Source organism: Lontra canadensis, unplaced genomic scaffold (assembly GCF_010015895.1).
Source record: "Lontra canadensis isolate GAN:19392208 unplaced genomic scaffold, GSC_riverotter_1.0 scaffold12, whole genome shotgun sequence".
NCBI classification, from domain to species: domain Eukaryota; kingdom Metazoa; phylum Chordata; class Mammalia; order Carnivora; family Mustelidae; genus Lontra; species Lontra canadensis.
Genome location: NW_022631006.1, coordinates 7,128,918 through 7,200,823, shown reverse-complemented (window position 1 = coordinate 7,200,823; position 71,906 = coordinate 7,128,918). Strand labels below are relative to the sequence as shown.

At 42.9% G+C, this 71,906-nt stretch overlaps 2 protein-coding genes and 1 non-coding gene across 6 annotated transcripts in view; 2 read left to right on the top strand and 1 right to left on the bottom strand.

The window, feature by feature from the left end:
- The window catches only part of DAD1 (defender against cell death 1), a 21,797-nt gene extending 2,776 nt beyond the window's left edge, over positions 1-19,021 (bottom strand). Inside the window, exons 1-2 of the mRNA XM_032856422.1 lie at positions 18,733-19,021; positions 8,519-8,693 (exon numbers count right to left, since the gene is read on the bottom strand). Of these exons, the coding sequence (XP_032712313.1) occupies positions 8,563-8,693; positions 18,733-18,943 (342 nt within the window). The 5' untranslated portion in view covers positions 18,944-19,021 and the 3' untranslated portion in view covers positions 8,519-8,562. The remainder of the gene's footprint in view (positions 1-8,518; positions 8,694-18,732) is intronic.
- Positions 19,022-29,277: 10,256 nt separating this feature from the next.
- Positions 29,278-42,622, top strand: ABHD4 (abhydrolase domain containing 4, N-acyl phospholipase B). Of its 4 annotated transcripts, none has more exons than XM_032856417.1 (7): positions 29,278-29,383; positions 33,011-33,099; positions 34,359-34,731; positions 34,880-35,034; positions 37,362-37,473; positions 40,234-40,420; positions 41,109-42,622. In XM_032856417.1, exons 1-7 carry the CDS (start codon positions 29,322-29,324, stop codon positions 41,196-41,198), a joined length of 1,068 nt encoding a protein of 355 aa, XP_032712308.1. In that variant the 5' UTR covers positions 29,278-29,321; the 3' UTR covers positions 41,199-42,622. The 4 variants fall into 4 exon arrangements, with proteins under 4 accessions (XP_032712308.1, XP_032712310.1, XP_032712311.1 ...); XM_032856419.1 differs by having other exon boundaries at positions 29,382-29,494; XM_032856420.1 differs by lacking the exon at positions 29,278-29,383 and adding an exon at positions 30,618-30,778.
- A 3,342-nt stretch (positions 42,623-45,964) lies between these two features.
- On the top strand, positions 45,965-46,070 carry LOC116867569. The gene has a single exon (XR_004382618.1). It is a non-coding gene; the product is annotated as a U6 spliceosomal RNA (small nuclear RNA).
- The last annotated feature ends 25,836 nt before the right edge of the window (positions 46,071-71,906 follow it).

Below are 71,906 nucleotides of genomic sequence, written 5' to 3'. Positions count from 1 at the left end.
AGACCTTTCTGCAGAAATTCTAGGTTCCAAACTCAATCTGAATCATAATTTCAGAAGGCACAGATCATGTGTTTCAAAAGATGGCAGGAGCTTTTTGCACATGAGCTGCTGTGAGCCTCTGATTTTATAGATGAGGAAGCAAAAACCTGGTAGGTTAACAGATCTGTCAAGAGCTGTGCTGTCTATTACTGAAGCCATCAGCCATACGTGGCTATTCAAACTTAGTTAAAATAAAATAAAATTTAAAATTCAGTGCTTCAGGGGCGCCTGGGTGGCTCAGTGGGTTAAAGCCTCTGCCTTCGGCTCAGGTCATGATCTCAGGGTCCTGGGATGGAGCCCCGCATCGGGCTCTCTGCTCCGCGGGGAGCCTGCTTCCCCCACCCTTTCTCTCTGCCTGTCTCTCTGCCTATTTGTGATCTCTGTCTGTAAAATAAATAAATTTTAAAAAAAATTCAGTGCTTCAGTTGGTAGAATATTCGACCTTTTTTTTTTTGAGCATTAACTTGATCTCAGAGCTGTAAATTCAAGCCCCACACTGAATGTAGAGATTACTTAAAAATATAACCTTTAAAAAAGCAAAACAAACAAAACTACATGACTAGTGACTACCATACTGGATGGAGCAGACTTAGAACACTTCCACATTGCCGAGTTCTACTAGCAAGCACCGAGCCTATGTCATCCTCTCTAGATAAGGTCAGGTCTCCTGAGCTTCATTCTCTTGCACGTCTTCTGACCCCAAGATGACTGACTTTGCAGACTTTTTTTTAAATTTACATATATATGTAATCTCTATGCCCAATCTGGGGCTCAAACTCACGAACCCGAGATCAAGAGCTGCACGCTCTTCCAACTGAGCCAGTCAGGTGCCCCACAGAAACATTTTAGATAGCCTACCTTCATCTTTTCTTATCATCTCTCCTAAGTTTTTCCCATTGAAAAAATAGAAGTTTAATATTTTTAATGAAAACCTTTTTTTTTAAGATTTTATTTGACAGGCAGAGATCACAAGAAGGCAGAGAGGCAGGCGGAGAGAGAGGAGGAAGCAGGCTCCCTGCCGAGCAGAGCCCGATGCGGGGCTCCCCCGATCCCAGGACCCTGGGATCATGACCCGAGCCGAAGGCAGAGGCTTTAACCCACTGAGCCACCCAGGCGCCCCTAATGAAAACCTTTTAACAAGATGTAGATACTCATTATCCAAGTCTCCGAACATAATAGAGGAGAAGGAATATAAATGTTCAGAATCAAAATGTCTGTTATCAAGTTCCCACTCGGTCACTTACTAGCTCCAGAGCCTAGACAAGTTAATATAAATTTCACCAGGGTTGGAAGCCTGGCTGGCTCAGTCAATGAAGCATGGGATTCCTGATCTTGGGGTCATGAGTTTGAGCCTCATGTTGGAATGCTGGGTGTAGAGAATTTTTTTTTTAAGATTCATTATATTTTTAAAGATTTATTTATTTATTTTAGAGAGAGATGCTAGTAAGGCAGGGAAGGGCAGAAGGAGAGGGAGAGAGAAACCTACTCCACAGTGCAGCACCCAATGCGGGGCTCAATCCCACAACCCTGAGATCAGGAGCTGAGCCGAAACCAAGAGCTGACACTTAACCGACTGCATCACCCAGGTACCCCCTTCACCAAGGTTTAATTACCTTATGTGTAAAATGAGAATACTTCTATTCAACTACCTCCCTCACAGGGTGGGCAATGAGGATCACATGAGTTAACGTTTCTGGGAGTGTGAGTCCCATAAACCTAGTAATGTGATAACTATAAAACATTTTATAAATGTTAATCTAATTTTGTAAAAGATCTTACACAAACATTGTGCATTTTGTTACATATGGCCACATTAACTTCCCACCCCCTGTGAATGGATGATGGAAATCTGGTAATACAGATAAAAAGCAACAACTCATGAAAAAAAAGAAAAATAGCAAAGCTCAACTGAGGATCCACACAAATGGCACGATAGTGAGAGAACTATCACGAATTCTAATAATCACGGGCTGTAGCAGCTGTAAGAGACTGATGAGCATCCCGGCCAATTCCCTCATTGTGCAGACAGGGAAACTGGGCCTCAAAAACAAGCTTATGTGTCCAATCAACTAGTTAACAGAGCAAAATCTACAATGCAGATCTTCTAACTTCTAGTCTCATACTTGCACCCCACCCTACAGCCCTTCATACGAATTTTTTCCTTGGCTGCTTTCTTCCACAGCATTTTCCATGTGTTAGCATCCATGTAACTAATGACTTAGCTATTTTCATAGCATTTTCTTAGGGCTGAAATTATTTATTCATACACTCATTGGACAAACATGCGCAGTGACTGTTAGCCCTGTGCTAAGCCTGCAGGGAATTCAAGAGTTCAGTGGGAGAGACAGGAAAGCTGATGAACAATTTCATAACTATTGTTAAGTGCAGCATTAGAGGTGTACACAGTGGGCCCCAGAAGAAGTCCTATACAACTTGGGAGCAGGGATGACATGGAGAAGGAATCATCTGAGCAGCAAGGATGGAGAAATAACACAAGGAATTAGGGTAGCAATGTACTTCATAACAATACTTGATACATTTTTTTACGGGTAGCTTTAAACAGACCAAATACAAAATAGAGCTCAGTCACTAATTAGTCATTAATTAGTGGCTTTTTTAGTAAATAAAATAAGCAGACTCAGGGTTTTAAGAATAATGGCTTAAAGAATTCATCTCCCTCTCCAACTGGAGAAAAAGGGGGTAGTGAAAAAAAGATCATACCATGTGCTTAGCTCAAAAAACATTCCTCAAATTTAAAATAGTTCCCTTGGGACGCCTGGGTGGCTCAGTTGGTTAAGCGGCTGCCTTCGGCTCAGGTCATGATCCCAGCGTCCTGGGATCGAGTCCCACATCGGGCTCCTTGCTCGGCAGGGAGCCTGCTTCTCCCTCTGCCTCTGTCTGCCTGTGCTCGCTCGCTCTCTCTCTCTGTCTCTGACAAATAAATAAATAAATAAAATCTTGAAAAAAAAAAAAAAAAAAAAAAAAGTAAAATAGTTCCCTTTTCAGGAACTTATTTGGTGGCTAGAACTAGTTCAACATAAGATGAAATGTCAAAGATAAAGTGGAATAAAAACTGAACAATTCCCCACAAAAAAAAACTAAAGATTATTACTAGTGGAGGTCATGTTGGGAGCAAATAAGATCTAGAATGAACCAAAAAGGGAACTCTTGAACTGACAACATAAGAAAAGAAAAGGGAAAAGCTGTGGGTCTCCAAGCAATTGAGGTCATAACAAAATCCCTAGGCCCCTTTCAGGTTGAATGACCTTTTGTGCCTAACTCCACACTGCCCACCTCTGGTGAGAATATACAGCAACCCTCACCGAGCATTTAAGCCCACTTGGACCTCTGCTGCCCTCAGGTGACTAGAAAGAAACTAGATATTATCACAAATCTAGTTTGGTGGTTTCCCCCCACAACTCAACTTTTCTTTTGCTTTGTAGTACATTCTTGGCATATGCAATTACAACCCCACTAGGTGGCAGTAGAGCCTAAAGAATAATATTTAGACTACCTTCCGCAGGTAATTTTCTAGGCCACTACACAACAGTACCCCCGTATTCATAGTCACTGCAATCAATCACAGGAGAAGCAGATGATCCACCTTCTGACCTGTCAGGTCAACAGTAGTCTAGCACTAGGTCACAATGCCTACATCATTCCCCTTACTTTATCTCATTACATAGGCATTTTATCATCCCACATCGTAAGATGGGTGAACACAGAACAGTAAGATATTCTGAGAACACATTCACAAAACTTTAATTACAGTATAATATTATAATCGTTCTATTTTCTTAGTAGTTACTGTTGTTAATCTCTTACTGTGCCTAACTGATAAACTGAACTTTACTACAGGTATATGTATATAGGAAAAACACTAGTGTATGTAGGGTTCAGGACTACTGGTGGTTTCAGACATCCACTGGGGGTCTTGGAATATATCCCCACAGATAAGAGGGGACTACTGTAATTTATTGATAAATTCGAAATGTCAACAGCAATTGTTTGTAAATAGCCCTGCTTGTCAGAGTTCTGTTCTGCCCAGCCCTGTCAGTCCCCTTGTTCCAGCCAGGATTAAACACTATGAATTTTTAAAGATCTGTGGGAGAATGGCCTCCATTATAAAAACAAAGCAACACTAACAAGATTTTAACATAAGTATTTGAACATTTGGCAAACAAAACTCCCTCCAGGCTGAGCATATTTCCAAGCTCAGGCTTGTCCCTTTGTGCCTGGTTCACTTTTCCTCAAATCCAGGGGCCATGTATGTCATCAGGAATTTTCCTTCCCAAACTTTGACACAATGTAGCAATGTCCCTCTTCTCCTCATTTCCCTTCAGAACCCCTTACAAAAGCTGACAATTTCTGAAAAGAACTTCACAAAGAGACATGAAGAAACAACAGAAAATATTTAGATACTATGTAAATGTTAGTATTTTCAAATCTACTGAATTTCTGTGTCATACATTCATTCAAAAAAGATACACAGCCACCTAAGTACCAGACACTGATCGGCAACTCCAAAGCGCATGAGGAGCGTTTCTTACTTCTGCATTTCCATTTTTATGATAATCTAAAAAATATCATGGGAAGGGCACCTGGCTGGCTCATTCGGCAGAACATACAACTCCTGATCCCAGGGTCATGAGTTCAATCTCCATGCTGGGTGTGGAGATTGCTTAAAAATAAAGGGATCTCAAAGTAAGTCTAATTTAAAAAATAAAAGTATAAATACACACACACACACACACACACACACACACACACACACACACCCCTATCTCATGAATTTACTCTTGGCCCCTGGGATAGCTACCTATATAAACCAGTGCTGCCAACTGAGCGGCTCTTTTACCGCAGGATGCGTTTTCAGGAGACCACAAAGGCTGAAGGTTGGAAAAGGCTATGTTAACAGACCTAGGTTTTACATTAGGCCTAGGTGAAAGAAACGGTCATGAAGCTCAGGTCTTACAGCAGAAGGAAGGAACAGGGACTAGAGAAGGACTCAAAGGGAACTTTAGCTGAATCTACAATGTCTAATCTGTTCAAAACCCTTTTTTTTTTTTAAGATTTCATTTATTTAGCGGGGAGAGAAAGAGAAAGTGCACGCACAAGCAGGGAGGGGAGAGGCAAAGGGAGGAGAGGCAAAGGGAGAAGGAGAAGCAGACTTCCGCTGAGCAGGTAGCCAGACACAGGGCTTGATCCCACCCTGAGCTTAACCGACTGAGCCACCCAAGTACCCCTAATCTATTCAAATCTTAATTCCCTGTAGTGGTTGGTTACATTATTCTCTGTATTTTTCTGTATTTTTTAAACTATCATAACAAAAACAATAAAGAATAATAATGAGAGAACAATAACTTTTTAAGCACATTTCTTTAACACTGAAATTGTCAAATACTTTAAACAAACTGGAGCAAAAATGGGGTATAAAAAGTTTTTTTGAAGTCAGACTGGATTATCAGACTTTCTTATCGATGAATGGAATGAGCAAGCCTATCCTCATGAGGTTATTTTGAAAATAAAGACACAGAACAATAAGCATTTAAAGTCTGACCCATGGTGAGCTCTCACTGTTAATTTATTTGCTTCTCCTTGAATAAATTTATCTTTTCAACTCAAAGCCATTTTCTTTTGATCTGCCTTTTTCAGAGTAGCTGCTGGTTTTAAATGTCATCCCCCAATTCATGCAAGAGCAGTACATTACAGATGTTTATTCTTTTTAAACCCAACCCTCAATGTACTTGGCAGGTATGGAGAATGTTCAATCTGTTTTGTTCTACCTTCTAAGTTGGTATAAATATTGACAACTCACTTGGAAATTATTTTAAAAGTGTTTTGGCACACTACACACACAGCTGGATTAGAAGCACATAAGAAGGGCAAAAAGATGTTATGTTTAAGAAGCACAGTGTAACCTATGTCAAATGAAAGATCTCAGTGAAAAACCTTTTGGGCAGTGTCCCAGAGAGAAGGATTTTTCAATGACCACACGCTCTATAGAATGATTTAACACTGTAATCTGGCACTGGAGGATTTTGCTGTACCTTGGGCCCGTAATTCCCAGCGGAACAGGTGGCTTTAAGTTGTTAATATGGTCTGCAGTACGCAGTTCCTGCTGAGCCTGCTTTTTTGTCTCTGTTTTTGTCATAATTTTGAAATACTGCAGCAAAGTCCTCCTCCAATCATGACAGTCCTAGGAAATCATTTTCCATGCTTTGGTATCTCCCTGAGCCTAGAGAACATCCTTGAATTGTTTGTTCTGTTCCCTTCCTAAGCACACACATGACTCATCTAGAAAAAATAATCTTAGTAATCTAAAGTAAGGCAGTTAGTCCTTAGGACCTTTCCAGCAAGGTTACTATCAGAGAGCCCAAAAGTGACTCATGAGGTTTGCCAAGTGTAAGGTCAATGTTGATTTGGTTTTCTAGCTTTGCTCAAGGAGTTATCATTCTCAGACACCTTGTCTGCTGCTTCCGCTCCCAAAGAGCACATAGCTCCCTTTTCTGGACTCCCACAGCACTGTGTTCGGACTCCCACAGCACTCTGGTGTGGCTTTACCTATGCCAAATTTTAACTGGTATGTTCATAGGCCTTCTCTCCTACTATTCTGGTAACAAGGCACTGAATGGCACATAGAAGGGGTGGTAAGGGGAGGGATGGGGGACAACTCAAGTCCTGATCAGGTGTCCAAAGAGCTAAATTTTATGAGAATAGTAGAAAGAGGGACACCTGTGTGGCTCAGGAGGTTAAGTATCTGCCTTTGGCTCAGGTCATGATCCCTGGGTCCTGGGATCAAGCCCCATATCCGGTTCCTTGTACAGTGGGGAGCCTCCTTCTCCCTCTCCTTCTGCCGCTCCACCTGCTTGTGCTCTCCATCTTAGTCAAATAAATAATTTTAAAAAATAGTAATAATAAAGAATAGTAGAAAGAAGTACTTCTCAAACTTCTTCACTGAAATAAACCATTTCTGTTAACTTGCCACTACCAAAAATGAAACCTTACATGAATTAACAGAACTGCTTTTGAGGCAATTAGCAATAACAGAAAGAATTCATATAACATTACCAGTTAACGGATTCATTCATGCCAAAACTGATGTACAGTCCTTGTCACATTACTGCATACACTTTGTAAATGGTTGCTAATTCATGTGTTATATTACTAACTAGTACAAAAATGAAAGATTTTTTTTAAGATTTTATTTATTTATTTGACAGATAGAGCTCACAAGCAGGCACAGAGGCAGGCAGAGAGAGAGAGGAGGAAGCAGGTTCCCTGCTGAGCAGAGAGCCTGATATGGGTCTCGATCCCAGGACCCTGGGATCATGACCTGAGCCGAAGGCAGAGGCTTTAACCCACTGAGCCACCCAGGCGCCCCTAAAAATGATAGATTTCTAAGTAGTGACAGAAAGAAGAAAGAAATTCTTCCCCCAAAAAAGATAACATTTCCTAAAGTTCTTTTTTTATCTGCCACCCAACAGCAACACTAAATTTTGTAGCAGAAAGGCACAGAAAAGAGCACATTCATCATCAGTAAGCTAGGTGGGCTACTAGAAGAACACTAGGCCAAGGGCACCACTGTCTAAGGCACTACTTTGCAACCACTTAGCTGTGTGGCCACAGAAGGCCTCTGTTTTCTCATACGCAAAACAACAAGGTCAACATACAGATTGGAAAACACTCACGTACCTCTTAGAGATTTAGGATTCTGCTTGGAAGGGAGGGATAAAGGGAAGGGCATATCACCCCGGAAGAGAGGCCAAGTACAGAGGGCTTCTCAGCTATATCAATGAGAACAACTTCAGCTCCACTACTTGTTTTATAGACTGAGATTCTACATAAGAGTTTATTTAGAAAAAAAAAAAAAAAAAGGAACTCTACTGTGAATAAAAGGAAAATAACAAATGAACCAAATGACATCTCATCGTAGATTTTTTCAAGTCTTCTCCCAAGCTAATCCAAATTCCCCATTTATTTCCACTTTAGCACACACATTATTAGTAAATGGCCATAGTCATTCATTCAGCATGTACTGGATGGCATATGCACCAGGTATAAGCACTAGACTAGTTACGAGGGTGGACAACAGCCCCACATTTTAAGCTATCTGAGATCAAAATCAGAAAAAAATATGGAGCAAATCTCCAGGAAGAACCTACAGTTTACGTCTCTTCCAAGATCTTAGTTGTTTTCATGGAGTTAGTGATGTAGAAATTAATGTATTAGCTAGAGGCAAACTTATTTTCTGTTATCTTAATGATTTGCAAAACAGTGAGAAGGGACGGCAATGACCAAAAGAGGCAGCACTGATGAATCATGATGATATTATGCATACTTTGCATTCTGACAGAAAATTCTGCCAAGTGTCTTATCAGCAATATGGGAACCTTGGTAACCATAATCAAAACCAGCCACACTCAATTTCTATTCCTAAAATCAACATTATGGGGCAAGGGATATGATCAGTACTTACATTCTTCTAGTCTCCTACTCCCCAATTAAGTAAATGGGAATAATTCAGCCAACGAAGTTCATTACAACAAGGTGCAGGATGGTGCTGGCGAAGAGAAAATCAGCAAAGGCTCGCTCTGGGGAGATGCCTTGGAAATCTGCCTTGTTCTGTGGGTTGATCTGTATCCTGAGGCAAACTGCACAAGAAGCAAAACATGAAAATGATTATCTAGAGATATAAAACACATATACTGCGAATGAACACACCCCTACCCTATGTTTCAATAATTCTAACAGTAATGATACGTAAGTGCATCCAAAGGAACGATACCCATGAGAGCCCCAAACTAGAAACACTCTAAATGTCTCTGAACAGTAAACGGGGTATAATTATGGCATATGCACACAATAAAATACTATACAGCAGTAAAAAAGAACTTCAAAACACGGATGCATTCCACAAATATGCTAAGCAACACAATTCAGACACAAAAAAGACACGCTGTAGGATTCCATTTATATAAAGCTTAACACGAGGCCAACCAATCTATAGTAATACAGACCAGGATAGTGGTTTTTATCTTTCAGAGGAGGAGGAATGACTGTGAAAGTGCAAGGAGAAGACCTCTAGGTGCTAGGAACAACCTGTAGCTTGCTCTCTGTGCTGGCTAGATGGTAAGTTAAGGAATTCATGATTGTACACTTGTGTTTTTATGCTCTTGTTAAAGTTAAAAGAAAAGAAGTATGACTTCTCAGGCTAAAAACCAAAAGCTTACTCAGAAAAAGATAGATATAACCAAAATATCTTCAGAACTATCTTATCTCCCGATTTCAGTTTCTAATTATACCTCAATTGGGATGCAGGTGAGAAAGTAACAAAGGGGCTGGGCTAAATAACACAATGTTGTAAAACTGTGGATTACTTTCTAATAAAATGTGTATAATATTGGATAGCACACAGTATAAGATTGCTTATCTATGAGGACCTCATAAATACAGGTTTGATCTTAAAGTTCTAGCAGCTGCTCCTCCCAAAAAATGCAAGAGACCTAAACTATATAAACTTGACTGAGAACTCTCTCCTGCCTCATTCTACATCCTTGAAGATGCCAACCTGATACATTCATTAGCCATGGTCACCATTTGAGACGAAAAGCAAGCTCCAGGAATACACTTCCCCAAAATATCTTTATGCCTGTGTTAAATAATTATGCCACTTAAGAAAACTCAAATTTGCTTCAGGCTAGCATCCGCTCCATCACCAACCAAGAAAGAAAATGAACTGAGATCTAACCCAAAGATCAGAAAACTACCAAACCAGCTCTCCAGAGGCCATCACCACGGCAACAGTTTTCATTATGCTTAAGCATGTAAACACTGTGGAAGCACCACTGATCTTTTCAAGCACCTGGACCCTTCAAAATAATGAAGGATATTGACTGAAGCAAGGGCAACCAATTAAAATCCTGCCGTGGAGAGTACAGACTGGTTCATCCATTTGGGAGAACTGGCAATACGCATTAATATTTAAAATATTTTTACTTTTTGAATAAGGAATTTATCTTACAGAACAAAGAATTTCTAACAGCATGTTCATAAAGTTGAAAAAAAAAGGAAAAACAGTCCAAATGTTACCAAGAGGATTATTTCAAAAAATTACACTAGACATTCAATGAAATCCCATGCAATTATTCAAAAAAAAAAAAAGACAAATTCTCTACAGCAAAGATATCTAAGATATATTAAGTTAAAAAAAAAAAAAAAAAGACAAAAAACCATTCCATTCCAGAGGCGCCTGGGTGAATCAGTCATTAAGCATCTGCCTTCGGCTCAGGTCATGATCCCAGGGTCCTGGGATCGAGCCCTGCTTATGAAGCTCCCTGCTGGGTAGGAAGCCTGCTTCTCCCTCTTCCACCCTCCCTGGTTGTGTTCCCTCTCTCTCGCTGTGTCTCTATCAAATGCATAAATAAAATCTTTTTTAAAAAATTATTCCATTCTGGGGCACCTGGGTGGCTCAGTGGGTTGAAACCTCTGTCTTCAGCTCAGGTCATGATCCCAGGGTCCTAGGATCGAGTCCCGCGTCGGGTTCTCTGCTGGACGGAGAGCCTGCTTCCCCCCTCTCTCTGCCTGCCTCTCTGCCTACTTGTGATCTGTCAAATAAATAAATAAAATCTGAATATATATATATACATATATATATTCACAGTCACGTAGAGGACTAGCATTGAATTGAGGTAAAAATGTTAAAATTTGGATTTTAGGAAGATTTTGAAATCACTTGATGCTTTGATAAATAAATATATTGATAGAAATAAATAAATAAATAAAATCTTTTAAAAAAATTATTCCATTCCATATTTCTCTTAAGAAAAAAATAGGTATCATTATTTTCTAATTTCTTTTAGTTGGAACCTAGGAAAAATTTGGAGAAAGAGATACCAAACTATTAACAGTGGCTATTGAGATGGAGATAAGGGATAGAGTAGTGTTTCAGGAAATTTAACAGAACAAGAGAGGCTCCCCATGAGGGTGAATAAGGTAATGAACTGAGATGTATGGTTACCATGGTCACAGTCACCCAGCTTATTTTAATGACAACATAAGAATAAGAGATCGATGGAGATGGAAAAGACGTTCCAGTTATAAAGACCAACACCCATTTTGATATATAATGCTCAAGAGGAGGTGGGGTGAGCATCCTGGGGGAGGCTGCATGATCACCCGGGAGGTTTCTAAAGTACACTCACCACTTCATGAATCTGACAAGCATCCCCAGGTGGAGAATTACAAACCTTCCAGAACCTGTGTTACTGACAGCGGTGTCTTATCCCTCAGACACACTGGGATACAAAAATGGCCAAGAACATCTGTTCAAAAAGCTCCTCCACAAATGATCCTTCATTATCTCCCTAAACACTTCAAAAGATGGAAATTTACTACCTCCTAAGGCAGCTTGCTTCATTTAAACATCCTAATTTAATCTATCTCCTTAAATGTTCATTCATCCAGCATAATATTTACTGAGCATCTACTATGTGCCATGCATCATCCCAGGTACTGGGGACATGGCACAATAACAGGAGTCTGGCTCCCAAGAATCTCACACTGTAGTAGAGAAAAACAAATAAGTAAGCACTAAACAAGGAAGTTATCATTTAGTAATAGGTGCTATGAAGAAAATAAAAGAAGGTAATAAGAGAGTGACCGGGAAGCCATTTTTATTTGGTAGTCACAGAAGGTCTAAGAGATGTTACTTAAGACCAAAATTTGAAAGATAGGAGCCAACCATGCAAAGATCTGGGGCCAGAGCGTTCCAGGTAGCAAGAACAATCCTGACATATTCTAGGTATAGGTCAGACTAACTAGACTATAGTGATCAAGAGCAAGAGGGAGACAAGGGCCAAATCCTGTGGGGTTGTGTAAGCTTCAGGAAAGAGTCTGGATGTAGTCTAAGTGCAATAGAGCATTTCAGAGTTTTGAGCAGATGAGTAAAATAATCTGATTTATAATTGCTAAGGTTGCTAGAATTGCACCAGAGAATGGTTTATGGAGTTAAAGGAGCATAGGAACCACATAGATGCTGAAGAGTCATGTAATGGCAGTAAAAGTGAACAGAAGTGAAGAGAGAGACTATATTTTGGAGAAGAAAGGGCTTGCTGATGAGATGGATGTGACGTAGGAAATAACAGAAATAAGGGATCAAGGAAACCTAAAGTTTTGGCTTCAACCAGCGTACTGACTGGTGAAGACGCAGATGGCTGGGCAAAAAGGTTCAATTTGGAGTTTTATATATCAGACATCAAGTGAAGACGTCAAGTGGGCAACTGGATTTACTAATCTGGAATACAGAGAATGGGTCAGAACTAAAAACATAAATGTGGTAAATTACAGTTATATAGACATTATTTAAATTCACCTACGGAAAAAAAATTAGACACCAGAAGAGGTCTAGCACCATGTCCTCAGACTGCGAAGCACCCAGCACAAAGAGTAGGAAGGAAAAACCAATGCGGTGAGAAGGACCAACCAGGAGTGCTATAAAAGCTTCAAGAAGAAAGTCCACACAGAAGACAGCAGCCAACAATATTAAATGCTAAATGCTCCTGGGCATTCAGGCAAGGTGAGGGAGATGGCCATTAGGTTTGTGAAGATGGTAAGTGTAGTTGAGCCAGAGCGGTGACAACAGACCACCACAAGAATGGGGTGAGGAATGAATGGAAAGTGAGAAAGCAGAAACAGCAACTAGACTATTCTTTCATAGTATTCTCTGAGGATTGGAAAGAAACAGAATGGCAGCTGGATGGGCATCTAAGACCAAATAAACACTTTTTATTTTGGCAATATCAGAGCATGCTTGTACCATGGGAATGATCCAGCAGAGAGAGATTAATAATGCAGAATGGAAAGAGGATCACAGAGGTTGAGTCCCTAAGGAAGCAAGAGAACATTGGTTCTTCTGCCCAAGTGAAGGTGTTGGCATTGGACAGGAAAGGGACACAACCACCATTATCAGGGGAAGTAAAAGAGCAGAGGTACAGGTGCAAATGAGCTGCTATATGACTTCTCACTGGGAAGATGAAAGGATTCCAATGTCTACCTTTTTAGTAAAAAAATTAAAAATTAAAATTAAAAAAATAAAAAGGTAAAACAAGATTATCAACTGAGAACAAAGGAAGAGAGAACATATGGAAAGGTCAAAAGAACTTATGATGCATATTTTGGAAAAGCTAAGATATTAGAGAAGTATTATAGGACCACTGGGCAAAGCTGAGTGTCCATTTGTATTCCTATTTTCACCAATACTTCTCCATCACAGCACTATAGCCAATTATCTGTATCTCCCACTAGATTACAAACTCTGGAATGGCAGAGACCATGTCTGTGTGTCTCACAGCTCATCCTCAGTACCTTGGCAGAGAATCTGGCACATAATTGCTTAGTATTCATTTACTTATTATAGGTGCACTCACAATTTAACTTTCACGGCGTTAAGCAGTTAACAATGCAGAGATGAAAAGACAGCCCCTATCCTCGAAGGGCTAACCTTCCAGAAGACAGACAGACACAAAAACAAATACAGCACAGTATCAACGTGCCAAGCCTCCCTCTCTTCCACCCTCTTTTCCCCCCACAGACAGGTAAAACATATAGAAAAAAAGACCCAGATCTGCTGGAAGAGTCAGGGAAGGGTTCCAAAAGGAAGCAGCCCTTGAGCTGAGCTGTCTAAGAAGTGAAGGAATTTCCCAGGCAGGCAAGCCAAGGTAAAAATAGCTTAAGACATCACAGTATCTTCAGAGAATACCAAGTTAACTCAATAAAGCAGGGGTATAAAGTACAGAGGAAGCAGAGGTAAGAGATGAAGCTGGAGATAAGAGCCTGGTTGTCACAAAGATTTTTAATTTTTCACTGGGAACCACAAGACTGTATTTCCACAGGGAGTGGCATGACCAGACTTGCAAGTCAAATCAAGACTGGGGGACGAATGAGGAAGATTACAGTGGTCTCAACAAGAGGTCGTGAGAGCCTGAGACACTGAGGATGGAGAGCGAGCAACAGCTATGGAAGATTTAGAAATGAAAGATTTATAAACAGGACTCTCAGGCACAAGGTTAGCAAACTTCCAATCTCTTGGACAGCAGTTATGATAGATATTACGGCCCATAAATTCGACAGATAATGCCCAAAGAAATGCTGGAACCCCAGTCCACATGGCCCAAGAGCTCCCATGAGAGAAAACACTCTGGATTAGACGTCCTTGCCTTTCAAATTCAAACTGCTTTCGGACTTGTAAATTGGAACAAACAAAACTTTTTTTTTTCTTTTTAATCCAAAAAGCGTGGATGGCTCAGTCGGTTAAGCACCCAACTCTTGATTTCAGCTCCGGTCCTGATTTTAGGGTGGTAAAATCCAGTCCCACATCTGGCTCCCTGCTCAACAAGAAGTCTGCTTGAGATTCTCTCTCTCCCCCCGCACTCTGCCCCGCTCCTCCTCTCAAGCGCACATGCACTCTCTTTCTCAAATATATAAATAATTTTTAAAAATCCAGAATTAGGGGCACCTGGATGGCTCAGTGGGTCAAGCCTCTGCCTTCGGCTCAGGTCGTGATCCCAAGGTCCTGGGATCGAGCCCCACATCAGGCTCTCGGCTCGGCAGGGAGCCTGCTTCCCCCTCTCTCTCTGCCAGCCTCTCTGCCTACTTGGGATCTCTGTCAAGTAAATAAATAAAATCTTTAAAAAAATAAAAAATAAAAATAAAAATCCAGAATTGTTTCATATAGAAAATAAAATAGACGAAGTTGTAAAAATTACTTAACTGATTTCCAGATCCAAGACTTATTTAAAAAAGTCTTCGTGTTTTCCACTTGTCTCTCCTAAATAGCACTCTGAATGAGCAGAAAGAGGGACTTCACTTAGGTAAAAAAGGAAACTAGAAGGGCTGCCAACACGGGAATGTTACTCTACCAAAGGGACAGATGTCCTCAGCTAGAGATATCTAACCATAAGATAAACAGTCTGCTGCTAAGGAAATTTGAAATTTGTCTTTTAAAGCTTACTATACTTTACACTGCTGATCCACAAAAAAAAAAAAAAGATTTCTCAATGGCAATTTTCTATCTCTGGCTCCTTCTTAAAATCATGGTAAGTCTCCCAGCCATAAGGGAATAGAAGAAAATCATTTCCACTGAGACCAAATAACACCAGGCTTTTTAAAAGTGTTATTGCATTCTATATGGGTTAAAAATATACTGATCAATTTTCAAAGAGCATATGCTTAATTAACACATGCAGAAGGAATGTAAGAAAAAAGACTGCCAAAAAGAAATTAGGAAACCAAACTAAATAACTTTTCCCTCCAATTCATCTAGTGTAGGCTAACACCAATTCTAAGTCTCTCCCTTACTCAAATTAAAAAAAAAAAAAAAAAAAGTTGGTGGGGGTTGGGGGGGAAGGCGCCTGGCTGGCTCAGTCAGAAAAGCATGTAACTTTTGGTCTCAGGATTGTGAGTTCAAGCCCCACATTGGGTATAGAGTTTGCTTTACTAAATAAATAAACTTTTAAAAATAAATAAAATTAAGGGCGCCTGGGTGGCTCAGTGGGTTAAGCCTCTGCCTTTGGCTCAGGTCATGATCTCAGGGTCCTGGGATTAAGCCCTAAGGCAGGCTCTCTGCTCAGCGGGGAGCCTGCTTTCCCCTCCCCCTCTGCCTGCCTCTCTACCTACTTGTGATCTCTCTGTCAAATAAATAAAGTCTTTAAAAATTAACTAATTAATTATATTTAAAAAATTTTTTAAAATCCTTAGACGCTTTCCTATTACCTACAGAATAAAATCCTTGGCCTGGCCCTGTCAAAGCTCTAGCATCCAGCACTATCTAAACCATTGTTATCTCCTGCAATTCCCATTCTCCAGCTAAACAGGCCTCCTCCTTTCTCTTCCACCAGGAAACAAACCACCAGAAAACGAGAAACCCAGCACCATAAACAGGTACAAGGCTTCCCTTCCCCATAATCACAACAAATAAACTCCAAATTTCAAATTTCCCATTAACACTCTCCCTGTTGAGCGTCTGAGCTAACAAATGGCACAAGAGTTAGGACCTAATAAGGGCAACGCTGTCAAAAGAAATGTAAATGATACCCTTTGATGGTTCACTATGAATTGTCATAAATCCTTCCTTTCCTGGAGCAACTTTCATTTCTCTGGCCAAATTTCTCTGGCCTGTTATCTAACAGCTTTGGAAATCCCAATCCCCCTTACTGACTCCACTATTACTGTGCCCTTTAACTAGACATTGTCTTCAAAGACAAGCTAGGACCCTCTCACTGGGGAGGATGGAAAGGAGTCTGCCAACTCATTTTTAGCTACAACAGCCTCAAAAACAAGACTTGGCACAAGAAAAAAATAATTTGCGGGTGCCTGGGTGGCTCAGTGGGTTGGGACACTGCCTTCGGTGCGGGTCATGATCTCAGGGTCCTGGGATCGAGCCCCACATAGGGCTCTCTGCTCATGGGGAGCCTGCTTCCCCTCTCTCTGTATGCCTCTCTACCTACTTGTGATCTCTATCAAATCAATAAATAAAATCTTTTTTTTTTTACTTTTTTTTTTAATTTATTTGACAGAGATCACTGGTAGGCAGAGTGGCTGGCAGAGAGAGAAGGAAAGCAGGCTCCTTGCTGAGCAGAGAGCCCGATGCGCGATCCCAGGACTCTGGGATCATGACCTGAGCCGAAAGCAGATGCTTTAACCCACTGAGCCACCCAGGGGCCCCAATAAATAAAATCCTTAAAAAAAAGTTATTTGTTAAAAAAAGATCTTCTGGTTTCATCACACTAATAATTTACAACTGTAGTCCACACCCACTCTTCAGTAAATCACACTCTCTCTTGTAGCCCTGAAAAGGCATTCTTAATCTTAAAAGGCTTATAAAGCCAGGGTGACTTTAGCAAGAAACGTTCTTTTCAATCAACTTAGGCCCCACCCATTCCTACCCCTGCAGAAATGGAAGACAAAATCGTCAAACAAAAGTCACTAGAGGTTCTCAAAATTCCTTCTCCAGTTTGAACAATAAAATTCTTAGTCTCGAACAGTCTGGAGGGCAGGGGGGGAGTCATGGGGGGCAGGATAGGAGGTCAGGAATCTGGAGCAAAAAGGGCAGCGTATCTAGTGTATATGGCCATAGTAACATCTGAACTCCTGATATCCAGGATGCTGCCACAGAGAACCAGGTCTTGGTCATCTAGGACAAAACTCAAAGATCATAATGAAATATCCAATTAACAGGCTAGCGCACAAATTATTAAGTCCTTAGGCTTATTTTAAGTTCTGAGAGAGAAGGCAGAGTACCTTTGGCATGAATCTGAACTAGTATTTATATAAAAATCATCCTACAGATCTACAGACAGAGAACCACTATAAATGAATGATTCTAATGCTATATTTTGTCTGTGCCCCCAACTAGACTATAAACTCACTGAGGACAAGAAACACAAATCTGATGCACCCCCCCAAAGTTAGTACCTTGTATTAAGACTCAAAATGCAATTGATAGTCTGACTTATAACAATCACACTGGAAGAAAAAAAAAAGAAAAATGAGTTCTGGCTTGTTCTCAAAGTCAGAGGAAGGCAATACCAGTGACCAGAAAGGCCCAACTGGTGGCCACCTATAAAGTGGACTGGCTATCTCTCACAGGCCAAGCCTGAACTTAGCATTCACTTGAGTTCCTACTGGGTCAGAAAGGTCAGATTTGGGCAAAAACTTTATGGGACAGGGGCTCCTGCGTGGCTCAGTGGTTAAGCATCTGCCTTCAGCTGAGGTCATGATCCCAGAGTCCTAAAATGGGAGTCCTGCATCAGGCTCCCTGCTCAGCAGGAAATCTGCTTCTCCCTCTCCCACTCCCCCTGCTTGTGTTTCCTCTCTTGCTGTTTCTCTGTCAAATAAATAAAATCTTTAAAAAATAAAAAACTTATGGGACAGTCAGCTCTTGTTAAATATGGCAGTCTACAAGGTATCAAATACCAGGATTCAGAATAATACTGCTAAAATAGAGTTCTGTGAATAAAAATTGAGTTGAACACAACAAAATAAAAGCTTCATACACACACACAAAGTAGGAGGGGTGCCTGGGTGGCTCAGCCAATTAAGCATCTGCCTTCAGCTCAGTTCATGATCCCAGGGTCCTGGGACCCAGCCCCTCATCTGGCTCCCTGCTCAGCAGGAAGCCTGCTTCTCCCTCTCCTATTCCCCCTGCTTGTATTCCCTCTCTCGCTGTCAAATAAATAAATAAAATCTTAAAAAAAAAAAAAAAAAGTAAGTCAACAAGCAAACCACCTATGTATTTCTTAAACGCAGTTCACAGAACTGTTTCACTAGCTGTTAGCAGTGATTAGGCTGAGGTGAGAGAGATGCTTCAGAGTTGGGTTTTCCATTTTAAAGGTCTACCACCTTTAAAGGTTATGTTAAGGCTAAGTGCAATGGGAGTTTTCCTGGACCAATATGAAGGGAAGTGGATCACCAAGTTGAACAGCAACATAACGAGGGTTTCTCCAGAATTCCAGCTGTTTGACACTGGGCTAGTGGCAACCTTTCTGAGCCTCAGTTTTCCCGTTCACAAGAGGGTGTGCAGGCTCCTCTCATAACTTCACATGACGGTGATCCGATATAAAGGAGGGTGCTGTGGGAACAAAATCAGCGCACCAAAGTAAACATTGTTACTGCGATTACGTATAGAATCATTACCCGCTAGGATGAAGCTCCCCACACAAGAGATGAAGCCCGAGAGAAAAGAGTTGAAGGGGAAGGTCCCCACGAGGAGACAATAACCGAACTGCAGCGCTCCGGTCAGCAGTATGTACAGGAGGTACGCGTCAAGCAACTTCAGACGCTGAGGAGTGGAGCTCAAGTACTCTTCTAAGAACCGCGAGATGACCGACACTACCGACGCCGACATGACTACACACTCGGTTCTTCGGCCCGCGATCCCCGAACACCCGTCCCAACGACGACCACGCCGGATGTAGCCTTGGCGCCTGCGTACCGCTATAACCCAGCTCCACCCTCCCCGAGTTCCTTCTTTGCGCAGGCGTATACGCGGTCCAGGGCGCGAAACAACTAATGCGCAGACGCAGAGTACTTCTACGGAAGAACGCTGCGGCCAGAGAAAATTAAAGCGCCTGCGCTATGGATCTGTCCCAGGGCTGAAGACGTGTACTCTTTTTGTCCTACTTCCGCGGTCAGGTTGGTGACGCCCACGGTTGCTCTAGCAACAAGATACTGTAGGAGGAAGAGGGGGACAGGTTTTACAACGGACTGCGTGGTTAACCAAGGGTTCCGGCTTCCTTTGGTCCACCCACGTCTTCAAAGATTAACTGTTTTGGATCTGCTGTGAGGCAATTCCTCGCTCTTTCCGGGTTCGGTACCTACGCAGCCCTGGCTCTGTTAGGGGCAGATGCCTGTCCCAGATCATTAGAGCAAGTTAAGTTCTCCCGCAGGGAGAACCACTGCTGCTAATCACCATGAAGGCACCAGTTTAGACTTGGTTATGGGGGGAGGGAAGTGTGGAACGGATGGAGGGAGGAATCTTGACCTCTACCTGGCCCTGAATTGGACTCGGGATCTAGCCTTGGGAGAGCTAACGGATAAAAGCGGTAGAATCCACAGGGACTCATTAATTTAGCATTTATAGGGCGCCTCCTCAGGACGTTGTGCCCAATTGTGGGTACCGTCCGGGAAATCAGATTCGGCCTTGAAAGGCCCGGTGTTGGAGGTGGGCACTGAAAGAAAACAGTCGATTAACAGGCATACAGTAAATGATCAAATTTAGCAACCTTATGCTCAACAAGCTGGCATCCTGAACCCGGTGTAATATTCCGGGATATCAGTGCTGGAAGGCCCATAAGAGCATTTTCTGGTTCAAACCCTACTCCATCCAACTCATTTTGCAGAGGAAAGTGAAGGTTTATGGTTTTGTGTTTTAAACAAATGGAATTACCTATTTATATTTAAAGTTTTAACTTGAAAAAAAAATAAGATCCACTTTAATTTCTGGCTTTCGCTGCCCTTTTAGTTTCACATTAATCTGACCTTCCAGCCCTACTTCTCTCATCTTTTAGTTGCATGTCCCATTTAACCATGTGCTTTTTTTTTTTTTTAAGATTTTTATTTATTTATTTGACAGAGATCACAAGCAGGCAGAGAGGCAGGCAGAGAGAGGAAGGGAAACCCGCTCCCTGCTGAGCAGAACCCGATGCGGAGCTTGATCCCAGGAGCCCGGGATCATGACCTGAGCCGAAGGCAGAGGCTTAAACCACTGAGCCACCCAGGTGCCCCAACCATGTGCTTTTTAAGCTTATTAACAACTTTGAGCTATCCTAGGTACTCAAAATTCCTAAAGCAGCAAGTGAAGACAAAGGTCCTTCATTTTCACTTTTTTTTTTTTTGAAGATTTTATTTATTTGACAGAGATCACAAGGCAGAGAGGCAGGCAGAGAGAGAGAAAGGGAAGCAGACTCCCTGCTGAGCAGAGAGCCCCACGTGGGGCTAGATCCCAGGACCCCGAGATCATGACCTGAACCAAGGCAGAGGGTTTAACCCACTGAGCCACCCAGGCACCCCTCATTTTCACTTTTTATTTGTTAAAGTAGAAATTATATCAAAGTCAACAAATGTACTGATTAGCAGTGGTGAGCAAAACTTTGCTTAGGACCTAGAAAGAAGAGAAATAAATCACATCCTCAGAAAGCTTTAGAATCTATCTGAAAAAGAGATTCATAGTCACACCCACAGAGATTTGTGCTGCTATATGAACTTAAGTTCAGCCTAAACTCTCTTATGTTGCTGAGAAGGAAAGGAGGGGGAAGTGAATAACCTGTGGGTTCCTATTTCAGTATAATAAGGCAGGAAGCTTCAGTTTTTCTGACAAGTTGAACCTTTCTCCCTGCTTCATCAGCAAGTCAGAAGGTAGCTTCCTTACCAGTATTCAACTTCAAACTTTAAAGTCTAGGCTGATGCTTTTTAGTCATTCAGGAGTGGATTCCTCAGGGGCTTTCTATTCCATCAGCCAGGCTCCTTCCAGTGGTTTCTCCCTTATGTTTTGTCTGCCTTTGATCCATGTCAACTATCATCATTAGCATCTCCACAGGAACTCCCGAAGGGGGAAAGCAGAAGAAATGAAAAATATCAAATTCACTTACTGAGCGCATCCTTTTCTGAGACCTGCAAAGTCAAACACCAATATAATAAACTAAAGTTTTTCTGGACTACTTAAAACAGCAAGAAAAAGGTCTTGTTCTTTGTGCAGTTTATGATTCTATAATCACTGAAATATTTTTGACTGATCTGTCAATAGGAAATTGCTAATACTAGTACTGATTTCAATAGTTTAAATCAGAATATATGTAAAAATTCACATCCAGAATAATGGATAAGTGTGCTAGCTCTAGGGTCAGAGGGTCATGGGTTTGAATCTTGATTCTGCTATTTACTGATTGCCTAATCCATAACAAGTTAGTCTCATTTTTCTTTTCTCTGAAATGGAAATAACAATGCCAGAATGGCTGGAATGTTGTGTTAAAGAGAAAATCACAGGCCCAAAATAGCACCTTAGGCTGAGTCCCCAGACCAGGAAATTAATATATAATCTAACTGCAATTTCAACCTCTCCCAGAAATGTAGTCTTAACTAGTCAGTCAGAAATCTTTCAGTCAGCACCAGTGAGTCTGCCACATGGGCCCTTCTCCATGCACCTAGGGAAGATAAGACCCCTTGCTTTAACCACCATGGAAAAGTGGTCTGAACAATCCTTCCCTTCGGCTAATAACTTTCTTGCCCTACCTTCTTTCTATAAAAGCCCTCCATTTTGCAAAACTCCTCAGAGTTCTCTATTTGCTAGATGAAATGCTCCTCAATTCATGAATCATTTTTTTAAAAAACCAATTAATCTTTAAAATTTACTTGGCTGAATTTTTTTGACAATTGTGAGGATTAAATGAGATGTTAACACTCAGCACTTAACATAGTATTTGACACACAGTAATGTTCTATAAACATTTGCTCTTAACAATCATTAATACTGGTAATTAACTATGCTTCCTCTGTATCTCTGACTAAAAGTTTGGCAAACCACAGAGTCCCAATATTTTGGGCATGCAAGAAATGGCACTGAAAAACTGCCGCTCAGATGGCTCAAAGGGGCAAAACAGATTTATAAATTGAAGCTGGAAGTCAGAATAGACCTTAGGAGTTTTATTATAAAAATATTATTGGAGAAGAAAAAATTCCCTATAACCATCTTGGTTTTATTGACCATGCAAATTAGACTAAAAAAAAAAGATTAACAAGAGAAAATAAACAACTTTATTAACATATGCATCACATAGACACATGGGAAGACTCAGTTATGAGTAACTCAAAGGGGCAGTTAGAACTTGGGCTTAAATCATGGTAAGAAACAAAAGTCAACTGAGTACATTTTAAAGATCTTACTGGCTTTATTTAATACTCATATATCAGGTATATTCAGTCTAACAGAAGGATTTCCAAGAAGCTATATAAAATGTAAGACTTTCATAGGCAGATGGGAGAAAGAACTAGGAAGTTATACTAGATAAAAAGCAGATTGGTGGGTGACTGGGTGGTTCAGTGGGTTAAGCCTCTGCCTTCAGCTCAGGTCATGATCTCAGGGTCCTGGGATGGGGGCCCAAGGTCCGCATTGGGCTCTCTGCTCAGTGGGGAACCTGCTTCCCCCTCTCTCTCTGCCTGCCTCCCCCTCTCTCTCTGCCTGCCTCTCTGCCTACTTGTGATCTCTCTATATATAAAATAAATAAATAAAATCTTTAAAAAAAAAAAAGCAGATTGGTGATGTCAAGGTCATTTTCCTTTGGGGGATGGCAGGGATCTATCAGGCACATTTCCCGATGAAAGCTAATTAGGTAATTTCTGGGAAAGCCAAAACTGTAACATTTGATGATGTGGGACCTATTATAAGTGACTCTATTTGGGGACTGTTGTCTTGTTTGTAACAACAGCATTTTACCAAAAAAGGAATACACTTTTGAAGAAGTAACAACACAAAGGACTTTGAGTTTCTAGGGCACCAAATTGTGGAAAGGTAAAAATGTATGAGGGAATTAATAAAAATAAGGTTTAGTTAATAAAGTTTGTTAGGTAGATTCCTCTGGTGCCCTCTCTGGGTTGATAAGGATCTAGAGTTCTTCTTTTCTTCCCTTATAAAGGTTGGGGGGGGGCACATTTACAAAGTTATGTCCCGCTTTTAGGCAAACAGGAAGAGGGCAGAGAGCTTTTCTTTTATCTGCTTCTCAGTTACCTTCAGCTCAAAATAATGCTTACGCTACAGCGATAATTTTGGGGTGGCATGTTCTGCTATTCAACACTCAACATTTTAAAATAATAGGAAAGTGGAGGGGCAAGAGAGTCCCCCTACAAGCAAAGGCCACAACTTTACAGTAAGAAATGAAATCCCCTTTCCTTTTATATTTTAATATAAGAAATGTGTAGGCTTCACTCCTTTTCCTGTTGCAGGGCTCCTAAAACCCTAGTAATTTCTTAAGTGATGATAAAAGCACTAGTGTTACAGGATTTCTTTTCCTTCAGTGTCTGCTGTTCTCAGTCAGACAGCTTCAAGGAATGAAGAGGTAGACCAGACAAAGGGTGGTGGGGAGCAGAGCAAAGTTTATTGAGCCATAGTAAAGTTTATTGGGTGATAGTACAAAGCTCCCAAAGAGGGAAGGGACCTGAGAGGGTTGCCCCAAGGTTCTAAAGTTTTGGTTTTGTTTTTTTAAGATTTATTTATTTATTCATGAGATATAGAGAGAGGGGCAGAGGGAGAAGCAGGCTCCCTGCTGAGTAGGGAGCCTGATGTTGGGATGTGGGACTGGATCCCAGGACTCTGGGATCATGACCTGACCCAAAGGCAGACACTTAACCAACTGAGCCACCCAGGCACCCTAAGTCTAAAGGTTTTTATGGGCTTGTTGGTGAGTTATTTTAATCTGATTAACCCTCTGTGCACCTGTCACCCAATAAGGTTTTTGTCATCTATCTATCAAGTGGGAAAGGGTAGAGGACACCTTCCAGGGTGGTATAAAATCCTTTTAAGGGTGGTCTCTTTTTGGGGGTTGGGGGGGTGCCACTTGTCACTGCCTGCCTCTCCTTCCAACTATCCTTCATTACAAGGAGCATCATTTATTATAATATTTGGTTTTGTTCCCAGTTCCTGAAATAGCTCCAGAACAATAAGGTGAAAGGAGTGCCTTTTGTTATTCATAACAAGCCCTTTTCAACCACATTTGAATATAAGTTAATAAAGTGACTTTTGGAAAGTCCTTAAGGGTAGGGACTGGTTGCCTGGGGAACCAACTCTATGATTTCAGGCTAGGAACTTTAAGCCACAACCCAAGAGGAGAGAGACGCGCTGGAGATTGAGTTCAATCACCAATGGGCAATTGTTTAATCAATCATACCTATGCAATAAAGCTTCCATTTAGAAAGAAGGAAGGAAGGAACGAAGGGAAGGAAGGAAGGAAATGAGAAAACCTAACTAGAGGAGTTTGGAGAATTTGTGGGTTGCTAAGCACATCCAGGTGCTGGGAGGGTAGTACAACCGGGGAGGACAAGGAGGCTCTGTGCCCTTCCCCCCCCCCATACCTTGCCCTATGCATCTCTTCCATATCACTGTGCCTAAGTTGTGTCCTTTTATAACAAATCAGTGTTAAAAAATTCAAATGAGTAAATTTAAAATACATATTTTTTTTTATTAAACTTTATGCCCAACATGGGACTTAAATTCACAACTCTGATATCAAGAGTCGCATACTCCACTGCCTGAGCCAGGTGGGCACCCCTCAACTGAGTAAATATAAAGATCTAGAGGTGCCTGGGTGACTCAGCCAGTTAAGCCTCTGCCTTTGGCTCACGTCATGATCCTGGGGTCCTGGAATCCAGTCCCATATTGGCCTCCCTGCTCAGCAAGGAGTCTGCTTCTCCCTCTCCCTCTGCTCCCCTCTGTGCTTGTGCTTTCTCTGTCAAATAAGTAAATAAAATCTTTAAAAAAAAAAAAATCTCGTTGGCATTATATGATAATTTTTGAATCACGGAGCATCCCATTTAGCAAATACAAGTGAGCTCCAAGGAGTCGTACAAAAACAGGAAGATTTTTTAGGCCAGAGGAGAGTGGGACAGGAAGCTAAAAGAGGATGATTTCAGGTAAGGTTACTTTCCCATACGTGAAGTCCTAGGGTCTCAAAAGCAGATTACCTCACTGACCAGGAAGTTCCAAAGACAACGACTGCAGTTAAGTATTAAGTATTGGTGGGGTTTTAGCAAAAGTAACTCCATTTTAGATCTTGTGTTTCTTTTTAACACCAGTAATATAGTAAACTGTGTTCCTGGGTTCTATGAGCCATTTTAGCAAATTACAGAACCTGAGGAGGGGGTTATGGGAACCTTCAATTTGTAGCCAGTTGGCAGAAGCACAGGTGACAACCTGGACTTGATTTTATCCTGTTAATTTGTCCTGTCAGTTTGATTCTTTGTCCAGCTAGAAGGTCAGAGGAAATTCTTCCTCCCTAACATAATCTTTGGGAGTCCCATAAAGAGAACCTCTCAGTCTTTCACCTTAGCATCCAGAATCCAGTATATGTCTTTTGCAAGGGCAGAGCACTCCCCATGGTGTCATGGAGACTGAACCTATCACTGCTTGAGCAACATCATCCAACAGAATTTTCTGTGATGATGTAAACGTCTTGGTGCTGTCCAGTATGGCAGCCACTAGACATAACGTGGCTATTGAGCACTTCAAATACAGCCAGTTGTATCTAAGAAACTTTTCCATTTTTTTCTAATTTAAATTTGTTGTAAAAAACAAAAACAAAAACAAAAGACACAGGCCCAAAATGGTTTCACTTAGACCAAATTCCAAACCCAAGCCTTAGTATCTATTCTAGTTGCTGTTTCATCCTCTCCCAGAAATGTAGTCTTAATGGATTAAGAAAGAATTTTTCCATTAATCCCAAGGAATCTGTCACATGGGCCCTCTCCCTCCCCAAAAAGAAGATAAGACCCCTTACCTTCCCTACTCTGGCACAGTGGCCAGATCAATGCTTTTGCTAATAGCTTTCTTGCTCACCCCCTTTCTGTAGAAGCCTTCCATTTCATAAATCTCCTGGCATTCCCCTCTATTTGCTTGATCAGATGCTGCCTGATTCATGAATTGTTTATTAAAGGCAATTGGACCTTCAACATTTAACTAGGTTAAATTTTGTTTTCTAACAAACCTAAGTAGCCACATGTAATTAGTGACTATCATGTTGGACAGAACTACTTTAGAACTATTCCACTCAGTTCCCATGTTTAATCTAAGTCTCATGTCTTGTTCATAGTTCATTCAAAAGGCAGTGACACTCATTCGAAACTGAAGAATGCTCTATCCCTGCCAGGCCTGAGGTATCAGGTTACCAGCTCCACCCACTTCTAGAACATTTAATGTGACTTACAGGTACAGAAAAGAGGGTTTGTCAAAATTAATTTCCATCAATAAAGATCATATTAATATTTTAATCATCCATAAAATCACACATGATGGCAGTAGAAGGAAAATCTATTCTTTTGTACTTACACAGTGTGTCTTGTCTTAAAGATAAGGAGAAAGAAATTACCTTACATTTCTTTCTCCTCAGAGGCCTGCCAAGAGCAGGCACTGAGAGCCTTCTCCACTCTATAATTCTAGCAGATCCAGTCCAATCCTAAATTATCCCAGCTCTGGGGACACCATAAAGGACCTATTAACTTTGGTTATAAAAGGATTTTCCATACATACACGTTTCCTACTTCTGAGCGACCTCTTTTGTAAAGAATGGTTTAGCACATAGAAACATAATACACCGCCTCCTGAGATGAAGTCTAGAGAGATACAACCAATTCCAGTCAGGTCATCCTTGCTGCAAAAAATTCTACATCTTACAGGTTTTCAGTAAAGGGAGAGATTTTGTTGCCCTATCTTGGAATGATGTAACCCAGAATTTCCTATATGGTACAATTCAGAATACGGCTCCCCAAGCCCTTGACACTTAGCATATTAGTTTATAGGTCACTGTTCACAGTATTAGTTTATAGATCACTGTTCACACGCCTGCCTCCTAGCTAGACTTTGTCTCCGTGTATTCATCCAATAAGTAGACCCATGTATCTACTCTGAGCCACGCCTACCACTCTGAGTCACCCTGTAGGTGCTGGGATCAGAGCAGAGAACAAAACAGACAACCCCATGTGAACCTTAAGTTCTAGTGGAGGGAAACTGATAATAAATGAGTAAACAAAAAGTCACAATAATTTCAGATGGTGATCAGTGTTACGAAGAAAATACAATAGAATGGTGTGATAGAGTGACTGGAGGTCTCTTTTAGACCCTGCAGTCAGGAGAGGCCTCAGAAGCGGGGAGGTCTGACCTGAGCTCAGAATCTAAAGTTGCCAATTCTGCAAAGGGACAAATAGCCTCGGGTGGCAGCAGATGGTATTCTTAGAGCCTAACATAATGCTTGGCTTTGAACAAATTAATAACAATAACAATAAATTTTAGCTTAAATGTACTGTTCATTAGAATTATCTTGGTTAATCCTCACAACAAGACACAAGTCAGGGAAAGAAAATTAAGAGACGCTAAGTAACTTACCCAGGGGCATGTGGTGGGTATGTGGCAAAACCAAGATTACCCTTAAGCCAGACTTCTGACTCTAGAAACTATGCTTCTGATTAACCAATGAGTCTCACTGAGCTCCAGCATCTGAAGGGCTTCCTAAAAATACAGTTTTTAGCATCAAACCAAACCAACTAATTTAGAATCTGAGAGGTTAAGGATTACAAGCCTGAATTTCTAACAAGGCCTTCAGATGACTTTTATGCACACTAAAGTTTAGAATCACTGTGCTCTGTTCAAAGAATAAAATGAGACAAATCCTCTATTTGTACCACTTTGCCCCACATCTTGCAAATTGCTAGGCCCCTAAACTCTATAAATGCCCATTCTCTTAAACTTTGAGCTCTTAGAGTGGTAATCAGAGCAATTTAACACTTACAAAACAGAAGAAATCTCAGAATCTAAGACCTGCAAGAGGGTTAACCAAAAACACTTTGACAAACCCTTCTCCCACTCACCCTCCACCACAGTTTGGTTTCAACCTAAGCAAGGGGATGACCTGAACGCCAACAACTCCAGGGATGTTAGGACTTGTTTACCACTTCAGGTAAGTTCTGGAGCCAGCCTCAACATTTGGCTCCACTGCTGAGCAAGCCTGAAGTACACTCAGGACGTAAGAGATAAGCCAGACGCCCCACACTCCATTCCAGCAACTTAAAGCAGCTACGGCTTATAGTTCAGGGCCGTTGATCCTCCAAATTTGGAAGCAGGAATCCTCCAAACAGGGACAGCTAGGATCGAGTCCATTATTTCCTGGGAATTAGGTTGGGAAATCTCAGAGCAGAGGAACTGCATCTTGACATCCGTCGCTAAGGTTTAGGGTTGCCTGATAAAATTTCGGATGCCCACTTATGTCCCAAATATTGCACGGGATGTGCTTATTCTTTTTTTTTTTACATTTACTTTTAATAAGTATTTATTTATTTGACAGAGATCACAAGTAGGCAGAGAAGCAGGCAGAGAGAGAGAAGGAAGCAGTCTCCCTGCTGAGCAGAGAGCCCCATGCGGGGCTCGATCCCAGGACCCTAAGATCATGACCTGAGCGGAAGGCGGAGGCTTTAACCCACTGAGCCACCCAGGCGCCCCGAGATGTGCTTATTCTTAAAAAAAATAAAAATAAAGTGAAGTTCAACTTCAACTTTAGGCATCCTGTTTTTTATTTGCAAAACCTGACAATTTACTTGTCAGGCCCTCAGCCCCTTTGTAAGAAACATTCAACCAGTAGTATAGTTTCCACAAGCAACTTAAACATCACATTACAGAAACTCCAGGAGGAGGCTATCAGAGGGGAGGGAGCTCTACGGGGAAGCCCAAACAGTGTTTATGAGCGTGCAGGGGTAGTGGGGTCACTTTTTAACTATGACAGGAGGGCTGAAGAAGGTCCTGTGAGAGACCCAGCTCTCTCAGAACTGCCCGTCTCCCTCACTGTCCCCCCAAACCTGTGAGCAGGATTACCGTCCTATTCCGTGAGCCCCCAGAGCCCCCTCGGTGGGCAGGCGCAACCGTGCTGGACTACCAGCCAGGTTCAGAGCCCGCCTCCGCCCCCCGGCCCTGGCCACGCCCCACTTTGTTATCCGACCCTTTTCTGGGTCAGCTGGTGCTGGCGTCAGGCGGAGGGATGGGCTGGCTCAGCTCGACCCGGCAGGGCTTGTTTACTATGGCTGATGATCTGGAGCAACAGTGAGTTAATCCTGTGTCTTTCTCTTCCTCTCTCTCTCTCTGGGCCATGATCCCGGGACTGTCGGTGACTGAGGAACAGTTGTAGACACCTTCCCGCCTTTCCTTTTTCAGGTCGGCTTCATGGGAGGGCCGGGGGTTGCGTTTGCTTGCTTTGCTTTTGCCCAGAAGAGGAGGCAGCAGAGCTCGGGGAGCGATGGTAGATAAGCTTGCCTACCGCTGAGTGACTCTGACTTGCCATGGTAGTCTTCGCGATCGCTCCTCGCTCCTCTGGTCGCGGTACAGAGGGGTTAGACTTAGTGGTGATGGCCCGGATCCCCCGAGGCAGCTCGTGGGATGCGGGCGCGGGGGTAGCAGTCAGCAGTCCAGTCTGCTCGTCGAGATTCCCCCCAGGACTCTGGTGGGGCCCGGGGGAGGGGCGGGGAAGGGCCTCTCCTAGCCGGGCAGGGAGAGGGCATGGGAAGACGAAAAGGCTCCCGCGCTGGGATTGTCTGGAGTAATGGGCACGCAAGTTTCTTCGGCTCTCCACCGCTGAGACACTTAGCCAACCGCTTGCGATCCTCGTTGATAACGTTTTTAATCATCACAAGATCCTTAACGCCGTGGTTTCAGAATTACAGTTTTTGGGATTTGTTTTCACTGTCTCAAGGGCATCAGGTTTGGGATGCCACCTGTAGGTGGTGTGACTAGCAGTTCGCAGTCTGATAGAAGCAAGGAAAAGTTGTTTCCAGAAGAATGACTCAGCTCCCAGCCAAGCCTAGGTTACACCAGAACAGGGCCTTTCCTGGATCCTGTGTTCCTGCTTCTCAGAGCGGCAGAACTAGCAGCTTGCAGCACTAATTAACTTTATGGCCATAATAGCTTCCTGGGCTTGAAGGAACTGCTTAGAAGAGTTTTGCTTTCTAAAGATGACCTTTCCAAACGGAAATTTATAATGGCTACAATGACTTAGGGAAACACAGCTTAGAGCTGGTAGAGATGCAAGTAGCTCAGCTACTTTTTACAGGTGAAGAAGTCAGTGCCCATGAAAGTTAGAGCAGATTGCCCAAGTCACAGAGGTCCAGAACAGGGTTCTGACCCAACACAGAACCCCTTCTCCCTCACCCACCACCGGGATAAAAGCCCTCTAGAGGGAAGAGACCACTCTGGCTGGGCTAAGTTCATGGCTGAGTGGCTTCTCTGCCTCTTACCTCAATTTCCCACCCTAGCCCTCACCTCCCCGGCAGTACTGGGGAGGTAACAATGCGGCAGGGACTATTTCCAGTGCTTTAGCTGTAACATTTTTGGTGAAGAGAGGAAACTAAAGCTCCTCCCTGAAGAATATCTGCTGAGCAGCCCGTGATACTATTGGCATCGGACATCTCGCCTCAGCACTCCTTTGGGCAGATACAAGGCAAGGTGGGGTCCACATGTCATGGTCTGACTTGTCACAGCCTCTGATATAGGGAGAAAGTTCATCTCTTAAGACTGGCAAAATTCTGCAGTTTTGGTGCCCATGCTTCGAGTCTACGATAAGGAATTCCAGTAGAGTACTACATGGGTTGAGTATCTTCATGGAATTGGATCGATTGCTACTGACAGCTCTCATCTGGCTGAAGTCACAGAGACACCACTCTTAGCCGCAACCTCAGGATTTCTTGCAGTCATTAACGAGTTGAATGGATGTAGGCAGCTTATGACTTTGGGGGAAAAGAACATTTGATGGGAGCTTATCTTATGTTAGGCATCATTCTGTGTGTTTCAGGGGCATAAACTCATTTAATCTTTATAAAGACCCTATGAAGTAGATACTGTTAACCCCCTTTCTCTTAAAGACACAGAGGCTAAGTAATGTGCCCAGAGCCACATTGCTGGTAAGTGGTAGTGTCAGGATTAGAACTCTGGTCTTCTGATTTATTTCACACTTCCTTTCAGAAAACAGAGCGTGAAAGTGTGGTTATATACCATGAAAAGCTGAGCCTGGGGGCCCTGGCTGGCTCAGTAGAGCATGTGACTCTTTTTTTTTTTTTTTTTTTTTAGATTTTATTTATTTGAGAGAAAAAGCATGAGCAGGAGGGAGGGGCAGAGGGAAAGGGAGAAGCAGAGTCCCTGATGAGCAGGAAGCCCAACTGGGATTCAATCCCAGGACCCTGAGATCATGACCTGAGCTCATGGCAGACATTTAGCCAACTAAGCTACTCAGGTACCCAGGCATGTGACTTTTGATCACAGGGTTGTGAGTTTGAGCCCCACGCTGAGTGTAGATATTACCTAAAAATAAGTAAATCAATAAATAAACTTTTAAAATAATTCTCCTTCGAAAAAGAAAAAAAGAAAAAGCTGAGGCTAGAACTTCCAGAGGAATGGTACAGAGAAACCTGGATTTGAGATGTGGGCTCTAGCTCTGCTTCTTTTTCTAACTAGCCACTTAGCCACCTTAGGCCTCAGTTTCCTTATCTGCGAAATAAAGAGGCTGGACCAGATGACTCCTAAGGAGCCATCCTAATCTAAAATCCTGTTCTTCAAATGATGTATCGGGATGTCCAGTGTGTAGCAAGAGGGATCGGTAATGGTTCCTCTCATTCCCCCACAGAACACCCAGCCTGACTATGTTCACAGACCCTTCCCATAGCTGGTGGTATCCATTCTGTAATCCCCTTTATTCAGGCAGAGTTCAAGAAAAGAGAAATATCACATATGATGGACAAAGAATAATAAACTCATTTAGCACCGAATTTGTCCCAGGCACCTTCTGACCTGCCTTACATATCTGACCTGCCTTACATAACTCGAAGACCAGTTACGGTTATTTATCACACCAAAGCCATTCTGCTTGTAAATGACAATAGTGTGATGAAGAACCAGAGGGTCCCCCCCACCAAAAACACCCTGGTGCTTTCAACCTCTGCCCTGAAACCTTAAATTTTCTTGGGATAAAAAAGACAACAGAATGGATTATCATCATTTTACTGTGTGCCATTGGAGGTGAGGATGTATGTGAACTTTGTACACATTTTGTAATCTGGAAAACAAGGCCAGAGGCAACCTGGCAAGGCAGTCCCAACAGAATTTGAACCCAGGTCTCCTGCCTCTGGCTCCCTTCCTGTCCCATCTTGTTGTTTCAGGCTGGACTGATTGACTGCCTGAGAGCCCAGCTGGGTACTGACCCCGCTGTACTTCCAGGGGCTTGGAAGAGGGCACACACAAACCCCAAGGCCCTGCCAGGAGGGCAAGTGGCATGGGAATTTGTCCTACCCTAAAGGAACATACGGTCCTGGGCATGGCAAAAGATAAAGATAACTGAAACATTAGTTAATAGTTGCCTTTTTTCCCCCCCTTGTGATCTTGAACATTATGATAACCAGTAACAAAGGGGAGTTATAAAGCCCAAATGAGATAATACATGTGAAAGAGCTTTGCAAACTGTAAAGTGGGATTCACATGGTGCCCTGAGTATCTGTTGAAACAAAGGGCATGTTGTTAATTGCCATTTGCTGGGGAAAAGTAAGTCTATCAGGCAGCAGGGAATTGCTGACTGCCGTAGAGCTGGTCTCCTAAGCCTGGGGAACACCCTGATAAGTCCTGTAACTGTCAGCAAGGCTGGGAGCATCAATGTTGCCAGTGGGGTATCACTGTGTTTCTTTGTCCCAGGCCTCAGGGCTGGCTGAGCAGCTGGCTGCCTACTTGGCGCCCCACTTCCATGTCTCAGCTGAAGAATGTGGAAGCCAGGATCCTCCAGTGTAAGTAGAAGGGATGGCTGATCCCACTTCCATCAGGAGGCCCAAGGAGGATACAGGATCTCCCCAGAGGCTCCTACACTGAGCCCACTGCTTCCTGACTATCAGCGCTTGGGGTGGAAGGAAAGGATGTCAGTGATCTGAGAGAAGATATTTGCATGGGGGACACCATATTGTACGATACTGTTTCTCAACAGCTCCCGCCCTATCCATCATGCTAATTCCTGACACATCTCACAACTTCACTTCAAACCCAATACCAGCTATGTCCACAAAACACACACACACACACACACACACACACACACACACACACCACTACGCATTCTCCTTCTCTGCTTCTCCTCTGTTCCTTCCTTCTTCCTATTCTCCATCTTCTTCCAAACACATAAGCACTTCTCAGATTTACCACCTTCCTACCTAAGGCCCAGCAGCAGTCCTGTATTCTCTAATATGACCTTGCTTGTGTACCATTCAGTTAGTCCCACCACTTAACCTGGCTGCTACGGTGACTTGGGATTCCCATGGGCCAACTCTCCTGGGCAGTATTATGTTGGGGCAGGGCATCCCATGATTGGTAGCAGCCACAGGCTCAAACAAGACCCTGGGGCCAGGTCTGCCCATATCTCCCTTATGATCCTCCCTGCCCTGGACCCAGTGCCCCAGCCGTGGATACCCTCTCTTCCTATGGGCCTGCGTGAGCACAGATGCAGAACAGCCACAGCTTTCAAGCCTCCTCCCGGGGTCCAGGCAGCTTCCCCCAAGCTGCTCAGTCATGTGACTGTTATCATGCCCTCAGAGCAGCCACTGCCCACTGACTGTCTCTAAGAGGAATAAGCCTATGGCACGTCCATACCCATATCCCCCTCTACCTGCCTCAGCTCCAGTCAGAAGCTATCCCCGCAGACACCCCCAGGGAGGATGCTTCTGTCCCTCTGTTGAGCCCCAAGCACATACAGGTATGAGAGTAATGGATACAGGAGCTCTATGAGGTCAATGGGGTCACTCCCATACTGGCCCTGAAAGGGGCCAGACACACAATCTGGAGGAGTAAGATGGCTCCTCTAATTTCCTAGAGACTAGATAGCCTACAAATCGCACTTGGAGTTGATCTCTTGGGGCATATGGTCAGAGGGTTGTGAAAGGAAGGAGGTGAGGACAGTTGGGACAGGTTTGGCAATGGAGAGAGGAAGCTGAAGGACACATGACAGTGCTGTCAGAAAACAGTCTTCTTGCTCTGCCCTGCGTTCCCCTCTCTCCAGGCCTCCAGAACAAGTTCCTGGCCCGATATGTGTCCCTCCCAAACCAGAACAAGATCTGGACAGTCACCGTGAGCCCGGAGCTGAGGGATCGCACCCCCCTGGTGATGGTACATGGCTTCGGGGGTGGCGTAGGCCTCTGGATCCTCAACATGGATTCACTGAGTGCCCGCCGCACTCTGCACACCTTTGATCTGCTTGGCTTTGGGCGAAGCTCGAGGCCAACGTTCCCCAGGGACCCCGAAGGGGCCGAGGACGAGTTTGTGACATCCATAGAGACGTGGCGGGAGACCATGGGGATCCCCAGTATGATCCTCCTGGGGCATAGTTTGGGAGGATTCCTGGCCACCTCTTACTCTATCAAGTACCCTGAAAGGTAAGGAGTCACCCCTCTTGCTCATGACCTAATTCCCACCGGCAACCTGACAATATTAGTTCCCAATGGTTCTCCTCTTCCTGGGCAAGTTAAGGGCTATGGTTCTTCCAAGCCCATACAACTTGCCTTTTACTTTTTCTTCCTTTAGAGTTAAACACCTCATCCTGGTGGACCCATGGGGCTTTCCTCTTCGACCGACTGACCCCAGTGAGATCCGTGCACCCCCAACCTGGTTCAAGGCTGTGGTGTCTGTCCTAGGGCGTTCCAATCCCCTGGCTGTTCTTCGAGTAGCTGGGCCTTGGGGTGAGTAGCCTGCAGATAAAGAAACTTTCTCCTTACACCAAGGCCGTTCCATTCTAGAAGCCCCAGTCTGTTTAGACTCCCACCGTGCCTTCTTGTCCATGAACACTAGGAATAGGCCTAGCATTGTTATTTAAAGCTCTAAATCTGGACCAGATCTCTTTGTCTACAGTTTCAGAAGGTTCTTTTTTCCTTCATCCACATGCAAAAAGCTTTCCTATGTAGGGGACAGATGGAGTAGAACTAGGCAGAACTGTGCCTTGGCTAGACCCCCAGAGAGAGAGAACAGGGCCATGAAGGGACTCTTCCTCTGCTGAGTTCTTAGAGTTACATGTATGAGTTTATGGCAACCTGTTGGTGACTCACCATGGTACCTGCCCTGCCATCAGATCTAGTCTTTGCAGCTCACCCAGAACCTGCAGGAGCCACAGCTCCCAGCATAACCCAGAGTGCTAGGCAAGCCCCTCTAAACCGTGCCTACTCCAGTTCTGTGGGTGAGGAAAGGGAAGGAAGTTGGGGGGAGCCAGCCAGAGTAAGTAAAATTAGGAGGTCTTGGCCTTCTGACCTCATACTGCCAGCACTCCTCCTTTCCAGGGGTCGGGGGAGGGGTACTTCTTAATCTGATGAAGTAGAAAGCAGATTCCCTCTATAGAAAAGATAGGTGACCTCCTATCCTGTAATGATGGCTTTTGTGTACATAGTGATGTATATGTAATGTAGCCAGTTACTGCAAGTTAATTACCAATGGCTGCATAAGAGTATCTCTCAAGGTCCTTCAAGAGAAACAGAGTAACTCTGGAAAAAGAGGAAAAATGGATTTGAGGAAAAGGTAGGAGTTTGGGAAGAAAGGAAAGTTATTGAGACACACAGGTGCCAAAGAAGAATGATCAGAGAGCTGACCTTCCTAGCACTGCACACTCCAGCCAACCCTCTGTAGTCCTTTTCCAGGGAGCAGCCCTGCTCTAAGCGTTCTCCCCTTTTCTGGACTTGAATCAGGCCCGATTTATGCACGGGCCTCAGAGCCAGGATGGTTGAGCAGCTGGCTGGCAGCCACGGAGGAAGGCCAGGGCCCAGGGGTCCCCAGCTATGCCTCCCTCTCACACCTCAGTCCTCATGCATGGAGAGAAGACCAGGAGAGAGATCAGAAGTTGACCATTAGGCCCAATTACTAGTCCATTGTGGGTACCCTCCTGCTTGTATGTGTGCTAGAAAGGAAGGTGAAGGGAACAGATTGCTCTAAAACCGCTGCCCAAGTCTGAGATGCTGGACTTAAGTTCACGTCTCCACTTGTATTCTATTACAGGCCTGCACTTGAGAGGACTCTGGGCAGGTAGTCGAGCTTCATCTGTCACCTTCAGAAGAGTAAAAGGCCCTAAGGGTCTCAGAGTGCCTGGCTGACTCAGTCGCTAGAGCATGCAACTTTTTTTTTTTTTTTAAGATATTATTTATTCATTTGAGGGGGGGGGAGCACAAGCAGGGGGAGCAGCAGGCAGAGGGAGAACCAGACTCCCCACTGAGCAGGGAGCCTGATGTGGGGCTCTATCCCAGGACCCTGGGATCATGACCTGAGCTGAAGGCAGACGCTTAACCAACTGAACCACCTAGGCGCCCTGAGCATGCAACTCTCGATCTTGGGATTGTGAGTTCAAACCCCACATCAGAGATATAGAGATTACCTTTAAAAAAAAAAAAAAATGCCTAAGGGTCCTAAGGGTCTCAAGGAGAGGCAACATAGCTCAAACTGTTTAAAAAAAAAAAAAAAAAAAAAAGGCATCTCGGCCATGAGCTCTTTTCTTTTTCTTTTCTTTTTTTTTTTTTTTAAGATTTTATTTATTTGAGAAAAAGAGTGTGTGCAGTTTGGGGAAGAGGAGAGCGGGACACAAGCACTCCCACTGAGCACAGAGCCCAACTTGGGCTAGTCCCACAAACCCAAGATCGGGACCCAAGCCAAAATCTAGAGTCAAAAATTAGACATCCAGCTGACCAAGCCATCCAGGCACCGCTCAGCCAGTGCCTCTTACAGGGCTTGAGATCCTCAGAGGAAAAGAACTTGGGACTTGATGGAGCTGAGACTAAGCTGGTTCCATTGGGCTGTCTGCGGTCTTTGGTAACCAGCTGACTGACTCCCTTGCAGTCCTCTGGGGCTCCAGACAGCTCACACAGTCTGTCCGCCACTATAAAGTTAAATGTACAGAGCACACAAACCCGTAGAGAAATAACATTTGGTGTAAGTTGTTCGAACATGCACATGCAGAGGGGCGGTCTTCCCGCACCACCGCCACCCCTGTCCCCCAGACTGGCCACTCCCCTGTTTTTCTCTCCCCTTCCAGGGCCTGGCCTCGTTCAGCGATTCCGGCCGGACTTCAAGCGCAAGTTTGCAGACTTCTTTGAGGATGATACTATATCTGAGTATATCTACCACTGCAATGCTCAGAATCCCAGGTGAGGGGCCTCCCAGGGCCAGCTCAGAGTGGACGGGTGTGGAGATGAAACTCCAGCTGCTGGCCACACTCCAGAGCTGTCCCAGGACCATTCTCTGCGGCATTTCTTCTTGCACAGAGCTCTCATTCAATTAGGGAAACACGGGCGCTTACAGGCTCCATTATTTCCAGAGACCTCCCCAGGGAGAGGCACAAAGGGATGGAGAAGATAATAGATTGCTTAATCATGCTACCCATCTCTAAAGGAAGACTCTTAACTCTTCCCTGGAGATAGGCAGTTAGCCTGGCAGGGAAGAGTCTGGAAAACATTTTAAAAGTTTGGTTTGTTTGTTTTTTTTAATTGAAAAAGTGAAATGAATATGGTATTTTTTTAAAAGTCAGGGAAAAAAAAGTCTTCTCCATTGCAGCCTGAAGTTCCACAAATTCTGTTGCTATTTCCAGTCTGATACTATGTGACACTGCTTCAGAGAACCTCTTTGTAGATCTTCCTTCACACACATACGTGACGATATCTAAAATACCTTCCTACAAATAGAACCGCAGATGGAAAGAGTGTGCATCTTAAAATTTCATTATGTGCACCTTGAAATACTCACTACTGGGATAGGAATTCCTTCCATACCCTTTTGGATATTGGGAGGTGTCCCCAAATCTGGAGAAGTTTCAGTCTTTGACTGTTCACACAGCAGGCCCCACAAGCCCGCTGATCTACAGTCTTGGCAGCTGAGAGGCAGGGAGGTCATCTTCTACCCCAGACAGTGCCCTGTGAGCGGCTGACTCGGGAGGCTGTGTTGGTGGCACTCCTCTTTAAGCCTCACCCAGCCTGCTGGGAGGCGTCTGGGGGAAGTCAAGGTCACTGGAGCAGCAGCCCTACCCCGCCTCATTCCAGGCCTGACCAGGTCACCCGTGGTGAGCCCAAAGCTGTGAAGACAGTGGGGGTTGCATTGCAGCAGGTGCTGTCTGAGCACTAGCTTCAAACCCAGCGGGCTTTGGGGCAGTGTGGGAACTGTGTCCCCAGCATCCCGTAGGAGCTCAGCTAATTGAAGTGTCCCGCTTCAGCAGCGGCATTGAGACTCCGCTCAGCAGTCAAATCAGGTAGCCCCTGCTTCCTGCTCTCGACCCCTGTCTCAGCCCCCACTGGGCTCGGTGCCAGTCTTCCTACCCACTCAAGGCCCAACCCCAGCTCCCTGCTCAGAACTTCCCCAATCCCAGACCTAGTTGTGGGGAATGAATGGCCTTCTGATGTCAGCCTCAGAATGTATAATCGTGCAACTCCTTCGGGTCCTGGGGGAAGCAGAGATGACATCAGCGGTCATCAGGCCTCTCCCCACAATGCCATCACTCAATTTTATAACCGCCCGAGTGTTTCTGAGTTGTAACCCTGGCATGCTCATGGTAACTCTTACCCATTCCTTGGAAAGCATGAAATCCAGCCAGGGAAAAATATTTGGGGTTACCTACTTGGCTTCACCTCATCTTAGGGGCCTTGTGCATATTTTCATTTTCCTCAGTGAATAAATAAAGAGGATATAATTCTCTAATTTGTAGATTAAAAAATTAAGGTGTATTCTGGTTACCTGGCTTGCTAAGAAAACAGGTAGGATTTGAATTCACATCTCTCTGACTCCAAAGTCCGTAATTCTCCACCATGCTGCTATGTCTTATAGAGGAACTCTGTTTTTTATGGTCTGTGCAAAACTTAAGCTCACCTTCATCCCAGGGCACGATACAGGAGGCTGGGAGACAATATCCGAACAGGCTGGGCCTAGAAGGCAGCCATCTCCGGAATCTCCCGTCCCTCCTGCCTTCCACAAAAATTGCAGAACAGCCCAGAAAGTCAGCTTTGTCTCAGCCTTGCAGATCCCTCCTGCTGCTTCTCAGTCAGTGCCACCTAGGGAAGTGGCCAGGAAGCAAAGTAGATTAGATCAGTCCCCCCCCGCCCGGTCTTCTGGAGACCAGTGTTCCATTCCAGAGTCTCGTCAGGAAGCCCTTGGCACTGCTCGTGTTTGCTCCTCACAGTGCCCCTCACATGAGCCCCTCTCCTCTCTCTTCCACCCCCAGCAAGCTAAGCCCCCTTTGTCCATTCACCATCCTTTCATAATTCTTGAGAAATATGAAGTTAAATAACCTATCATTAGCTATTTATTTATTAAAAGATGTATTTATTTGAGACAGAAATAGCATGAGTGGGAAGGGCAGAGGGCGAGGGAAAGAATCTCAAGCAGACTCTGCCCTGGAGCAGGGAGCCCAACACAGGGCTCGACCCCAGGACCCTGAGATCACGACCTGAGCTGAAACCAAGAGTCAGACACCCAACTGACTGAGCTCCCTGGGTGCCCATTTATTTGCTTATTTTTAATAATTAGCTACGTAATGCCTACCTCCCCAAAGCATGAGAGAGTTGTGAGCACCGGCAGGGCTGGCACCACCTCTGTCTGACTCGGATGTCCCCACTCTCCACCCAGGGCACGACATGGGAATATCTGTTGAGTAAATGTGAACCCATTGCATCTTTGGACAGTTGTCAGCGTCCGTTTTCCCAAGTGCGTCCCTAGCTGTCTCCTGTGCTGGGAGGTCTCCGCAGCTTGGGACCCGTCTCCTCGTCCCAGTATTTCCTGAGTCAGATGCAGGGTCCCAGGAGGAGTACACACATGCCGGGGGTCCCGTACCCCCGTTCCCAGCCTCCGAAGAGCCCGCACGCGGACACCGGATGCGGTGGGGTTTACTCTGGGCGCGGCCTCACTGTGTTTTGCTCCTTCAGCGGGGAGACGGCGTTCAAAGCCATGATGGAGTCCTTCGGCTGGGCGCGGCGCCCCATGTTGGAGCGGATTCACTTGATTCGCAAAGATGTGCCCATCACCATGATCTACGGGGCCAACACCTGGATAGATACCAGCACGGGGAAGAAAGTAAAGATGCAGCGGCCGGACTCCTACGTCCGAGACATGGTATGTTTGTTGGCCAGCCAAGGAGCAGGACTGAGGTAGAAGTGTGCGGTGAGTGCCGGCACACAGCAAGGAACTCTGGGTCTAGAAGAGCCTCGGGATGGGGCCGGGGGAGCCAAGAGTCAGGGAGCAAGAGGAGCGGGTGGGTTCCGATTGTGCAGTGGATTTGGAAGGGTTGACTTTGTGATACTATGATTAGGGGGTTCTCCCTTCTGTGGCATCCGGTTCAGCTGAATGACAGGTTCTTGTTCAGTGCTACCACACCTGACCCCCTGGGCCATCCCAAAACCAGTGCCATGAACAGTAGTGCAGGTGGTAGAGGCTGCCTTCATGAAGCCTTCACTTTTTCTTGCCCCTCTCGCCCCTCATTTGCTAAGGAGTGTGCTTAATGAGGCTGGGGGCCACCCACGGCCCTAGTGTACCAGACTCGTGGATGAAATGGGATGGCAGTGGGGCCGCGTTGAAGGAGGTACAGTGAACAGTCAGAGGAGAACCAAAATGGGATGCTGGGACTCGTTGACCCCCACAGGAAAGTGCTGAAATTCTAGGAGAAAGGTGGAATGTTATTTCTGATAAGTGCTCCCAGGTGATGGGCAAGCAGGTCTACAGGAGAAAGAAATGGTGTGCCAGCTGCCCAGTGCTCGGAATAAAGGACCTTCCCACCTGTGTTGGGCTCCTTCTCTCCCCACAGGAGATTGAGGGTGCTTCACACCACGTCTATGCGGACCAGCCACACATCTTCAATTCCGTGGTGGAAGAGATCTGTGACTCAGTTGACTGAGCTGCTGCCCCTGGAGGAAGAGGAGAAAGCCAGAGAGCCGCTCTCGCCTCCCTGTCCGCTTACTCGTCCCTGTGTCCTTTCCTCACCAACTAACATGTGCCAGCCAGGCAGTCTTGGGCTGTCCCCAGGGCAGGACCACAGTGAAAAAGAGCACTCCCGAACCCACACGAAGGGTTGGAGGCTGAAGCCGCACGAGGCCTTGAGCACCCCACCCCGGGGAAGAACATAAAGGGTTGCATAGTGCCACCCATTCTCTCCATGCCAAGTGTTACCCAGATGGTGGTTGTGACAGGATCGCACTGAGCCACATTCCCTCCCCGTGCCAAAGGTGGGGGTGGGGGGGCGGCCTCTTCCCCTGGGTAAGGGAGAGGCTCCTGGCAGCCTTTCCCAGCTCTGGAGTGTTTGTGGGGATAGGTTCCAAGCAAAAGCATCCTCCTCCATCACCCCCAGCCTCCATTCCATGCCAGTTTTGTCCAGAGTCTGGTTGGGAGCTAACTACCAACTAACTACTAACTTCTTAACTACCAAGAGCAGGTCTCAGAGTGCCCTTGACCTGTGAGGTCCCTCCCACGACCTAAGAAGTCCTGTCCAAAGCGCTCATTAACAGATGAGGAACAGGCCAGGGCAGGACATGGCTGGCCCATGGTGATACAGCTCTGCTCCGGGAGAGCTAAGTCTCGAACCCAGGTCTGCTGACACCCAGTACTCACTGCAGACTCCATTTTGCTAAAGTTCAAGGCAGACACCATTGCCATGAGGCTGGTCCTAGTCACTGGCCGAGGGTAAGCCCATCCCTGTCCCACTTTCTAGCCCCATTGTGCAGGCGTGCTGTTGTCCGGCCGTGTGTCTCGGCGTGGCTGCCTAAGGGGGGACACTCAAGTGCTTCCTTCCCTGCCCCCTCATCCTCCCAACTGGGAGGCCTCTTGGCCTCCCTCTGTGCCTTGGGCCCTAAAGCCCCACCTGTAGGATAGAGCAAAGATGGCCCCTGGTGGAGAGATAAGGGAAAGGCCCTTCAACCCCAGGGCTGTGTCTGGATTCCTTGTTCCCACTAGTATCCACGGAGTTTTTCTACCCTGCCCATGGTCTGATGGAGAGCCTCAAGCCAGCAGTTCCCTGTCCTCATCAGCCACAGGATGGTTCTCACTGCCTGGCCCTCTATCCCTGCCATCTGTCCCAGGGTCTTCAGCTCCTCCCACCCCCGACCTACCTGTCACTGTCTCCCAGGGGCTGGTTCCAGGTGCTGCTCTGAGGTTCTGGGCCGTGGGCTGGGCCTGGCCCCAGAACCAGGGCAGCTTCTGTCTGCCCCTTGAGTTTTGTAAAGCCGACCCTTCCACCAGAATAGTATTAACTCCTGGTGCTTTGTACTACTGGTCCAGCTGCCTTGGGCTCCTTTTCTATATTAATAAAGAAATGAGTAAAAACTGGAGGCAGTGATGTTTGAAGCTCTGACAACAGTGATGGGTGGCGCCTGAGTCAGAGAAGGGGGCCAGAGAGCTACCTGCTTCCACACCACCCCCTCCTGTTTTTTTTTTTTTCCAAGATTTTATTTATTTATTTGGCAGATAGCGATCACAAGTAGGCAGAGAGGGAGACGGGGTGGGGGTGGGAGGAAGCAGGCTCCCCACCGAGCAGAGAGCCTGATGCAGGGCTCAATCCCAGGACCCTGAGATCATGACCTGAGCCGAAGGCAGAGGCTTAACAACTGAGCCACCCAAGCGCCCCTGGAAGTTCCATTTTCTGCTTACTCCAGCACCACTTCTCTTTGGGAACCTGCATAACATGCTGACCCGATTTTCTTGAACCCAACACAACGCAGACACATTCCTCAGGACCACACGAAGAGTCTGAGAAAGGGCCCCCACAGTACCCTGTTTACATTCCCAGGCCCACACACACGTATGCGCGCACACACACACACACACACACCACACACATTCCATCTGACTGGGTCATTCCTAATGTTCTCAGGGCTGGGACTAAGAAATCACTATGACTATCCCACTTGTCTACACCTTTCCTGGGGGGGTTCTAAGGATTTGGGGTACCGTTTACTCTATAACTTGGGTTGCTGAAAGGCCTAGCAGTCTGCAAGGAGAGATTCCACAAACAGACATAGAGGACTGAGAAACCCAAGACTGGGGAGGTCCTGCCCTATTCAGTGGCTAGCAGGGAATGTGCTAAATTTAACTTCCTTCTTGGGACAGACAACAAAATATGCGTGCTAAAAATGCAGTCTGGTTTCATTGCCAAAAACATGGTGAAATCTTGGTGAATACATCCATCTGCTCTATCACACGGTCAACTCGTGAGTGCAGGTGCATGCAGTTCAGGACCAGAAAGAAAGAAACCCCACCGGCTGATAGCAAGCACAGGTTGCCATGAGCAGGAGAAACGTCACTCCTCTCATCATGTGACCTTCCAATTTGTACAGGGTCCTCCTGGATAGGGTCTGGAAAGTCCTTTTTCTCCTTATCCCTCCCTTCTCTGCCTTCCCCCCAAAGTCTTCATCTATCTTGCAGAAGCAAGCCAGACATGAGATTTTTGAGGGTCAGAACTGAAGCCCAACCGGATGAAATAGCTCAAAACAAACCATCTTTTCTCTTGTGAATGTCGACTGTTCTTCACAGCATAAATTCAGCATTATTATGCTAGAAAAGTCTTTGTCTTTATCCTACTAAATATCACTCTTCAGGACAGTTGAGAAGAAAAGACAATCCCATCCTGACATTTCCACGGGAATAATGCATCCTTTGGTAGAGTACCCAGGAGGATTGAGTTTCATTGATGCCAACAGAGGCACACAGCCCTCCCTCCAATCCAGGAGGACGAGACCCCATTCTCTTAGTTGGTAACTCTGTAAGATGATAGGAGGCCAGCCCTGGCCTTGTGAATGATTAAGTTCCTTCCCCAAGTGTACTCTGAGGCCTGAGATAGAGCTTGTTGTAATTTGGCAACCTCATATTTTAATTGAGCCACCTGAGAACAAATTACACAAGCAAAAGAAACCCGGGACATGCTAGTTACTACAGAGGACTCTGAAGGACTTGTGGTTGTGGTGATATTTTCAACTACCCAATTTGAAGAGTGACTGGAAAAGAAAGAGCATGAGGCTGGACAACCTGACAACTAAGGCTAATGTCACAGACCAGGATTGGGGGGACTGCTTGTGGCCTGTGACAGAAGATTCATGGGCCTCTGATAAATGACAAGGGAACTAACACAAAGCCTGGGCATCATAGACCTCCTAAAATTTTGGAGGAAAAGGAAAAGCGTCCAAAGAGAACTGCAAAACCATATATTCTAGCTGTGGTTTCCCACATGGGTCTGTGGACTGGAGCTGGTCCATGACAAAGGATTTCAGGTCTACAGTGAAATAACACTTTTTTTCAATATTACTAAATTTTGAAATTAAGTCCTTTCTAGCCTTTTCAGGATGAAATTATTGTTCTTCTATGAAAAGATGATGATATTCTAAGATTGCGTGGGGGTGGGAGGAACTGTCATTTCTTGTTGCCAAACACATTAATTTGGGGGATTTTTCTCCCCGAATTTTTAATTAATTTTATTAAGATCCTAAAGTCTGGGAAGTGCTATATTATAGAAGACCAGAATCGGGGGCGCCTGGGTGGCTCAGTGGGTTAAAGCCTCTGCCTTCAGCTCAGGTCATGATCTCAGGGTCCTGGGATCCAGCCCCGCATCGGGCTCTCTGCTCAGTGGGGAGCCTGCTTCCCTTCCTCTCTCTGCCTACTTGTGATCTCTGCCTGTCAAATAAATAAATAAAATCTTAAAAAAAAAAAACAAAGAAGAAGAAGAAGACCAGAATGGGAATTTGAATTTTATCACAAGAAAATAAATAGATTATAAGGAGCTTATGACTGGTGGATGACCCAGGAAAGATAACAGGGCTCAGAGGAAGTAGATCTAATTACAGTTTTCAACAGTAGTGTATATGTCAAAAAGGAAATCACAAACCTTCCAAAAAGAAGCATTTGGCTGCGGATAAAAGAAGAAGCAAACAGGAAATAAAACCTGGTAGGAGTACAGAATAGATGTTAAAATAAACAGAGGACATGAGCAATGCTTTTTTAATTCAGATGGTAAATGTGATCTAAGGCAGGATACAGCTGTGCCAGAGGTCACAAGCATCAGGACATCAGCTCTTTTTGCTAGAAGCAGAGCACCTAGTACATTTTTGCCCTGCTAACAATTTCACTTGCTAGGATGTTGAAGATGGCCAGATGCAATTTTTACGGATTTTGAGAAGTTGGATCTTAAAATGTTCCAAGGAAAATTACCTAAGGGGCCCAAAAGGGACAGCAAGTTCTCAAATGTGAAGTTCTAGTAGTTTTCTCCCAAAGGATCCTGCTGAGGAAGGAAGGAGGGCTTCACCAATCAGGAAGCAGCTGCACACTCTGTCTTCTGATGTGATCAAACTGTGGGCAGAGATGAAGGTCACATCTCCTACATTAAAAAATGAACCAAACAAGCAAAGCAAGGACAGTTTGTATGAAAACATTCAACTAAAATGAAGGTTTTAGTGGACTGGGCGCTCCGTTTGAAGCAGTAAAGAATAAAGCTGCCAAGAACCCTAACATAATGGGAGGTAAATGAGACCTGCATTCATGGGGGAGACTCAATTAAAAAAACTCATTACTCCCTGATCTGAGTGGAGATTCAATTCCGAGAACATTTTGCCTTTTTTATGAGAACAAAACATTTTCATTGTTAAAAAAAAAAAAAAAAACTTTTAAAAAAAACCATCCAATGCTTGCTTTGGCAACACACATACCAAAATTGGAACAATACAGAGAAGATTAGTATGGCCCCTGGACAAGGATGATAATGCAAATTTGTGAAGCAATCCATATTTTAAAAAGAATTAATTAATTAAAAGCCATCCATAATTATACTATGCAGAAATAACCACATTAAACATTTTGGAATATATATATTATACACACACACACACACACACACACACACACATACATATATGCCCCTAAATGTTTTATCCTTGTGTATAGGATAAAAAATATGAATAAGCAGGGGCACCTGGGTGGCTCAGTGGGTTAAGCCTCTTGCCTTCAGCTCAGGTCATGATCCCAGGGTTCTGCGATCAAGCCCCGCATCAGGCTCTCTGCTCAGCGGGGAACCTGCTTCCTCCTCTCTCTCTGCCTGCTTCTCTGCCTACTTGTGATCTCTGTCTGTCAAATAAATAAATAAAATCTTTAAAAAATATATGAATAAGCAGTTCACAAAAGATATACAGATAGCCAATGAACATATGAAAAGATTTCAACATCTCTAGTAATACAGTAAATACAAAATAATAATGAGATACTATTTTTTACATGAATATTGTCAGAAGAATTTTAAGACTGACAGTATCTGGCAGCTGAGTGGCTCAGTCAGTTAAGCTTCTGCTTTTGGCTCAGGTCATGATCTATGGGTCCTGGAATCAAGCCCTGCCGTGGGCTCCTTGCTGTGCAGGGTGTCTGATTCTACCCCTGCCCCCCGCCCTGCTTGTGCTTGCTCTCTCTCACACTCTCTCTCCCTCTCAAATAAATAAATTAAATCTTTTTAAAATAATAAATAACTAAATAGATAAGATAAAATGGCATACACCTTGAGCCATGAGTCCTAATAGTTGGAATTTATGCCAATAAATGTTAGCACCATTTAACAATCTCAGTGTCCACTGGCTATAAAAGTGACATATAAAATTACATTATATGGTTTTATAGGTACTGACATGGAAAGACATTTTATTTTTTTTTTTAAAGATTTTATTTATTTATTTGTTAGAGAGAGCGAGAGCGAGCACAGGCAGACAGAGTGGCAGGCAGAGTCAGAGGGAGAAGCAGGCTCCCCACCGAGCAAGGAGCCCGATGCGGGACTCGATCCCAGGACGCTGGGATCATGACCTGAGCCGAAGGCAGCTGCTTAACCAACTGAGCCACCCAGGCGTCCCTGGAAAGACATTTTAAAACATCAAGTAGTAAATAATTCATGTAACCCCATTCCATTTTTGTAAAATAAAAGCTACTAGTGTGTGGATAAATAGATGTATGTCCTATAAGCATAAAATATATTTAACAATTTTTGCTGTTACAGAGTGGATGGAATTGGCTGGTGAGATTCCCATGTTTTACTTACACACTTCCGTCCAGGCTAAAATTTGGCAATGAGTGTGTGTTTTTACAATTAAAGACAAAAAAAGCTCTCCAGTCAAAGGTGATCCTAATTTTGATTTACATTCATGATGTCGGTTTCAGGGGTGAGCTCCCTCAGGCAGGAAGCAGGTCTGCTTGCCTGGCTTTATACATGGTCTAGCACAAATACATACCTGGAGTTGACAAAGCATTATGGAAGCAAAGAGCACTGTGGGACTGGGCTCCCAGGGCCAGCTGTATTAAGACAAATGCCGAAAAAAAAAAAGGCTTAAGTCAATCAGAGAAAGACAATTATCATATGATCTCTCTGATACGAGGAATTTGAGAGGCAGGGCAGGGGGTAGTAGGGGGTAGGGAGGGAAAAAATGAAACAAGATGGAATCATGAGGGAGACAAACTATAAGAGACTCTTTTTTTTTTTAAGATTTTATTTTTATTTATTTGACAGAGATCACGAGTGGGCAGAGAGGCAGGCAGAGAGAGAGAAAGGAAGGGAAGCAGGCTCCCTGCTGAGCAGAGAGCCCAATGCGGGGCTCCATGAGGGGCTCCATCCCAAGACCCTGGGATCATGGGATTATGACCCGAGCCGAAGGCAGAGGCTCTAACCCACTGAGCCACCCAGGCGCCCCCATAAGAGACTCTTAATCTCACAAAACAAACTGAGGGTTGCTGGGGGAGGGGAGTGGGAGAGGGTGGTTGGGTTATGGACATTGGGGAGGGTATGTGCTATGGTGACTCCTGTGAAGTGTGTAAGCCTGATGATTCACAGACCTGTACCCCTGGGGCAAATAATACATTATATGTTAATTTAAAAAAAAGAGAGGCTTAATTTTTGCTGCTGCAAATAAACAAAGAGACTTCTTCCCTCTCTCTTTTCTTAGACATTTACTTGAAAAAAAATTGTAAGTTCTTTCTCAGTCTTTTTGAAATACATTCTATAAATCTTTTAGAAATCTGAATGAGCCTCTGGCCATTTTTGTAATCCACGGTGTCTTTCTTAAGGACCTGGAAACCATCTCCTTGAAGTGCCATCTTCAAGAAAGTTAGCACGCTTCTCTCCTTCGCTCCCAAACAACCTCCTGTTATTAAAGTCAACTAGCTAGGGCACCTGGGTGTCTCAGTGGGTTAAAGCCTCTGACTTTGGCTCAGGTCATGATCCCAGGGTTCTGGGATCGAGCCCCGCCTCGTCGTCGGGCTCTCTGCTCCGCAGGGAGCCTGCTTCCTCCCCTCTCTCTCTCTGCCTGCCTCTCTGCCTCCTTGTGATTTCTCTCTCTCTGTCGAATAAATAAAATCTTTAAAAATAAAATAAAATAAAGTCAACTAGCTAACAGATACTCATCCCAATTACCGAATGAGTATGGGATGAACTGGGCAACAAATGGTGCTATCAAGCCCTCTTACCTGAGGACTAGTTTTTGATCTTGACAAAATGTGTACAATTCTTCTTACCTGTTGGAGCAGTAGAAAAGGGTGGAATTTCTTCCTCTCTCTGCAGTCTCTGTAGAGGGTTGCCTGGGATGCTCAGCATGAACAGGGACAGTACAGGGCTGCAAGAGCTCCTGACTCCAAGGATCCCAAACAGACCAGGTTCAGCCACTTGCTGCTGAGAAAATCCAAGGTCAGAGAACCAGTGGTGGTGACACAAGAAAGGAATTCATTTCAGTGAGGCCAACACCTGGAAGACAGTGAACTAGCGCTAGTATCTCAAAGACTGTCTCCAAAGTGCCGAAAATCAGTTTATATAGGGAAGGTGAGGGGCTGGGGGGTGGTGAATAGGTGCAGGTGGGCAGTGAAGACCTGATTGATCCTTGTCTTGGAGTCAATCACAAGTGGGATCTTGCTGGCTCAGGACAGTCCTCATTGCTTGAGGGGGTAGTCTTCCCATGGGGTGACTTTGCCCTCAGGGTCTTCCATCTGAGCCAAGAGCCGAGCTGGAAAGAAGAACCCAACTAGAAAGTTTGAGGTCAAAATGGAGGGAGCCAAAGTCCTCCTCTTTTAATCACATTCTTACTCTTATTAGTCAAGTTGTTTTCTTTCTCTTCTGCTTCTGAGGAGAGGTTATTGGGCTTGGCAGGGAACCTGAGCTGGAACCAAGAGTCAGACGTTCAACTGACTGAGCCACCCAGGCACCCCTTTTAATTATTTTTTTTTTTAATTGGGCCCAACCCAATGGCTCAAGTCCAAGCTAATATTTCCATTTTTAAAAAGAATTTGCTAAACCGAACACAGTTTCACTTTAATAACATATTCTGGGCATATCTAGTAGGAGAAAAACTAATGGAGGTTCCTGGAGAAAAAGGGCTGGGAACCCAAAAAATTAACACCCAGTATTCTGCCCTTAGTGGCATTTGCTGTTTCTTGGGGAAGACAGACCAGCACGCCAAACCCACAAAGGATGAAGAGGCCTAAAAGAAGGAAGGTTTTCTACTGAGAATGGAAGTGCTTGGCTAAAGGTTCCCAGTAAGGATTTAGAAATATGTTGCTGATGAAGGATAATTGGAAGAAAGGCAGGCAAGGACAAGGGGCCCCCGGCCTTAGGAGAAAACCACCCTTCAAAGGATTTTGCACCACCCTGGGGAGCCCTCCACCCTTTCCCACCTGATAGATAGGTGACCAAAAATCTATTTGGGTGACAGGCACAGGGAGGGTTCATCAGATTAAAACAGCCCACCAACAAGCCCATAAAACCCCTAGACCTAGAAACTCTGGTGACAACCCTCTCCCTCCTCAGGAGCTTTGTACTATACCTTAGCTATCCCTCAATAAACTCTGCTCCCCACCACTCTGGTCTGGTCTACCTTATCATTCTTCCAAGCAGCATAACCAAGAACCTCAGGTACCAATGGAGGAAAAAAATCCCGTAACATTATTACTTTTACATCCAAACCCTGTCTGCTTTGGGAGGATTATCTGTCAATTTAAATTTTTAAAATGTGAGAACTTTCAATGCAATTAAGAGCTGAGATGCTGAATACAGAAATGGCCAACAGCCAGACCACATATGGTAGGACAACTCGGGCCCACAAACTCTGAAGCAACTAAGCAAGGAGAACAATCTACAAGCTGTGCAGCAGTCAGCCCAGAATGGTCAGGAAGGAAATGATAAACAAAATTCTGAACAGTGGTTATCTCTGGGGTGGGAAGCAAGGCATAGGATTCGATAGGAATCAGTATCTAGTGGGTAGTGGGCTCAGTGGCATTCAGTATATTGTAAAGCTTTATAATTTAGATTCCAATAAATATTGTGTAAATTTAAGACAAAATTTCAACTGAGTAAATTTTAAAGATCCAGTTGTCTTTATTAAATGATTCATGAATCCAGTAGCAAGAGGACAGGAGTCTGAGGGGATGCACAAAATGGAAGGTTTTTATAGAAGGAAGGTGAGGAAAGAAAGTTATTAGCAAAAGCAAAGGATTATTCCAGGCAAGGCCACTATTTCTGATGGGGAGAAGCAAGGGGTCTTGTCACACAGATTACCTCATCCTCCTAAGAGGGATGGAGAGGGCCCATGTGGCAGACTCATTGGTGCTCACTGAAAAACTCCTGACTGACTGGGCAAGACTACATCTCTGGGAGAGGTTGAAACTGCAATTAGATTAGGTATCAAGCCATGGTTTGGGAACTTCATCTAAATGATACCATTTGGGGTCTGCAGTTTTCTTTTTAACATGTTAAGTATATTCTTTGGTGTATGCCAGAATTTATATTTAAAAAGATAATAAAAATATAAATGTATGTGTATGTAAAGAAGATAGGGAATATGCCAAACTATTAACAATGTTAATTATTTTTTTAAGATTTATTTATTTTGGGGCACCTGGGTGGCTCAGTTGGTTAAAGCCTCTGCCTTCGGCTCGGGTCACGATCCCAGGGTCCTGGGATCGAGCCCCGAGTTGGGCTCTTTGCTCAGCGGGGAGCCTGCTTCCCCACCCCCACCCCGCCTGCCTCTCTGCCTACTTGTGATGTCTCTGTCGAAAAAAATAAAAAAATCTTTAAAAAAAAAGGTTTATTTATTTCGAGAAAGGGAGAGAGAGAGAGAATGCCTTCATGTGAACAGTGCGTAAGCAAACAGAGGAAGAGAGAATCCTGAAGCAGGCTCCTTGCTGAGCGGGGAACCCAATTCAGGGCTCAATTCCAGAACCCCAAGACCGTGACCCAAGCCGAAATCAAGAGTTGGCCACCTAACTGACTGAGCCACCCAGACAGTGGTTATTACTCTAAGCTAGAGTTATCCTAAAATAATACGTATGTGTAATTTAATTGTAGCTCTGAAGTGTGGGGGGGGGAATGTATATGAGCAAGCACATAATGACAGCTGACTCTGTCGCAGGGTCTACAGTTGATTTGAGTCTTTGGAGATGACAGGAAAGCATTTGCCCTTGAACATCTCTTGCTCTTCAAGACAAGTGAAAGAACCTGAGTTCAGGGAAGTCACAGAAACAGAGGAAAAATTAAGGGAGAGCAAAGTTTCTTTCATAGGATATTTGCCCTGGATCATTAGTCTACACAGCAAACCAAATGCCAAGGAAATGGGTAGATTCCAGGGGTAAAGTCAAATAGGGCTCAGATAACCAGGTGAGCAGGGCTGAACACTAGATAGAAGGGACCATGTGCTTGCCAGTGACCAAGAGGTCTAGGGACTGGACAGGAAAAACAGAATACATCTGTAAAGGAAAGACAGCAAAAGTCCTGACGACTGAAGTAACTTCTGCCCATCCCAACCAAACCAGAATTCTGTATCAGCCACTCCCACTTGGAATCCGTCCCCAAGACCTGCCCCCACATCCGTGCAGCCATGTCACATGGACAATCTCTCCAGCTAACTCGCTATGCACAAGGATCTTTCTTTTTTTGAAAGCTTTATTGAGATATAATTTATAGACCATACCATCCATCCACTCAAAGTATGCAAATCAATAGCTTTAGTACATTCAGAGTTGTGCATTCATCACAACAATCAATTTAAGAACTTTTTTTTAAAATTTTATTTATTTATTTATTTATTTATCCCCCAGGCAGAGGGAGAGGAAGGGAAGCAGGCTCCCTGCTGAGCAGAGAGCCCGATGCAGGGCTCGATCCCAGGCGGGGCTCAATCCCAGGACCCTGGGATCGTGACCCGAGCCGAAGGCAGAGGCTTTAACCCCTGAGCTACCCCGATACCCCTTAAGAACATTTTTTATCAACCCCCTCTAACCTCTGATAACTATTAATTTACTTTTCGCATCTGTGGGATTTTCCTAGAAATGAATCATATAACACATGGTCTGGCTTCTTTCAATTACCCCAATGTTTTCAAGGTTCATCCATGTTGTAGCATGGATTATTGCCAAGGATCCTGAAGAAAGAATGTGGAAGAATAAAAGGCCATGGCCTTAGGGAGAAGCCCTGACCCCCCTAGGTATGGCAGACATACTAGCTTATACACACACACACATGCACACACATACACACACACACACACGGCAATTACTAAAAGCAAATATATATATATATTTTTAAGATTTTACTTATTTATCTGAGAGGGAAAGGAAGAGTGAGCATGAGTAGAGGAGAGGCAGAGGGAGAGGGAGAAGCAGATTCCCTGCTGAGTAGGGAACCCAAAGAGGGACTTGATTCCCAAGATCATGACCTGAGCCAAAGACAGAGGCCTAACTGACTGAGCCACCCAGGAGCCCCTCTGGATAGTGCTTTGTCCCCTCTCCTGCTAACATATTCCCTGCCCCGTCAGTCGTCTGTCCATTACCTGTATCCCAGTCTTCATTGGTTCTTGGGAAGAGGAACGCCGCATTCACCTGATAGACAATGCTTACCATTTTGCTTCTCTCATTTACTCTTTCCATGTCCCCTCAATACAACATGTACCACCTCCCCATCAGATTTCATCAGAGACTGGAAGGCCAAGTGTCCCTAGGGCTAAACTTCTTCTGGAAGTAGAATCCTGCCAAGGGGCAATATCACTAGTGCACAGAGAAAACTCTGGACTTGGAGCCAAAAGAGCTGGTGTCAAGTCCTACTTCTTACCATCCTTGAGACTCGACAAATCACCTCACCTTTCTGGACATATGCACATGAATCCTCACATGATAATCAAGGATAATACTATTTTCCCCATCTTTCTCATAGCCTGGTTGAGAAATCAGAATGGAAAAATTTAAAAAAATCAAAAATTCATATGAAGTACCTTATAAAATCATAAGATGTTGCCATTATTTCTAGAAGCTCTGCTACTTCTGTAATTTTAGCAAAGAACAGATTCTGTTTTCCTTGTCTCTACTGAGATATTGACCATCCCACCCAACCTACCAATACATCTTGTCAGGCCATAATGCAGCCTCAATCAGTTGTTTTCTCCTTGGACAGCATACAAAGGGAAGATACTCCTATACAGGGGAATTTTGCTTAACCCTGCTTGCCTAGGATTCCTGGAATAAAGAAATCAATGCCCTGTCCTCCACCATCTGCATTCTACAAAAGGATCAGTAATACTCAGAACAACTCTCACAGATGGAACTCAACAATACTCACATTTGCCTAAATGAGGCAGACTGGCCAGTCCCCAGCACGTCATGCCCACAGGGTATTCCCAGGCTTGGGCACTGTCATGCTGAGGTTTCTACTGCCACAGGCAGACTCTGCACTCTCAGGGCCAAAAGGGGCAATACAGGGGAATGGTCTCCTGTTTGGGGTCATGCTTGGACCCCTTGGTGGGGGGAAAGTAGGGCAGGTTTTGCTCAGGTAGGAGCATGCACTTCCTGAGAAGGATGCAATCATAGGGAGTCTTCAGGGACACAATTTACAAAGCTATCTCTGAACTGTCACTGCCTGAGCCTGATGACCTTGAAGCCAATGTAGGAAAGAATGCAAACCTAAACATGTGTACATGAGCAGGTACCAGAGTAGGAACAGAGCCAAGATCAATACCACCAGACATATGTCAGAGAATCTCACAGGACACAGTCCTCCATCTGCCCCATCTCTAGTCCCATCATGGGAACATCATGACAACTGTTTCCAACTACCACTCCATGCTCCCCAATATCCTCTTCTGGATCATTCTAAAATACTGCTATCACTATGCCAAATGTTAAGTGACTTTGCACCATCCAAAAGAAAAAATGCAAGCTACTGATCCCGGCACTCAAAAGCGCCACTCCTGGACTCCCCCAGAATTACCTCCTAGCCTCAGCTCCCACCTGATACACTCCATACACACCATTTACTTCCATCAAGCCATTATCTTCACCCTGCCCCAAATGGGCCCTGGGCCCCATGTGTCTTACCACTGGGAAAGTCTTCATACACCTAATTTCTAGAGCCCAGCTCTTGTCCCACCTGCTTAAACCTAAGCCAGGTTGTCCCTCTTTAGACATACTTCTCTTGCACTTGGAATCAGGAATCTGCAGTGTAGAACTTGAGTGTTTTTATTCTTTTCTTATTTAAATATAGCACATATGCAGAAATGCACAGAGAGCGTAAGCTCAATGAATTACCATAAAGTAAATACTCTCATGTGACCACCACCCAGATCAAGAGACAAAATTGCACTAGCATCCCAGCTGTTGCTCTCAAGCTGCCTCCCTCCATCCCAAAGGTAACCTTCATCCTGATTTCTAACACCATGTGTTAGTTTTGCTTGTTTTTGAAATTCATATAAATTGAATCATATAACATGTGTTGTTTTGTGTTTGACATCTTTTGCTCAACCTTATATTTGAAAAAATCAACCACATTATTTGTGACATAGCTTCAATGCTATCCACATGCACACTCACACATGCACATTGTACACACACACTCGCACACATACGCACAGTTAGTTATCTAGCTTGAATAGGCCTCTGTTTTTTAAATTCAAAGTGTGATGGCTGAGGAAACAATATCACTTTTCTCATCAGAAAGTGATTTTTTTAGAGCACGCACATAAATGAGTGGGGAGAGGCGCAGAAGGAGAGGGAGACAAGCAGACTCCCCACTGAGCAGGGAACCTGACTCTCTCCACTCTAATCTTGGGGCTCCATCCCAGGACCCTGAGACCATGACCCAAGCTGAAACCAAGAGTCAGATGCTTTAACCGACTTTCCTATCAAGAATAGGGACAGGGACAATCACAGAAAGACAATTGTCGTATGATCTCTCTGACACAAGGAAGTTGAGAGGCAAGGTGAGGGGTTTGGGGGTAGGAAAGGAATAAATGAAACAAGATGGGATCTGGAGGGAGACAAACCATAAGAGACTCTTATTCTCACAAAACAAACTGAAGAGTGCCGGGTGGGGGGGGAAGGGTAGGGAATGTGTGGTTGGGTTATGGACATTGGGGAAGGTATGTGCTATGGTGAGTGCTGTGAAGTGTTGTAAGCATGATGATTCACAGACCTGTACCCCTGGGGCTAATAATACATTATATGCTAAAAAAAACAATAGGGACAGGGAATCCTTACCGAAGCCTCCTGAGGTACTGATGCTGCTAGCATTTGCACAGCCCAGCCCATGTGGGTTTGCTTCTGCTCCTTTCCACTCAGTAAACATTTATTGACACCGCTTATATCTCAGGCAGTTTTAACAAGTGGTGATCACACATCAGAGAACAAGCCCAGTCCTTGCCCTCCAAGAGTTGATAGCCTAGAGCAGAAAGCCCACAGATGAACTTCAGGTATTCTGGGAAATCCCGTACATCAAATGCAAACTAGCATGTCTATTCAGCTTAGGAGGGAAGTGGGAAGAGTCAAATTCTCAAATGCTTAAAAACTAGTGATTTGGGACCATCCATTTCCTTCATTTCTAAGCTCTTGGCAGGTACCCAAGCACTTACAGCACCTCTTGGGTGTCTAACCTTTTCCTGTGTGCCTGACTCGCCTTCCTCGCCAGCTCGTGGCAGACTCCTGGCGGTAGAGGAGGGAAGTACAACTCTTGATTGCCATCGTCTCCTAGTTACCAGGAGGTAACCAGGGACTCAGCCCCATCCAGGGGCTGACTGCCCCTGAAATTTTGGATAACTTTGGGCTCATCCAGCAGGCAGACCACTGTCTACTTCCTGACAGGCAGCATGACTGGGAGGAATTTTCATCTCTTTCTAAAGTAATGTCTGCTTCCCTAGACTTCTCCAGTCTAAGCATACACGGACTGGCAATGGAAGAACACCCTTCTTGGTTATGAAGGGTCAAAGAGATTTCAACAAGTGGTTCAGATGAGGAAAAGGACAATGCACTGGGTAGAACATTTCTCGCCTCACAGTCTTATTTCTCAGAGATATTAATAAAATGTCTTTCTGAAATGTTCATCATTCAAGTACATTTCTGTTAGTGTGACTCTCTCTCAAGCATGACCCATGCGTGCCCAGACACACCAAAAGTGGGGGACAGATCTCCCTGGCCTTCACTTGGGATGACACCACCATTCTCTTCCTAGGTGCTTTACTGTTCTGATGATTTCTGTAAGATATAAAACACATTTAAAGTTAAAAAAAAAAAAAGCCTGTTCTAATAAGCTTGAACCACAATTTTTTTAAAAATATCTAAAGTAATGTCTAGAAGCCAAGATAAGTTATTTTAAAATTACCAACAATTTTTTGATTCAACTTGGGGACTAGGGACTAGACTGTGTTTGTTAGTGTGTTTGGGGAAAACACTTCAATGGCTTTATGGCTGTAAAGCCAAGATAATGGCCTCAATAAGTTAAGACAATGCTGAGCTATACTGCTCATGATGACAGTGAGTCGGCTTACACTGGGGAAAGAACTCCAACTCCTCTGAACAGAATGTGTCCTTGGGCCCAAATGGGGTTTTCACTTCCCACTGGCCCTCAGAGATCAGGACCCTGCATCTAGTGGTGAATGGAGAAGAGATATGGGAAGGACACTACATGGCTGAAGGCAAGTTTTGTAGCAATGGTGGCAGCAGAATGAAAGATGAGGAAAATGTAAAGGGAGTAATTAAAAAAAAAACAAAACCTGTGTAGCTTTATGGTTAGTAGACTCTAAGAAAAATAATTTCTTCTTGTTCTTTGTATCTTATCCCATGGGATCCTCCCCCCATCCATTTTCTATAATGAATTTCCTCCTATTATCCCAAAGCTTTCTGTGAAGTTTGGGAAGTTGATACAGCTGGTCTCTCATGTACTTGGACAGATAACAGAGGGGGCCTTTGTTTGCACATGGAGTGGGAGGTCTGGGAAAAGAGTGACAGTTGGAGAAGGTGGTCACAAGATGGCCAGAAGACCAGCTGGACTACAGAACCAGCAGGGATAGGCAGAAAATGTAAGCACCCTCTGGGAATTATGGGAATTACATGGGATCCAGTAGGCTCCTGAACTTTCAGGTTGTTCATCAGGATCCAGGCTTGGTCTGTTGTGACTTTAAGCACCAAAGGGAGGGATGCCATTTGAAGACTTTGGAGAAGCCAAAAAAAAAAAAAAAAAAAAAAAAAAAAGACTTCTGAGTTTGTTACCTGAGTTGCCCCATTTGTTCATAGCTAAATCATAAATTGTGAGCAGTAAGACTTAAAGGAGTTCAGAGGGAAGAAGAGGTGTTTTTGCCCATGATGACTGGGAAGGCTTCACAAAAGAATTTGAACTGGTTCTTGAAGAGGGGGTCATAACTGGAAAAAGGGAGGAGTGGGAAGAGGACTCCTGATAGAAGAAATGACAGGAGCCAAAGCATGGAGGTGTGAGATAGCTTTAAACAAGAAATGGTCCTGTCTGGCTGGAAGCAAGTCTATATTCCTGAGTACCCATCCTCCACATTTCTTATCACTGTAGATCCCATTCTTGAGGCCCGGAGATGAGAATATATTAAAGCAGTCTCAGTGGAGCAGTCAAAGGTGCTGAAGGCATCTTGAGTTAACTGGTGCTGGTTTTAAGAGAGAGACCAATCATCCCAAGAGGACTCGAATTAGCCTAAATGATTCACCTTTGGTTTTCTCATGCCTCACATCCCCCTCTCAAAAGGGATCTTATGCCCCAAACCCCGCAAAATGCTGCAAAGTGTGCTCATGCCTCCCCTTCTGACCATATGTACCCCACAGTTACTCTGTTCCATGCAAAAACATCTCTGGGCAAGAGGTGTGTTGCTGTCTGTTTCACAAAAAAATTTTTTCAGCTCCTACTCTCTGTCAAGCACTGCTCTAAGCATAGGAGATATAGCAATGAACAGGTCAGTCCCTATCCTCATAGTTTTCCTCCTAGTAGGAAAAAGAGGCAAAAATAAATATGTAAATAAAATATCAAGTGGTGTTATGAATAAAAATAAATAAGCAGGGGAAGGGGACAGGGATTGACAAGGAGGGATCTATTTTACATTAGGTAGACAGGAAAAGCCCATCTAAAGAGGTGACACCGAGCAGATGCCACAAGGGGTGGGGTCTAAACCCTGAGACAGATGAGAGTGTGGTTGAAGAGCAGGAAGGCAGACATGGCTAGAGCAAGCTCAGTGAGCAGGAGGATGAAGAGGTCAAGAGGCAAGCAGAGACCCCGAAGGAAGGGGCAGAGGAGGAATTATCCTGCAGCTCCTGGAACATGGTCCCCACCCAGGTACCACAGCCATACAATGCCCATGGTCCTAACTCACTGGTCTAGCCCTTGGAAAGAGCTTACCTGCCATTTTTCCCCTTACTCCCTCAACCAGACTCATCAAACTTTTCCAAAGTTCCTATGCTTTGCAAATGGAGGGAAAAAGGAAAAACCTCCAGGGTTTTTTTTTTTCCAAGTTTTCATTTAAATTCCAGCTAGTTAACACACAGTGTAACACTGTATGTTACATTACATTATCACACTGTAACCTTACAGTGTAATATCAGCTTCAAGTGTAGAATTTGGTGATTCATCACCTACATACAACACCCAGTGCCCATCATAAGAAGTGCCCTCCTTAATCCTCATCACCCATACTACCCCCACCCCTCCAGTAACCCTCAGTTTCTTCTCTATAGTTAAGAATCTATTTCTTGGTTTGCCTCTCTTTTTTCCCTCCTGTGTTTCTTTTGTTGCTTAAATTCCACCAATAAGTGAATTCATTTGATATTTGTCTTTCTCTGACTTACTTTGCTCCCATTTTTAAATTTTTTAAGTTTTTATTTATTCATTTTATTTATTCATTTGAATACTTATTTATTTATTTATTTACTTATTTATTTGAGAGAGAGAGAGAGAATGAGCATAAGCAGGGTGGAGGGGCAGGGGGGTGAGAGAAAAGTGGGCTCCCCATTGAGCAGGAAACCTGATGTGAAACTTGATCCCAGGGTCCTGGGATCATGACCTAAGCTGAAGGCCGAAGGTTAACCCACTGAGCCACCCAGGGACCCACTCCAGTTTGTTTGTTGGTTGGTTTTTAAGTAATTTCTTCCCCCAGTGTGGGGATCAGACTCCCAACCCTGAGATCCAGAGTCACATGCTCCACCGACTGAGCCACCCAGGCACCCCTAAACTTCCATTTTTAAAATTAGAGCAATCAACAGCCACAGGATTTGAAGTGGCTGGGACCTTGTTATCACAGCGTTGTAATGAGTCTCTGGAGAAACCCCACAACTTCTCTCCAGAGAGTGGAAATCTTCTCTCAGTGGATCTGTAGTTGGGACTCCAAGTTTCAAAATCCCATAGAAACTGGGAAAAAAATGCCCCTACTCCCAGTCTGTACTAGACGCACACACAGTTACAGAGTCTCCCCAGAATGGCTTATACCAAGTCCTTGGGCTATTACTCCAGAAGGTAGATGAAGGATAATCCCGCATGCTTCTGGGATTGCCTGTGGTTGAGCTACATGAATCTCATTACCCACAGTTACACCTTTAGCTCAAGAGGAGAGAACAAGAGGAGAGATACCAAGGCTGTTTCCATGAGATGATTCACTTGCTCCATCACCCACAGAACCCAACACCAAGGGTCAGAGTCCTCTCACCTAAGAATTTAATGTTTTGATAAGGCTACAAAGGCAAGAAGCTCCTGAGAACCCAGGCATCCCCTCCAGCTGGGTGACCAGGAAAATCTAAGAGCTGCTTCTCAGCCCTGAGGTAACTTGGGATCCGTTTAAGGTAGTTGAGTTGTTGCAATGAGGAGCATGGGGCTTGTCAAAGAAGATACAACATGACCATGCTAAATTATAATGGTTAAAATTTACTGAGTCCTTACTACATGACATTCCAAGCACTTTACAGATGTCTTCTCTAATCCTATGACTAGGTGCTGTTATTATGATACAAAATCCACCCAGGGATCTGAGGCACAGAGACTAATAAGGCACTTGCTTCCAAAGTTCCACAGCTAGTTAATAGAAGAGTCAGGATTTAAATCCAGCTCAGAATCCAGAACCTGTACTCCTAGGTGGTAGGTACATGGAACTCTGGAAACTATCCAGTATCCTGAATATAATTCGTATGGCTCTGAATACAGTGGGAACCAACTATTGCTTTGCATGAATGACTTTTTACTGTCAGGGCATTTTGCCCAGCCAGTGTCATGAAGATTGTTTCCCTTGGAAAATCCCGTGCTTTTGTGAGTGTCAGTTTGGTATGAGTTCTTCATTCCAAGAAGAGCAAAGAGCTAGGCTTTGTGAACTCCAGGGCGCCTCCCTGCCTTGTGTTCAATGTCGTCATAGAACTGTTCTGGGTCAGATGCAAGGCAGACACTGATTCACAGAGGGAACCTGTGGACCCCAGCAGGTCTGCTGAGGCAGAACCTAATCTGCATCCTTGCCTGGTGCCTTCCCACTCTTTTCAGGGCAAGTGGACACCATCCCGTTAAATCCATTCACTCATATGAGTTGCAGCTGCACCCAGTCTGTTTGAAGAACCATTCCACTGCCTCCTCTCTCCAATCAAAGGAAAAGCCATCTCATCCCCATACATGGCCTCCACCTTGTTAGACAGAGAGCATCTCCGGAGCTCTTAAAGACCATCAAGGCAGAGCAGCTGCATGGTCTCCTACAGAAGGACGTCCCTTGTAATATCTAACCTAAATATTTCCTGACCCACTCCTGAGCATTTCTGCTCTCCATGAGGAAAAACAACAGAGGGTACCAACTGTCTGCTAGTAATTCAAACAGTCACAAGTCCCTTCCCACAGCTGACTCCCTCTTTCTTCTTTCATTTCTGTAGTATTCCTAGAAGTCTCTTGTAATTATATAAATAGATCTGATTTTTCCAACTTTTTATTGTGGAAACGTCCAAATATGCTTTTCTCTAAAAGCACAAATAATAGTACAATGAGCACCAACCCCCCACCACCTGATCCAAGTTTTTAATCTCTTAGTAAGCGTCAATGCTTCTGTGGGTAGATGAAATGTTTAAGCATAGAAAGAAATTTCAAATAGTCACAAGAAAACTAACTAATGATTATGCTCAATGGTGAAATATTAATAATTCTAACTTTGAAATCAGCAAAATGTAAGCTCTGTATTTATTCATTTGATCTTGGTTAGAAATTGTAACTGAAGACAAAGTCTTAATTAATAACTTAATGAGATGACTTGAAAGAAAGGGAGACCATTGACATAGATCCTTTAAGAAAACAAAACCCTACACCAACCACTTCACCTTATGAGATAGATAAGAAAATAGATAGATACTGGTTACTCAAAATTTAGTTAAATCTATATCTTTTCTGTATCTTGTGCTTACAGAACTGAGCATTTGTCTAAATTGGCCAACTAAAGAGAACAAAGCACTTTCCTACATTATCAAAAGATTTTTTAAAATAGTTCCAAGGATAATTGTCTTATAACATTTAAATTAAATGTATTTGTTATTGGGAATCACATGTGTCTAAAATGTTTGTTTTCAGAAGACTCTGTGCTCACTTAAAGTTGTAAACTCTATTTTCATGAAAGGCTGATTTATTCACCACTGTCATTGTTATTGCCTCATTTATGGAAAATATAGTTAAACGAATGCCTAAGGAAAATCTCACAGCTTAAGATGCTTATATTAATAAACAAGAAATGATAAAAAAAATAAATTAGAATGCACGGCAGTAAATTAGGAAGAAAAATAAGATAAACCTAAGGAAATTGGGAGGAAGGAATTAATAAAGAGAAAACAGAACGTAATGAATTTTTGTAACTAGAAAGAGCAGATTCAGGGGCACCTGGGTGGCACAGTCTTTTAGGCATCTGACTCTTGGTTTCAACTCAGGTCGTGATCTCAGGGTCCTAAGATCAAACCCTGCCTCAGTGTCCCCACTCAGTGAGGAATCTGCTTGCATTTCTCTTGCTTCCTCTCCCTCTGCCCCCCACTCTCTCTCTCTCTCTCTCTCTCTCTCGCTCTCTCTAAAATAAATAAATAAATCTTTTTAAAAAGAGCAAATACAAAAGGGGATTTTTGAATATCAACTGAATAGATTAACTAGCAAATGTAGTGTTTTTTTTTTTAAAGGAGAACACAAACACACCAAATAGGAAAGAAAGAAATGACCAGATAGAGCAGAAATTACTTATATATATTGTTGTTGTTTTGCTTACATCTATCCAAAAATATATTTGAAAACTCATATGAAATAGATCAAAGCTGACCCTAAAAAAGATGGAAAACTTAAATATGCCAAGTAGCACAGAAGTAGCATAGAAGAAAGTTGTCAAAGTGTGTACCCTCTGTACAGTCCTCCCCAAATCACCACACCCAGATAATTTCATGAAACTCAAAACAACATAATAATAATGAAAATTTTCTAATTCTTTTTATAAAGCACCATTATACTAAGAAGAAATGTAGAACAAAAGAGCAAAAATAATATAAAAAGGAAAACTACCCATTTATGAATATCAATGCAAAAATCATAAAATATTAATGAGAATCCAGTAAAGCATTAAAAAAAATAATATACCATGACCAAGTGGAGTTTTTCAAAGGATGCAAGGTGATTTGATATTAGAAAATCTGTTTCCAAAAGAAAAAGAAGAAAGAAAGAAAATTGGGGCACGTGGGTGGCTCATTTAGTTAAGCATCTGCCATCAACTCAGTTCAGGATCCCAGGGTCCTGGGATTGAGTCTGGCATCGGGCTCCCTGCTCAGTGGGGAGTATGCTTCTCCCTCTCCATCTGTCCTTCCCCCCTGCTCATGCTCTCTCTCTCAAGCCCTCTCTCTCAAATAAATAAATGAAATCTTTTTAAAAATATTAAAAATTAAAAAAAAGAAAATCTACTAATATAATTTCTCATATGAATAGATTTTTAAAATGGTCATTCCCACAGAAGTTTAAATAAACTTTCTGACAACCAATTTCTATTCTTAATTTTTTTTAATGAGAGCTATTAATAAAATGGAAAAAGATGAATACCTCCTTTTTTTAAAAAAAGAATTTATTTATTTATTTGAGAGAGACAGCATGCACAATCAGGGGGAGGGGCAGAGGGAGAGAGAGAGAGAAGCAGACTCCCTGCTGAGCTGGGAGCCTGATCCCAGAGATCATTACCTCAGCCAGTCAGATGCTTAATCTACTGAACCACCCAAGCACCCCAAAGATGACTACCTTCTTAACATTACATATCTCTAATCTCCAAAGCTAGAATTATTCTCAATGGAGAAAGATTAGAAGCTTTCCCATTAAAGTTAGAAAAACACCAAAGTGCTATCACCTGCACCTTGTAGTATACCTTGTAGTGCAGGTGCAAATATTCAAAGAGAAATGATGAAGAAATTAGCAAAGAAGAGATGAAAATTATACAATTTTAATAGAAGCTTTCCAAAATTATCTGAAAAACTATAATAACCAATAAATAAATTGAGTATGATGGTTGAGGACAAAAATAATATAAAAAAATCAGTCATCTTATTAGTGAGAAGTGGGCTGGAGATCATGGAAATCAATCAAATTGGTATAAGGAGAAGGTGGTTTTTTTGTGGTTTACAAAGTCAATGGAAGGGCTGGAAGAATGGGGTCTAAGCAGTACTTCCAGGAGCCCAGAGTACCTCTGCTAGGATAGGACATAATGCCATTTCTGCTGCAGGAAGCTGCTGAATCAGGAAAAGGCCGCCCCAGAATCACACTGCCTGCCATGAACTATGTTGGAACACACCATGAGGACTTTCTCATGCCTTCCTGCTCTCCCCACATAACACGGTCTCAGATACAGTTTCCTGCACGTACAAAATCTAAATTTCTTTTTCTTTTTAAACACTTTTTTAAAAAAAGATTTTATTTGTTTACTTGACAAATAGAGAAAGAGAGTGCATGCGCAAAAGCAGTGAGAACAGCAGGCAGAGGAAGAAGTAGGCTCTGCTCTGAGCAGGGACCCCAATGCAGGACTCGATCCCAGGACTCCAGGATCATGGCCTGAGCCAAAAGCAGATGCTTAACCAACTGAGCCACCCAGGCATCCCACAAAATCTAAATTTCATGCAGAATGCTAATTAGTTATGATGCAGTCTTGCAAATGAAGTTTTTAGCCATAGAATGTCAGCTCTAATGAAAGACACTGTAAAAGTAATCTCCTCAGACCCAAGACACTTTTAAATTCAGATGCTGTTATAAAATGCCTTGTTCTGTGCTGATATTTAAATTCATAAGTTTTCAGATTAAACACAGTTGATTAAACAACCAGGGTAAAAGACTCAACTGAGAATATATTTAACTGTGTTCTCAAACAAAACAAAACAAACAAAAAGTGACAGATTTTTTTTCTTGCTATTCAATGTAAAAATAAATACATAAATTCATGTGATTTTTTTTCTCACTGTTAAATTATTTCATTATACATTTTAAATGAATACCTTAAAGTTTTATCAGGAATCATGAACTGGATTTAAATACAAGAAATCATGAAGCACAACTAAGTGAAGGAGATAATTACAGTCTATGAGTGATATTTCTGAATCATTTCCAATAAATATGATCTTCCAATGAACTCCCTTAAGATTTCTGCTTGGAGTTCAGATATGGTTCTTCACAACCAATAAAGGCTTGAGTGGCTTTTAATTGATAAGCCAGGTATCAGAATTCATTGACTCCTTTCTGCAAAAATTGAAAACAATCTTGACAGGATAACCAAAGAGTTGATAAATATTTTTCTTATAGAAGTATTCCAGCTACTAAATAAAGAAAGTATGAAAGAATTGGATACAACCATTATAAAGGTTCTCACCAAAAAAATCAAACCTGAATCTGATAAAGCCTCTAAAATCTTCAGGGAATACAGAAGGACAGAGAAACACATTGCACCCCAGCATGAGAATGCCCACCATAAGCAAAGACCATGGGCATGCTAAAGGACACACGTCCAGGTTCATGCAACCAAAAACTGTGAGGAAAGGGAGAGAGAGATGGACAGAGTGAAGATCTAGATTTTCAAAGTCTTAGGGGTACACCAAAAAATTACAAAGCATGGTTCATGTTTGGATTTTCATCCAAACTCTTCACAAATTTTTCAAAATAATCAGGAAAATAAGGATATGAAATGAAAGGTTATTTAATGTATTAAGCCTTAATATGTATTGTCATGTATTAAGCCTTAATATGTATTGTTATATATTAATTTACAATATTATTAATATAAACATTAGGAAATTGCTAAATTTCAGGTGTCATAAATGCTGTTAGAGTTGAGATTTTTGAAAAAATAGTTCTTAGCTTTTAGAGATACACATTGAATATATAGAGATGGAATTATATGATGTCCAGTATATACATCGAAATAATCCAGTGACGGAGAAAATCTAGATGAAACAAGTTTGGTAAAAAATTTATCATTTTGGGTACATTGACCTTCACCATACTATTTTTTAAGTTTTTATTTAAATTCCAGTTAGTTAATACAGTGTAATATTATTTTCAGGTATATAATATAGTGGTTCAAAACTTCCATACAACACCCAATAATCATCACAAGTGTACTTCTTTTTTTTTCTTTTTAAGATTTTATTTATTTATTTCAGAGAGAATGAGTAAGAGAGAGCATGAGAGAGGAGAAGGTCAGAGGGAGAAGCAGACTCCCCAAGGAGCTGGGAGCCCGATGCGGGACTCGATCCTGGAAGTCCGGGATCATGACCTGAGCTGAAGGCAGTCACTCAACCAACTGAGCCACCCAGGTGCCCCCACAAGTGCACTTCTTAATCCCCATTACCTATTTCACCCATCCGCCACCAACCTCCCCTCTGGTAACCATCAGTTTGTTCTCTATAGTTAAGAGTCTGTTTCTTGGTTTACCCCCCTCTCTCTCTTTCTTTCCCCTTTTGCTCATTTATTTTGTTTCTTAAATTCCACATCTGAGTGAAATCATATGGTATTTATCTTTCTCTGACTGACTTATTTCACTTAGCATAATGCTCTCTAGCTCTATCCATGTCATTGCAAATGGCAAGACTTCACTCTTTTTTTTTAAGATTTTATTTATTTATTTGACAGAGAGAGAGACAAGAAGAAAGGAAACACAAGCAGGGGGAGTGTGAGAGGGAGAAGCAAGCTTTCTGCTGAGCAGGGAGCACGATGCTGGGCTTGATCCCAGGACCCTGGGATCATGACCTGAGCTGAAGGCAGATGCTTAATGACTGAGCCACCCAGGTGCCCCAAGACTTCTTTTTCTTTTAATGGCTCAGTAATATTCCATTGTACATACATATACACCATAATTTGGTTAGTATTGATAATGCTGCTGTAAACATTGAGGTGCATGTATCCCTTTGAATTAGTATTTTTGTATTAAATGCTCAGTAGTGCAATTGCTGGGTCATAGGGTAGCTCTATTTTTAACTTTTTGAGGAAACTCCATACAGTTTTCTAGAGTGGCTGCACCAGTTTGCATTCCCACCAACAGTGAAAAAGTGTTCCCCTTTCTTCTCATCCTCTCCAACACCTGTTGTTCTTATCCTGTTGATTTTACCATTTTGACAGGTGTGAGGTGATATCTCATGGTAGCTTTGATTTGTATTTCCCTAATGATCAGTGATGTTGAGTATCTTTTCATCATACCATTTTCTCTACATTTGTGTATGACAAAACGCTTCTATTATAAAAGGTTTTACAAGGAAAAGAAGTTTAAGTTAAATATAAAAGCACTACTAATAGTTTCTAAACCCAAACACAACATACAATTTTGTTTGTACTCCAAGAATATATATGTTTAAAAGTTTCAGAACTTACACTATCTGATTTTAAGACTTACTATAAAGCAACAGTAGCCAACACAGTTTGTCATTGGCAGAAAGATAGACATAATTCAAAGGAACAGAATAGAGCTTAGAAATTCACTCACATTTATATGGCCCATTGATTTTCCACAAAGATGCAAAGGTAATTCAATGTGGAAAGAATAGTTCTTTTAACAGTGTTGAAACAATTGGTTATAAGTATTTTTTAAATGATCCTCAATCATTACTTTATACCAAACAAAAGTATTAACTTAAAATAGATTTGGGCACCTGGGTGGCTCCGTAGATTAAGCCTCTGCCTTCGGCTCAGATCATGATCTCAGGGTACTGGGATTGAACCCCAGATTGGGCTCTCTGCTCAGCAGGGAGCCTGCTTCCCCTTTTCTCCCTGCCTGCCTCTCTGCCTACTTGTGATCTCTCTCTGTCAAATAAATAAATAAAATCTTTTAAAAAATAGATTATAGACCTAAATATAAAAGCTTAAGCCATAACATTTCCAAAACAAAATGTAGATGACCATCTTTGTGATCCTAGGTTAGGCAATGATTTCTTGGATAGAACCTGAAAAGTATGAACCATAATAGAAAAAATTATAAGTCCGGGGTGCCTGGGTGCCTCAGTGGGTTAAAGCCTTTGCCTTCAGCTCAGGTCATGATCCCAGAGTCCTGGGATCAAGCCCCGCATTGGGCTCTCTGTGAAGCAGTGAGCCTGCTTCCCTTTCTCTTTCTCTGCCTGCCTCTCTGCCTACTTGTGATCTCTGTCTGTCAAATAAATAAATAAAATCTTAAAAAAAAAAAAAAGAAAGAAAAAATTATAAGTTGACTTTTTCAGACTACATAATGAGCTCTTAAAGCTCAGCAATAAAAAGACAACTCAATAGGGGTGCCTGGGTGGCTCAGTGGGTTAAGTGTCTGCCTTTGACTCAGGTTATGATCTCAGGGTCCTGGGATCAAGGCCCACATTGGGCTCTCTGCTCAGCAGGGAGCCTGGTTCTCTCTCTGCTTGCCTCTCTGCTTACTTGCGGTTTCTCCTCTGTCAAATAAATAAATAAAAATAAATAAATAAAAGACAACTCAATTTGCAAAATAGGCAAAGAATAAGGACAGATATTACACATATAAAAAGTTACAGATGGCAAATAGGTCATCAAGGAAATACATATTAAAACCACAGTGAGGGGCACCTGGGTGGTCCAGTCAGTTAAGAGTCTGCCTTCAGCTCAGGTCATGATCCCAGAGTCCCAAGATCCAGCCCTGCACTGGGCTCCCTGCTCAGCACGGAGTCTGCTTCTCCCTCTGACCATCCCCCCTCTCATGCTCTCGCTCTTTCATACTCTCTCTCTACTAAATAAATAAAACCTTTTGTTCTATTTTTATTTTTTAAATAAAATCTTCTTTAAAAAATAAAAAAATCAATAAAACCACAATGAGATATCAGCACAACTTCTAGAACAGCTAAAATGAAAAAGACATAATAGCAAGAATTGATGAACATATGAAAAACAAAATATCATACATTACTGGTGTACAACCGGTATAACCACTTGGCAACACAACCTGTCAGTTTCTTATAAAGTTAAACATACACTTACCATATCACCCAGCAATATCCTAGGTATTGGTCCAGAGAAACAAACAAACAAAGTCTACTAACAGACTTGTACATGAATGTTCATAGCCATTTTATTCATAGTAGCCAAAAACAACCTAAATTTCCATCCACAGGTAAATAGGTGCACAAATTGTGGTATAAATGCAACAGAATACTATTCAGCAATAAAACAGAATGAACTGTAGATACACACAACACAGATGCAATCTCAAAAGCATTACAGTAAGCAAAACTAGTAGACAGAAGAGAGTATACTTTCTATGATTCTATTTATATGATATTATAGAATAGGCAAAAGTTATCCACTGGGAAGAGAGGCAGATCACTGGTTGCCTGGGCCCAGGGATGGCATTTGTGGGGTGGGGGCGGAGAGAGGGAAAAGGAGAAGCCATGGGGTTGATGAAAAGGGGCCTGAGACAACTTTCCAGAATGATGGAAATATCCTATGTATTGATTATCATGATGGTTTCACAGGTGTATACATTTGTCAAAACTTATCAAACTGTATGCTTAAAATAGTTGGACTTTATTGAATGTAAATCATACCTCAGTAAAGTTTACTAAATTAAAAAGAATATGTATGTTTCTACAAGCGTTGAATATCTCTAGAGTACACACCAAAAAATGCTAACTACAGAAGCCTCTGGAGAGTAGAACTGGGTGTCAGGGGGGAAAACATGGTAAGAAGATTTTTTTTCATGTTAATCACTTTGGTAGGGAAAAGATGGGAATAGGCAATTCGAAGAAAAAGAAAAACAAAGTACCAATTAATTTATGAAAATAGCAGAAACAGGGGCTCCTGGGTGGCTTAGTTGGTTAGGCATCCAAGTCTTGGTTTTGGCTGAGGTCATGATCTCAGGGTCAGCTGAGATCTCATGTGTCAGCTCCATGCTCAGCACGGAGTCTGCTTGTCCCTCTCCTTCTCCTCCCCCTACTCACACACACACTCTCTCTCTCTCTCTCTCTCTCAAATAAATAAATAAATACATACATAAATAAAAAGAAAGTTAGAGTCTGGGAATGAAGGTAGTAGTAAAACAAAACTTTAGCATTATCAACAAGACAAGGGTTTTAGCAGCCAGAAGAGATTCATGTCATTTCAGGTAATAACCATTTAATTAAAAAATATATACATTTATGATGTTAAAAAAGAAATGTATATGTATATACATATATATGTAAAGTGTTAATTGAAAATATTAGTTGCCAAATATGTGGATAGCATGTTCCCATTTATGTTTAAAGAAACTATATTTTGGGGTTAAAAACACGAAAATCACCTATGTTAAGAGAAATATGTCCAGAGAGAAAAATATAAAGTAAGTGTGGTTACAGTATTAACATACAGGAATCTGGGTGAAAGATACATGAGAATCCTTTGTCCTATCCTTACAACTTGTCTGTAAACTGGAAGGTTATATCAAAATAAAAGGCTATAAGAAAATAAAACTATGTCTCATTTCCAGCAGTCTCAACTAAAAACAAATTAACCAATACAGAAGGAAACTTTTTTAAAGATTTATTTATTTATTTAAGTAATCTCTACACCCAATGTGGGGCTCAAACTCATGACCCCATGATCAAGAAGAGACAGATCCTCCACCCACAGAGCCAGCCAGGCACCAGATAATAGAGCTACAAAGCCAAGGTTAAAACAAAGGAAATTTACATATTCCAGACAGAATTAAAAGGCTTCTCATTTTCCCATTTGATTGCAATACACCTTTTCTATGTATATTAAGTTCTCACACATAATGGAATCTATTTTGGATCCTCCATCCAATTCTACCAATCTACTTGCTATTTTTATGTCAGTCATCCCAATTTGCTATATAGGTTCAAAGTACATTGTAGTATATAAGAAGGCAGCCACATTGTTGTTAATGTTTCCACAAAAGAAATATTCCTTGCCTACTCTGAGACACTTATTCTTTTACGCAAACTCTGTTTATTTTATTCACACAGACACACACACACACACACACACACACACACACACTAGTAATCTAATTATAATTTAATTTTGAAAGAATTAACTTCTTTAATATTAAGACTCCCTAAGAGCACAGTATGTCTTCCCATTCATTCAGGTTTTGCATAAAATAATTTTCTTCACAAAGATGTCTCTTGTTTGAAACAGCATTTAATAGTCCTTGTTGTGAATACATTATTTTCCCATTTGCTTATTCCTTATTAACTCCAATGATATTTTACTAAATCTCTTGGGTTTTATACAATCATATTGCTTGAAGAAACGTGTTTATCTTTTCTTTTCCAATGTCTCAGCTGGCTATTTCATTTCGTGAGCTTATATTTGCTAGAAAGCTTACAAGATAATATCAAATAATGTCCATAGCAAGCATCCTTATCTGGTTCCTAATTTTAATTGAAATCATATATAATTAGCTTTACCGGTGTGTTTTTTTATTTTTATTAGCATTAACATTTTATTAACATATAATATATAATATTATACATAATATATATAATTATGTATATATAATATGTATAATAATTGTGTATATGTATTATATATTACATGTATATGTATCTGTATTATATATTAGATGTATATGTATAATATATGTATTATATATTATATGTTAATAAAAATATATGTTAATATATATTATTATATTATATATATAATAATGTATTATTAGCCCCAGGGGTACAGGTCTCTGAATTGCCATGTTTACACACTTCACAGCACTCACCATAGCACCCAATGTCCATAACCCAATACCTCTATAATTTTTTAAACAATTTTTTAAATTATGTGTGCAAAAGATGTTCTTTCTAATGTTCTTTATAATTATTGGAGCTGGAAACAATCTAAATACCTACAGAGAGATGAATA

What these genes read in the sequence shown, in the direction of transcription:
- ABHD4 (XM_032856417.1), top strand. Translation starts at nt 29,322, where the DNA reads ATGGGCTGGCTCAGCTCGACCCGGCAGGGCTTGTTTACTATGGCTGAT. An exon ending in TCGAGTAGCTGGGCCTTGGG is followed by an intron (nt 35,035 to 37,361) that starts GTGAGTAGCCTG and finishes CTCCCCTTCCAG; the next exon opens with GGCCTGGCCTCGTTCAGCGA. An exon ending in TGCAATGCTCAGAATCCCAG is followed by an intron (nt 37,474 to 40,233) that starts GTGAGGGGCCTC and finishes TTGCTCCTTCAG; the next exon opens with CGGGGAGACGGCGTTCAAAG.